The sequence below is a fragment of the Lactuca virosa genome, chromosome 6 (assembly GCF_052849685.1).
Source record: "Lactuca virosa cultivar CGN04683 chromosome 6, Lactuca_virosa_CGN04683_v6, whole genome shotgun sequence".
NCBI classification, from domain to species: Eukaryota; Viridiplantae; Streptophyta; class Magnoliopsida; order Asterales; family Asteraceae; genus Lactuca; species Lactuca virosa.
In genome coordinates this window covers 263,496,394-263,568,482 of record NC_136431.1, presented here as the reverse complement: position 1 = coordinate 263,568,482, position 72,089 = coordinate 263,496,394, and the positions used below count along the sequence as shown (strand labels likewise).

The window sequence follows — 72,089 nt, the reverse complement described above, 5'->3', positions numbered from 1 at the left end:
GTCATGCCAATGTGTGCGAGCAAAGATTAGCCCGGTAAGGTATTTTGAAGACATTGAAGATATTGAAGACTCGCATCTTGGTTTTGGAGAGAGTACCCCTTAGTACTCCCGAGTCTCGTCCGAGCCTTACTTAGTTAGATTCTCACCACCTTTTTAAGATAGGTTATTTTTTTAGGAGTCTAGAGTAGATAGTTAGATAGATTTTTTATCACACCTTGCATTAAGGTGCTTGATGAACTTTGAAGTGGGTCCCCCAATTCCCATCTTTTGGGACCAAGTCTTTTCGGTAACACCCATTTTTGAGTCATTTCCCACCCTTTTTAGTTGATCTTGGCACATTGTCAATGATCATTAGGCGTTCATGTTAGCCTCCATTACATGGTGAAATTCCTTAGACCTTCAAAGAATAAACAAAAAAAAATGAAGAAATTGGAAAAGCGAAGACAAAAAGAAACAATGAAGAAGATTAAAGAAAAGCAACAAAAACAAAGACGAAAAATGAAGAAAAAGAGCAACACAAAAAGAAGAACAAGAATCCAAGTTCAAGGCTTTAGTTAAAAAAAAGAGAGAGAAATAAGAAGGCTGAATATCAAGCAACAAGGAGGCTGAAAACCAAATAACAGAAGTTCAAGATTGAAGATTTAAGTTGTTAGGTTTAAGATTTAGGTTAAGTAGAATTTTTATTATTTTATTTTATTTTTGATTTTTGGTGAGAAAAGGCCTTGACGATGAGACGGTAGACTGTAAAGGACAGTACAAGGGAGAAGCCTCTGAAACCGGATGTTTGCCCGGAGGCCGCGCTGCAAAACCCTATTTCGTACTATACACTTTAGCCTGACAAATGTAGGAATCATAGTGTGTGAAGAGGCGCCTTTCCTTCGTGCATTATGATCTGCATTGGTGATTTAAAGTGCCCCCACTGGGCGCATCTCTGTTTCCTTTGTCTTGCACACCGCGACTACATCCAGCCGTGATCTATTCGCCCATCAAGTGGTTGAGAATGTGGTTTATGGCTCTAAAGCGGGGAACATTTTGAAGATGCGTAGGGTCCATGAAGGACTAATTCTGACCATGTTGACTGATGTTGACCAAGTTCTATGGTACCTTTCTTTTTCCTTTTTAGTTTAGCTCATCCCGATCTCATATTAGTCTTGTTCTAACTTGAGGACAAGTTAGGTTTAAGCTTGGGGTGATTTGATAGCTTATTTTATTTCCTTATTTTTATTAGTTTATTTTAGATTTTTAAATCTTTTTATCATTATTGCATTGTATTTTATTTATTTTCTTTAGTATGGATCGTACCGGGTGCTTTTTATTTTGCATGAGGAATTTTGCAGGGTTTTGGAGCTTTTCGCGATTGTGGATTAGAGTGAAGACGAACTTGTGGGCTCTCGGGGCGCTATTGGGCTTGGCGGATCCATAAAAGAAGACTTGGGCCTTAAAGAATTGAAGACTTGGATATTTTGGACTTGTGAAGATGGGTCATAAACTTCTATTTTTGGGCTTGGAGTATCCACTTTTGTAGCTAAATGATGATTAGTTGGTTTAAATCACATGGATATGGAGGGGACCAAAGGAATCTTTGGTAGTGGAAGGGTGGAGTGGAGGAATGAAGGACCAATAGCATTACAGCAACATTTGCGCGGGTGGAATTTTCGTCGCGCGGGTACCCGCGCAACTGTCCAGTTTGGGCATTTTGGTCATTTGGCACACCATAACCTTGGGGGATCAGATCTAGCAGCCATAACTTCGATTTGACACCATTGGAGACCTGGAAGAGGCGATTTTGAAGCTCAATACTCATTTTCTCTTCATCTTTCCAAGTTATTTGGTAGTTTCTTTATGCAATTAGACTTTTGTGATTGTTGTTCTATTGCCATGAGTGGCTAAACTCTTTATATTGGTTAACTTTGGTTAAACCTTTGAATGTTTGTGGGTTTTTGAAGGATTCATGCTAGATTATCAATTATCTTATGTTTATGGTTCTAGATCATATTTCTTATGCTTGTTTAATGCTTTGATCATGAGCTTGGCACTTGAATGAGCTATTGTTAGTTTATTTCTTTGGTCTTGCATTGAATCATTGAATTAACTTAGAACAAGGGCTTTATGATGGTAAAAATCATCTCTAGTTTATGAATCATAGCTCCTTTATGGATGTGTAAGCATTGACATCCTCTAGGAATTGGGGATTCCTTCTTTATTAAGGCTAATTAACTTCTTGGGTTCAATTGCTTCAATTAAACCCTTGATCTTGATTAAGAAGGTGTGTTGTGGGCTTCCCCAACCTCCATACTATCTAAGAGGAATCTTGGCATATCATGCTTCATGATTGCTATAACCAATTTGGGATGAATGATAAGCTTCATGTTGAATCCTAATGATAAACACACAAATGTTCATTGTGTTGAATTGCCTTGGTTAACCAACTGTTCCCAACATTTGAGCATCTCACTATCTTGCTTAATTGCAAGTTTTTAGTTATTCAAGTCTTTTAGTTTTCAAGCAATCATAACACCCCCCCTTTTAGTTTAATTGTAGTTAGTTAGTTTATTTACAATAGTTCTTTTAGATTGCATTGGTGATTGAATACAACCATTTCCCCGAGGATCGATACCCCTTTTTACCATTATATTACGTTTTATTTGCAAACAAAGGGTGTAATTTGCTTGGTGGACTTGACATCCCACCAGTAAATATTGTTGATATTTTTTTATATGTGATCGAGAATAATTATTCATTAGTTTGTTTGTTAATTAGACCTAATTCTAAAATTATCATAAATCTTGTTGAGATTTTTTGATATGTGATTGAGATTAAAACAACAAAAAATGTTTAGAGATTATTTAGACAAAATACATTGACCAATCGATGTGAAGGAAGTCACATCACCTCAAAGTGTTTATGAAATCTTTTATACTAAGTAGCAATGACCAAAACACTAAGTGGGCACCCACATTATGCCCTTCTAAAGCCATAAAAAAGTTTATGGATTGATTAGACGACTATAGTTTCATTTTTTTAAAGTGTCTCATGATCTACAAAGTATGATCCACATAAAAAGATTTTGTATGCTAGAAGAATGTAAATAATGCATTTTTCTTTGTATTGGTGGTGATTTTGGTCATCTAAAAAGAATTAAAGACGCTATAGTGTCCTATCTTTTCAAAATTTATTAAGATACTTACAAAAATTATGAGAAATAATTGAAATGGTGTTCAACAGTATACAACAAAATATATCAAGATCTAAAATCAAGAAACAACTGCATTACCTTTTTTTTGTTTGGATCTAAATGTACAAACATAATTTTTATTGAAATGTAAAGAAAATAGAATGAAAAAAGAAATGCAAATTGTAACGTCTGGTTCCTGGTAAGTATTTAATTTATTAATTATTCAATTTATAAGAGCAACTCGACGAGTTGGAAGCCCCAAACTCGTCGAGTAGAGATCATAAGGGTCGCATATTTTAAGAAACCTACTCGACGAGTTGGGAGGCCTCAACTCGACGAGTAGGCTGACATGGGATGAAACCCTAATTTATGGGGTTTGCACCCTATTTAAGCACCTTAAACATTTCATGTTGGCCTCATTTACAGCCTCCACGTCCCAAACCCTAAATCTCAAAACCCTAATGCTATTGTGAGCTATTCTAAGTGTTTTAGTATGTGCATTGAAGCCATTGGAAGAAGGAAAAGCTTGAGGACACAAGAAGGAGTTGTAGATCCAGAAGTTGGGCTTCATTTCTGATTCGTCTGAGGTATAAAGCTTCAACCTTGTCCATGATATGCTTAGATCTAGTCTTAGTATGTTTGATTCATGTTTTGGTCCAAGTATGTTGATGGTTGGGATTTGGACGTCCCATTTTGGCAAACCCTTCAGATCTAGGGTCTTGAGGAGACTTCATGGCATAAAGGTGCAAACTTTATGGCCATGGAAGTCCCATGTAACCTTTAGACCATCATTTTGATCTTTTGAAGCTTTTATGGCCATGTATGTAGGTAAAGTTTAAGGCTTTACGTGATCATTTAGTCCCTAGAGTCCAGATCTATGACCTCATGGTCCATCTCGAAGTTTTGTTGGCTTTTGTTTTCGGATCTAAATCATTTTGGGTTAGGGTTTGAGTTTTTGCCTTGGGGAGAGGTTCTTAACGGGTAAAGTTGGAAACTTTACCCTTCTTGACGTATTTCCAGCTTAGATCCAGAAGATAGGGCCCTGGTTTGAAGAATGGTGACCTAATGCATTAAGAAGGGCCGACTGACTGAAGAACTTGCGAGTTCATAGAGGAACTCGATGAGTTGGGTTGAAATGTCCCGATTTTGTTAAAGGGAAGAACTTGGCGAGTTGGAGGAAAACTCGATGAGTTGGATCGTGATTTCACAATTCTATGATTCGTGGGAACTCGACGAGTTGAAGGACAAACTCAACGAGTTGGGTCAACTTGGAGCATTGACTTTGACTTCGACTTGACCTTGACCTTGACTTTGACCATGGTTGACCCTTAAGGGGTTATGAGTATAAATGGTATCTAAGGGGGTTGCTTTGATTCAGGGAGTGTATAGAGCTAATTCCGGGACAGAGACGTTTCAGCTATCATTCGACATTGGAGGTGAGTTTTCTTCCTGTATGAACGGGTTGAATGCACCAATGTCGGCCCGTATATGTATGTTAGTATGTTCTGGACTAAGGTCCGATGTTGGGCAGTGCCTGATGTAAGTTTATATGTTTTCCGGATTTCGATCTGATGTTGGGCAATGCCCGAGGAATGTTTTTATGCTTGATGTCTTTGTGATTCTTGCATGTGTTAGTATTGTACGTTTCCGAATTACGGTCCGATGTCGGGCAATGCCCGAGGAATGTTTGTATGCTTCCGGATTTCGGTCCGATGTCGGGCGGGGCCCGAGGAATGTTTATATGTTTACGTTATGTGATTATTTATGTGTATTTGTCGATATGTTTATATGTATACTGAGCTTTGCCTGATGTCGGACTCTGTCCGATGCCGGGCGGGGCCCACAAAATGTTTATATGTGATTATGTGATTATGCTTATGGTATGTGGTATTTTAGGGAGACTCACTAAGCTTTGTGCTTACAATTTTTAGTTTTGGTTTCAGGTACTTCCAGTAGCAAAGGGGAAGGGCTCAGGATGACTGCATTGCACACACCATGATGTTTAGCTTGGGATGTTTACTATGATATATTTTGACAAATGTTTTGATATGGATACTTTGATTGCGATGTTTTGGATACTTTGACCTATGTCTTGATAACGATGGTTTTATTTAATAATTAAAAATGAATTTTTTGATCATGAATTTTGGGATGTTATAAGTTGGTATTAGAGCCTTGGTTTGAGGGATTCGGGCACACTCTCGGGTGTGTCTGAACTCAAACTGAGGACCAGGTATGAATTTTTTTAAAAGAAAAACATTTTTTTATAAAAAAGATTTTGAAAAAAGAAAAGGGTGTGGTGCATGCAATCAGCCGAGCTCAAGTAAGTTCTCTCAAATTACCCATACACGTTTATGTTATGATATGAATTGTGAATATTTGAACTGCATGCTAGATTAGGGCTAAGGATCTAGGAAGGATGCCTTGTATGCCTACTGTATGAGCTTATTGAACTGCATGCTAGTACTGATTAGTCAGTGATATGATGGCCTGATTAGGATATGCTTGGTTTTGTTTACTCAATGCTCGAATGCTGCTTGCTTTGTGCTTTTAGGAGTTCTAGTTATCTTTAACTAACTAGTAAACGAATATGCTAAGTTACATATTATGAAGACTAAATAATTTCAGAAGGTTAGGTTTAGCCTTATTTCACAACTCTCGTTTGAGTCTAACTATTGTAGGGAGAGACCTCTCATTTGAAGAATTATATGGTCTTAGTAATATGTAATGGTATTCGCGAGCTAGTTAGGGAAAGGTAGCAGGGACTTCTTATGCAGCTGATGGCGGAGAGTGGGTCGGAGATTACCTTAGGGGAAGCCTAGGATGAGATTAGCGCAGAAAGCAGTAGTATTGAAAGGGACTTGGTGGAGTCAAGGTAGTTCTTGAGGAAAGTACGGATAGATATGGAAGGTAGTATGGGCCCGTACTACTGAAAGCAGAGAATTCATACTCGAATCAAGGAAGGCTGACCAGGGAACTTGTAGTGTGTGAGATCCATCGAGTTATGATGAGTATTCTGATGATTTTATGGTGTATTTTTAGTATGGTGACGCTACACACTAGACCAGTTTGCAGTTCTGGCGCCGGCGAGGGATCGGGCTCGGGCACTGGAGCCGGGCAACTCGATGATCGAATTAGGGAGTTCATCTCATATGAGATCACATGTAGTATCATTGATCAGACTCCTGTGATCTTTGGTACGGTCAATGAGGGCATTTTAGAGATTCTTGATGAGAGGCTGGGTGCATTCCGTACCGAGATGGTGGCCATGATGGGGGAACGCACGATGACATTCAGGGAGTTCCGAGCTTGTGGAGCTACAGACAACCATGGGGCTAGGGAACCCAATTCTAGTAGCATGTGGTTGGAAGATGTCGCCAACGCCTTTTGCACCAGCCGTTGTCCCGAGGGGGACAAGGTCCAACTTACTTCCTGCCTCCTGAAGGACAGGGCGCAAGATTGGTGGGAGGAGATTGGACATGCTATTGATGATGTTGCCCTTGATTCTATGACCTGGAGTGACTTTACGAATAGGTTCAGGGTCGAGTTCGCACCTGTGATTGAGGTGCAACAGCTTGCGTGGGAGTTTCAGGATCTCCAGCAGACGACTGAGACGATGACTGAGATCACCGTAATGTTCATGGAGAGGGCCCTTCTTCTTCCGTAGTATGTGACGGACGAGGAAATGAAAAAAGCCAGGTACCATAAGATGCTGCGGAGTGATATCTGACAGTTTGTTAGCCGCTCCAGCTGCAAGACACTGGAGGATATGATAGTGAGGGCTGGGGAGAGGGAGTTGGATTTGGATATGGAGAAGAAAAGGAAACCAGATGGGGTTCAGAAAGGAAGTTCGGGCAAAAACCCAAGGTATCGGATCACAGATCGAGGAGCCAGAGGGGCCGCAGCCTCTGTGTCAAGTGCGGCAAGATGCACGAGGGGGCGTGCAGGGCGGGTAGTTCGGGCTGCTTTAAGTGCGGCCGAACTGGTCATGTCGGCAGGGACTGTACTGCTACCACCACCACCACCACAATTTTTGATTTGATTTGCTTCCAGTGCAATCAGAAGGGCCACAAAGAGGTCCGAGTGTCCGAGTTTAGCAGCAGCGGGACAGGTGGCGGCACCCGCTCCTGCTACATTGAGGATTAATGATGGCCGTCAGGGCCGTACAGAGTCTCCTGTAGCGAAGAGCAGAGCCTTCCAGCTGACAGCAGAGGAGGCACGTGCAGCTCCCGATGTTGTGGTGGGTATGTATCTTCTCCTTATATCTTTATTTATATTGATTTGTCGCTTATGTTTATGTGTTTCGTTATAGGATCGTCCTTAGTGAACGACATATCTGCTCTGGTATTATTCGATTCGAGGGGATACCCGATCTTTTGTATCGCTTGCGCTTAGCAAGCGATTTTTTGGAGCTCCGGGGGAGCTGGGCTGTCCTCTTGATGTAGAGATCACGGATGATAGGACAGTACGGGCTGCGAGGGTTCACCGAGGATGTACATTGGAGTTGTTCGATGAGCAGTTTTCTGTGGATTTAGTCCCTATTCCCCTGCGAGGGAATAAGGTTATCATGGGTATGGACTGGTTGAGCCCCAATGGGGCAGTGATCGACTGTGAGCAGCAGCTTGTATGAGTTCGGAACCCAAGTGGGGGAGGTTTGGTGATTCAGGGCGAGAGGTCGCAGTGTGGACCGACTTTGTGTTCAGCAGCGAGGGAGAGACGCTACCTACAGCAGGGTTGCGCAGGGTATGTCGCCTATGTCATGGATACCCGCGATAAAGGTAAGGCGACCGTGGATGATGTATCGATCGTACGAGAGTACCCAGACGTGTTCCTAGAGTATTTGCCTGGGGTGCCTCCGGAGAGGCAGGTAGAGTTCAGGATTGACCTAGTTCCTGGTGCGGCTCCGATAGCCAAGGCACCATATCGGTTGGCTCCTCCTGAGATGCAGGAGTTGTCTACACAACTACAGGGGCTGTTAGACAAGGGATTTATCAGGCCGAGTAGTTCGCCATGGGGAACCCCAATCTTGTTTGTGAAGAAGAAGGACGGGTCACATCGGACTTGTATAGATTACCGGGAGTTGAATAAGGTAACGGTGAAGAACCGTTATCCCCTCCCGATGATTGATGACTTCTTTGACCAACTTTAGGGTGCATCTTGGTTCTCCAAGATTGGTCTGCGATCGGGTTATCACCAAATGCGATTCGGGGACGACGATGTGCAGAAGACATCCTTTTGGACTCGCTATGGTCATTATGAGTTCGTGGTGATGCCGTTTGGGCTCACCAATGATCCTGCCGTGTTCATGGATCTCATGAACCGCGTGTACAGAATGATGTTGGACTGGTTTGTGATAGTCTTCATCGATGATATATTGGTTTACTCCAAGACTCAGGAGCGGCACGAGGAGCACCAGAGGGAGGTGTTGGAGACATAGAGGAGGGATAGACTTTTCGCAAAGTTCTCCAACTGCGAGTTCTGGTTGTGCGAGGTGAAGTTTCTGGGGCACCTTGTCAACCAGAAGGGTATTCTGGTCGATCCGGCCAAGGTAGAGGCCGTGATGCAGTGGGAGGTTCTGAGGTCTCCATCTGAGATTCGGAGTTTTCTTGGTCTGGCGGGTTATTATCAGAGATTCATCCACGATTTCTCCAAGATTGTTGTTCCATTGACCCGATTGACCAAAAAGTCGGTGACATTCCGCTGGGGGCCTGAGCAGCAGGCAGCTTTCGAGACTCTTAGACAGCGGTTGTGCGAGGCACGTATTCTGACTTTGCTAGAGGTCGTCAACGATTTCGTGGTTTACTGTGACACTTCGATCACGGGTATGGGTGCAGTGCTGATGCAGCGGGGTCGCGTGATAGCGTACGCTTCGAGGCAGTTGAAGCCTCATGAGGCGAATTACCTGACGCACGATTTGGAGCTAGGGGTTGTGGTTTTCGCCCTCCAGATTTTGCGACACTACCTCTATGGGTTTCGTTGTACCATTTACACGGACAACAAGAGCTTGAGGTACCTGATGGATCAGCCAAATCTGAACATGAGGCATCGTCGTTGGTTGGATGTGGTGAAGGATTACGATTGTGAGATCCTTTACCACCTGGGGAAGGCCAATGTGGTGGCCAAAACTACCTCTGTGAGTGGGCCAGATAGGCTGAAGGCCCGATGAGGCGGTCCAGTTAGGCTGAAGGATCTGTATGCACACTGTTTGTTCATGATATTGATCTAGTTTGTATGGTGTGGTATTTTAGGGGAAACTTACTATGCTTTGGCTTACAATTATGGATTTTGTTTCAGGTACTTCGGATGATCGCGGGAAGGCGAAGGCTTGATCATGCACCTCCTCATGTTTTATGTCATGATTTCTAGGATTACTATGATGATAAACTATTTTGAAAACAGTTTGTAACAAATGGTGGTTTTTGAATGTTTGAAAAGTTTAAAATTTTTGAGAATTTTTATCGTTGTTACAATTGTGGTCAGTTGCAGGTTCACGTGGGAGTTGCTATAAGTGCAAGTAATTCGTGGAAGCGTGTGACAACCCGAAAATTTTATCCTTATAAAAGTCAACTTTGGTCAACAAAAATGAAACTTATTCAATTAAAGGTTAAACTCACTTCTTTAATTATCTTAATATAGTTAGAGTAATGATCTATAAGTGTTTGAAGCCTTGTATCTAGTGTGTTATTGGTTTGGAGAGAAAAGCCTAAGGAATAAAGAACCTTCGCATGACCGCAAACAACTTCGGACCGTGAACCCTCGGTTCACGGCCGTGAACGAGGCTTCAGCCGTGAACGAGGCTTCGGCCGTGAACCTCGGACCGTGAACACCTCTTAGGCCATGAACTAGTCCCTATTTATAAGAGATGGTTGATTTTATTTCATTTCTTTCTTCCTTGGCCGTGATCCTCTCAAATCTCTCTCAAGTATCATCCACAAGAACTTCATCTTTCACTCTTTTTCATCCCTTTTCATTACCATCTTCTTGGAATACATCAAATAGCCTTCAAACACTCACCAAACAAACAAGATCTTCAAGTGTTCTTCACCATTTCTGGGCTGTGAACCCTCCCAAGGCCGTGAACCCTTCAAGTGGGTCGTGAACCATTCATCTTGGGCTATGAACACTCATGTGTTCTTGGGCCGTGAACACCCCATAGGGCCGCGAACACCTCACGCACAGTCATGAACACCCTTTCAGCCTCCTAACTTTCTTCTAACACTCCTTTGGTGAGTTATTCTTGCATCCTAGGTTGTTTCCCAATCAACTTTGTAGTTAGATTTACTAATTACATGCCTATATGTATCATTATATGTCATTTAGGACTCGTTTGTGCCTCGGGACTTCATTCGTGGAACTTATCATCCTTATTCGAATCTTCAATTGAATCACCCACATAAGGTAAGTTCATACCCCTATAATCTATCTTTTAAATGGTTTTAAATGCTTTTAGGGGGGATACAAGTTGAACACAATTTAATTGTGTTAATATTTACCTGTGATAACCATCACATTAAAGGATTTCTTATGCTTTTGTAAGTAATCAAATCAATTCAAAAACTCTTTTAAAAAGATGTTAGAATGTTGTTTATAAAACTCCATTTTTAAAGTACATGTTTAATTCAGTAGCTAATTGAGTCTTTTCTACAAATCAGGAATAGTTCAAGCAAACATACTAGTATACTATAATAGGTATAGTTTAGGGATGCAGTACATACTATATTCTAGAACAGAGGAACAATACATGATTCACGTACTTATACTTTACACTCCCAGTAACCTAGGAAGGGAACGTATCAATAACTCATTGTTTAAAACAAAATATGATAATACACATGGTATAAGGATATATATGGGGTACATCTACAAAGTACCAGGTTATATATGGGGTACATCTACAAAGTATCGGGGTATATATGGGGTACATCTACAAAGTACCGGACTATAATAAATAAAACATAACAATATATAAAACTCACAACAGTATCGACTGAGGCGTTTAGAGTACATGATTTCATTACTTCTAGTAGTCTTCCTAAACAATAGAACTGCGCCACTTAACTTTCCTAGTAACATTGAACATCCAATTAAAAGGGGCCTATAATGCTAACTTTATGATTCCTCGGTAGATACATTAGGGTTATATATTAATCAGATCCGACAGGCAGTAAGATGTGTGCTTTCCGCTTCATTTCCTGTTCCTTGTTTGGTTATGGGCTTAGAGCAGATTCACACAGTCTACTATCTATTCGATATTAGTTAATATATAACACGTACACACCAAGTAATCATAGGCAGTAACAGGTATGGGTCAGGTCATAGCATACAAATTCAGTATACCACTTACTAGTACAAAAATATACTTTTTAGAAAGATCATCAATTAAGTGAAACTAGAAACTTATCTATAAAAGGTTTGATTCGCATTATTAAACCAGTATAACTCAAAGGACCTTTAGTGGTTCATTCTATAATACCTTAGTTTATACATCAGGGTTATATATAATCAATGTCCGATAGGCAGTGGAATGTGTGTTTCCCGCCTTACTTCCTGTTCCTTGTTTGGTTGTGGGCTTAGGGAAGATTCACACATTTAACTGTCCGTTCGATATTAGATTATATATAACTAGTATAAACTAAGTGATTATAGAATGATCTATTGCGGTTACCATTTACTAAAGGAAATATATGATTTTCTTAAGGAATGTTTTCTTCAAATATAAAAGAACTATTACAGTTAACTCCGTAAGTACCAAATGAATACGCCAGGGTTGTATACAATGAAGAGCTAACAAACAATGGGATGTGTGACTTCCGCTTCATTTCCTGTTCCTTGTTTGATTGTGGGCTTAGGGCAGATTCACATAATCGATTGCCTGTTTACTCTAATTTGTATATAACTTGTATCCATTTAGTACTCATAGAAGGAATTGTAAAGTCATTTTTACTTATCATTCATCACATCAGAAAATATAGGATTTTCTGGAGGAACAGGCGAACTTTTCTAAAAATAACTTATAGTATACTTTTCATAACTAAAATACTTATGAACTCACCAGCTTAAATGTTGATCTACTCTTTCAAAATAACTTGTGTTGTCAGGAAACTAGCAGACAGGTACGTGCATTGGGATTCAGAAGATGAAGTGTAGTAGCTTCATGTCTTGTTTAGTTATTTACTTTTGGAGTCAATCTTTTGTGAATCACATACTTTGTAAATACTTTATTATTAATGCAATGGTTGTTTGTTACTTTGATTACTATGATGCATGTGTTGTGATACTACATATGATGTCCTCCGCCCCCGAACGTTTCCGCTGTTCCGGTTTGGGGGTGTGACAAAGCAGTTGGGTACCCATTTCGATATTTAAGATGTTGTTCTTTGTCATTTGATAAGTTGCCAAGGACTTTTAGTAGAGACAATGGGAAGTACTTGGGATTATGGAGCTCATTGAGATTTCAGGATGTATTGATCTGGTTTTTGGAATGTGTGTGATCGCTAAGATTGGCTAGTCATGGAATGCCAGCTCTTGTAAGATCTGTTTGTCGACAATTTGAATAATAAGGTTGTGAGATGGATTGGAAATCCATCAATTTTTGTGGATTGGAAGAGCGCAATTGAATCCAAGTGGGGGGGGGGGGATCATTTGGACTAAGGGTTGCATAAGTACGAATATTCAGGTTACATTGCTGATCATTAGTGACGCATGGTGGGTATGTGATCAGGAACATGTTAAGGTTTGTGTTAGAGCCTCTTTCCTATTCTTATATGATTAAGGCTTTGGGGTTCGAAGCATAACCCAAACACCTGGTTGGGGTATAGTCGGATGCGGGTTCGACCCAGGATGATAATGATTGGTATGGTAGATGAGCGGTAAGACCATGGGTTGGGACCATGACAGGATAGAAGTGTTGTAAAACTGTGGGGGTGGCTATAACATTCACTAGGATGGCAGTATAGAGGTGTCATAAGACTGCGGGGGTGGCCATAGCATTCACTAGGTTGGCAGGTGGTGTTGTAGTGTTGTAAGACTGCGGGATGGCCCATAGCATTCACCTGGGCCATGAGCAGCTGTAAGAGTGTGGTGAAACCGTGATTTGGCTTGTAGTTTCCTCTAGGTGGGATTAGACCAATACAGGACATGTTATGAGACTGTGGAAAGGCCACAACATTCATGGGATTACGGAAGGTTGTGGGTCGTTTGAGGTCGGATGTGATATAAAGCTACAACTGGGCTTGTAGCGTTTATTTATAGCAAAGTAGATTTTGTTGCATCGGTGTGATGGTTGGTTATGATATCCTTGGTTGGATCAAGGGGGCTGTTGGAGCCATTATGGAAAGCAAGCTAGGAAAACACTTGCCAGATAGACCTTCGTTCAGGAGTCGCATGGTATAATTGTGTGAGGCTATCAACCTCAAAAACTGGTTGGCAATACGGTATATCGGTTAATTGGTAGGTAAGTATGAGACCAGGTAGGTCTCGACTGCATCATAAATGTAATTATGGGACAACAAGATGAGCCTAAGGTGGTACTAATTTTGGAGGCTCGTGTTAGGAGTTGCCTTGTTATCAAGTGAAAGGTTTTCGACGATGATGAATGATCAGGGATTCTGTTTCCTAGTGGAAACATCAAGATAGTCCAGGGTTGGGAGGGTTTATGCTCAGTTTAGATTACAAAGCAGAGTCGAATTGGCAGTATTTCTGAATGGTCTATCTGTCGGGGAGTCAGACAACGTTTTGGGATTTTGGATTTCGAGCAAAGTAGTGATGGTTTTTCTTCAGTGGTATATGCTAGTAGGATAAGGATTCAATCGTTGTCAGGGTATGAGGGCCTGCTAAGGCTAGTTTCGATTGTAGTTTTGGGAAGCTGTTGTATGTATGGGTCATCTTCTCGATCCGTATCGGGGTTGTTGGAGTATCGTCCAGGTTTTTGGGCGTTTGGAAGATGGTAATGAGTGATTTCGAGGACAAAATCTAATTTAAGTGGGGAAGAGTTGTAACACCCGTATCCAGATTGGTTAAGCTTAATTGTAGCAAGGACCTAAGATGAAGTTTTGAAGGAAACTCTGTGTCACGATGTGACTAAGGAAGGTCACGACATGGCAACGTTTAAATAGTTCGCATGATATTTTGGACCACCACGATGTGTCCAAGGAAAGCCACAACATGGGAACTGATCAGGCCCAAGCCCATGACTCTTTTAGGGTTCCTTTCGTATTTAAGCCTCTCTAAATCGATTCTAGGGTTCATTCTCGGCCTCTATCCCACTCAACCTCAGAAAAACCCTAATCTTTTCCCTCTTGGTGGTTTTGGCTCATTTTGGGTGCTTTTGGGTGCTTTTGCAAGGAAGTGAGGAAGAATTGGTGCAAGGATCAAGCAAGCAACACCTTGTCATCTTGATTATCACCTTCTGGACCATTGGTACGCATTCGAGTCTCTATCGTTTGAGTTATTCTCTTAGATCTAGGTTATTTTGGTCCCTTTTTGGTTCATATAGTTGATTTGAGTGAATGGATGAAATAAAGTTGGAAACTTTATTGCTCTCTAGTACCCCTTGAGCATCATATCTTATGGATATGAAGTTTGGTTGTGACTTGTGAACCTTGCAAAAGTTTTAGGTCATTTTCTTGCCATTTGACCTAAGTTGAGTTAAGGACATGCATGGGACATGCATGTCCATCAAGCAATCATTTTTATGGACCCTTAGTACCCCATTTAGCTTCTGGAAGAGTTGGGGTTAAGGACTTTTTTTAGATTAAGGGCTTAACGGTTAAGACATTAGGGATTTTGGATTTATTTGGACCTAGGGTTTGAGATCTTGATCTCTTTGGGTGTCTTAATGGATAAAGTTGGAAACTTTATTCATTTAGACCATAGTTTGGACCAGATCTAAGCTTTGGAGCTCTTGGAATCGAGGAAAGCAGCTTAATCCATTAAGCTGCTAGAAACCCAGTGCCTACGACGTGGCCATAGGTCTCCACGACGTTGTGAATGATAATTTCCCGTATATTGGCTGGGTGAAGGCTACGACGTGGCCAAGGAAGGCCACAACATGGCGGTCAGCTAAAGTCAACTCTGGACGTTAACTTTGACCGTTGACTTTTAGTATGGGTTGAATTTTTGGTCAATCTCTATTTTTGGAAGGTTTAGTGTTTGCCTTGTATGGATTGGCAGGAGGTATTTTGCACCCATCTTTTTGCAGGAGAGCAGTTAGTTGTGGCCGACACGGTTCTGAGTTGAGTGCTATTCCGTTTTGTCATTCAGGTGAGCCTCCTCACATTAGTTGCGGGTCGAAAGAACCAATGTCAACCTATTAGATTATGTAATAGTATATGCTTGTAGTATTTGTGACTCCTACTGTATGTGTTGTATGCCTATGTATGTGGGGTGAAATAGACTCGATACAGCCTTACGCTGACACATGAGTTGAAATATACTTGGCAGTGAAATAGATCCGGGGGTGAAATAGACCCGATACATCCTTGAGCTGACACATGAGTTGAAATAGACTCGGGGGTTAAATAGAACCGGAGGTGAAATAGACCCGGTACAACCTTGTGCTGACATATGAGTTGAAATAGACTCGAGGGTGAAATAGACCCGACACAGCTTTGCATTGGCATATATATATATATATATATATATATATATATATATATATATATATATATATATATATATAGTATGTGGTATTTTGGGGTACTCACTAAGCTTTGTGCTTATGGTTTTGTGGTTTAAACATTTTTAGGTACTCCTAGTTTTAAAAAGAAGAGCCCGACTTGATCTCACTGCATCCCTTGAAGATTTATTCTGCAATAATTATTCATGATTTTACTTTGATGTTTTGAATATACTTTTACTTTAATCATCTTTTGAGATAATGTATAAATGGTTTTGAGTTATTTAAAGCGAAAGTTTTACTCGGTATTTTTGGGATGTTACACTTGAGAAGCACAACAACACTCTCACACCACGCATTGATCAATCTCATGCACCAACTAACACCATAGACATACCAATCCTCAATCAACAACCCAAATCCTTCAAGTTTGACCCAATGTCAGACTGGTCAAATGTCAACGAAAGTCAACAATTAACCATGTCAACATCCATCATGACGTGGAGACATCTTGGCTACGATATGGGCATGTCGGACAAAACAGTCGGTATGCAGGACATCACCACATTGTGGCCCTTCCTTGGTCACGTCGTTGTTATTGCGAGAAAAGCCATTTTTTCATTAAGAACTTAATTCATTAAGTCTTTTGCTCAAACTTTCAGAAGGCTTCTTTTCCCTCAAATTAACCATAAAAATCCTTACTTGATGGACATGCATGTCAAATGTATGTCTCTCCCAAAACTAGGTCAAAATGTAAAGAAATGGAGTCAAAACTCCATGCATGGTATCAATCAACATGAAAGTCTAGATCTAAAACATGAGGTGACCAAGGGACCTCTAGGAGTGATAAAGTTGCCAAATTTATCAAAAATCATCCATTCATTTTAACATATTAAAAAGAAAATAAGCTCAAAACCCAGATCTACAAAGGATGAACCATAAAGGTGAGAACTTGGGGACTTACACAAGTCCAGAAGATGCACCAAGAGATGAAGATAAGATGCTAGTTGATCCTTTGCTCAAGAAAGCCTTCCTTTAATCTTCAAATAGGCAGAACACCAACAAAGAGCTCAAAAGACAAGAGAAGAGGCTAGGGTTTCGAGATAGGAGGGTGGAGGATGAGGGAAATGACCTAACCCTTGAGTTAAGGCCTTTAAATATGAAGGAAACCCTAAAACTCGTGAGCTTGGGCTGTAGTACTCGCCACGTCGTGGCATCCTTCTTGCCACGTCATCGTGTCCATCAGGACACATAATCATTTATGTGTCATGCCACGTCGTGGTCATCATCCCATCACGTCGTCGCATATGGTTTTCCCCTGAAACCATATCTTTGATGTCTTTCTGTCTTTCACAGATCCGCTCTAGAATACAAGTGTTATAACTCTTCCCCACTTAAATTAGATTTCATTCTTGAAATTTGGCCTTACAACTTACTCTCACAACACCCTCCGAACTCCTTGTGGGTTTTCCAAGCCCAATTACCTCAACACAAGTCGAAGCCACTCTGAATGTTAGAATCTGCAAATACCAACAAAAGGATTTCGAAAACCACGTTCATAAGCCATACCCCAGAAGAATCTTTCAAAGGTCAAAAACCCATTCTTCGAAGAGCTGGACAACACCCGAAGCAGATGACCACCTTCCGAAACCGATGCTGAAACAACCTATAGCGAGAAATACGCGACCCGAAGAAGAACGAACACCAACACAAAACCACTCAACATCAATGAGAAGAACTAACTCCATTGCCAATATCTTGAAAATTTCAAAGTCATGCTTGACTTCCAGGTAGACAGAGCCACCCCATACATCACCCATGTTGACCAAAAGCTTACAGATAAAATCCGACCAAGACCTTCCCGACCTTGCCCCGATAACCTCACACACCGAAGCAAAATCGAGACCCCAAACAAAAACCCAACAGACAAGGAATAAACTAGCATATACATATACACGACTCTAAAATTCATAACCCCTAAACATAGGAATGACAAAACAAATAAACCAAGACATGTAAGCTTCACCCCCAACGAGGATATTTCAACTCAAGTGAATGATACAGGCCAAATCGTAGTCTTACAACACTCCTGCAACGACCTATTTTAGCCAACGGGGCTATTTCAACCCAAGTGAATGCTACGGGCCAAATCGTAGTCTTACATCACTCTTGAAACAGCCTCTTTCAACCAACAGGTCTATTTCACCCTAAGTGAATGCTATATGCTAAATTATAGTCTTACATCACTCCTGCAACTACCTCTTTCAGCCAACGGGTTTATTTCAACCCAAGTGAATGCTACATGTCAAATCGTAGTCTTACATCACTTTTGTAACGCCCTCTTTCAACCAACTGGTCTATTTCAACCCAATTGAATGCTACGGGCTAAATCGTAGTCTTATATCACTATTACAATTGCCACGGGCTCCCCATGGTCTTACACACAAAGCTGCAAAGATAACCAGCAAAACTAACACGAGATGGACCCCTAGTCTACTAAAACCCATCAGGTGTTTGGGTCGTGCTTCGAACCCCAAAGCATTCATCATACAAGAACAGGCAGAAAGGTCATCACACAACCCTCGACCTGAGCCTAATTACTAACTCTATTACGCGCCGCTACTGGTGCTTTAAGTCTTCGGACGAGATAACCTTGAATCTTCAGCATTTGCTTCCTTGATCACAACTAATTGTCGAACATCAATAATCATTACATAAGCTTCATTCCCGACAATGACCCAAACCTGCTAATCCTCGAACACGAATCTTCAAGATGACCAAAATCTGGAATTCTTTCTATCGGAATAAGCGATTCTCCCCTGATTTGAATTGGCTAAACTCCAACGACTCCATAACCATCCAAAGTTTCGAGCCAGACCAGAACTTCGCCACTTGGTTCTCACAACCACTTCTGACATCAAAAGGTATAAGAGAATCTGAATCCTTCAAACCAAGACCAAAGAGTTTGAACATACTAATATAATCCCATAATAACAACAACCCAATCATAAATAAACATTTGAAACAAAACCAAAGTTGATTACATCAATACCCTTCAACAGGTCATTCAAGGTTACAACTGAAAAAATGAAAGCATAAATAGAAAGGAACTAATGACACCAGCGAATGCTGCACCCGACCATATTGAAGAAAACTGATAACTTAAACCCCGACCCTTGGGACTCCATTTGTCCCATGTTGTCCATTCGGTAGCTGCCAAGCTAAATGTGTTGAATTCAAAACCACCCCCATCTACTCTTAGAGGACAATCAGCCTTAACATGGCCGAGCTGACTACAAATGAAACACATCCTGGACTCCCTATGATTATAGTCACGACTCTAGTGACCCTCCTAACAACATCTGAAGCATCTAGAAACTATCATGCAACAAATATCTTAATGAGTTCGACCACACCTACTTTAAGATCCACGAGTCTCTCGATCTCCTGGACGAAAGTCAGTCATAATAGCCTTCTTGGCTTTTGCTACAGATACATGAACCTGATCATGTTCCCTTTTCCATTGTTGGGTTTCCAACTCCAACCCCTTTCCATGGTTGCCTCTATTAAACCAGAAGGATTCTTATGACTCGATATGCCCACGTGCTCCCGGATCTCAATCCTTAATATATCATGGTAGCGAGCCATCCTCATTTCCTATGTATTCGCATATTGCGGGCAAAGCAATGCTCTTTCTCTGAACTTAGCGGTGATCCCAACCACCGACTTTGTAGCCTGCTCAAGTGCTAAAAATTCTCAGACCAAATCCTTAACCTCAATTTCCAAACAAACTCTCTCTTGAATATGGTGACAAAATCCTCCCATGACCTAGGCTAGACCATATCGGGTTCGAGGTTCTATATAACCTTGCACCACACTTAGAGATGCAAACGGGGGCGGATATTGGCGGAGACTGCAATCCCCTTCCCCGAACCCGAAATCCGATAGCCACAACCATCCCCGTCCCCGACCCGCATAATCCCCGATGGATTCGGGTAAACAATTCCCCGCCGGGTATGGATAACCCATCAGATACTGTAAGGGTCGAATTGTTGTAATTAGTCGAAATGTATTTTGAACTCTTCGAATATTTTGTAATGTATTTTACTAGGGCACTTTTATTCGAAGCTTAAGTGTCTATGCCTTAGTACATTTTTTGTAAGCTTTTTGTTCCCTATAAATAGGGATATATACTAGAGTTAGATAAGAGTTTTTACAGACATGTCTATTGTACTCTATAAACATTCGAAAGCGTAATAGAGCTGAAACAAGATCATATTTACATCCGGTGTTCAATCTCTCATTCTTACCTGAATTCATACTCTGATTAATTCAATACTCGATTCTTTGATTCATCAGATACCCATTCTTATGGATCAAGACTAATTTAATTGGCTCAAGCTTAGCCTTTTTGTCAAGAAAACTTTAAAAAAGGTCCATTCTTATGGATCAAGACTAATTTAATTGGCTCAAGCTTAGCCTTTTTGTCAAGAAAACTTTAAAAAAGGCCAATGTTCAGTTTGTAATTAGCTCACAAGAATTGAAAAAGCTTAGATACTCAATTCTAAAATTTCATTTAGTTTATTCTAAATAAACTAGAAAGCACTCTTCTCAAGCACCATCAAAAATATAGAATCAACTTAAGCGGCTCTTTCCCTTATATATTTGTTTCCCTTCGTTTCTTTTATCTACTCGGCCAATGTAGGATTAGTATTCATATCTTTTAGCCTATAGTATTTATTAGAACACAAAACATTTATGTCTTCTTTATATACAAAAAAAAAATTCAGCATACATAAATCAAAGTATCAAACCATTTAGAATTCGTTCATAGCCAAGAATCGAAATATTTAGTGCCGACTATTGAGAGAGTAAATTAGTATTATTATTTGGAGTTCATGAATTAAACTATAAAGAAGTATTAAATTAATTATACATACATATATCTTTTCTTGCTAGTGTCACTAAAGGTTTTGGATTTTGTTATTTAGTATTACCAGACCCTTTTGCTCCAAGATATCTATTAAGATCTCTATTAATAATGTATAATCTTTAAATATCTCTCAATACTTTAATCAATAATATACAAATACTTAGTAGCTCGATAATCAAATTTAAATTTGTTTAACGTTAGTTTGAAACAAAAAAAAAAAGAATTAAAAATGACAAAGAAAGAGGAGGGAGTAAAGACATCCCACATTGCCTAGACAATAAAACAATCAGATGAGCTACCCTTATAAAAAGGATTCTCAAGGCATTACATTCTCAAGGCATATATATATATATATATATATATATATATATATATATATATATATATATATTCGGGTATTAAACGGGCGGATAGTCACATACCCGTCCCCGCCCTGTACCCGCTTCGGGTTTGAAAATTAAGCCTCGTCCCCGCTCCGTTACCCGTCAAGCCGGGGAATACCCGCCCCGTTCGGGTCGGATCCCCGCGGGTACCCGAATCCGCGGGTCAAATTTGCATCCCTAACAACACTTCCCTAACTCTATCGCGCAAAAGACACTCTGCAATTCTGACCTTGGCTTCCGCAGAACAAAAGCTGGCATGAAAAGTACTCTCCACATATTTAATCTAACGCATATTGATGATAGGCTCCCTCTTCCCAAAGAAACGAGGAGCTCCACAAGCATCAAACTCCCTGAAGGTAACCTCACGGATCCTGAGTCGACCGACCTCCCAATCAGCCCGAAGAACCCTAATTCGTTCGTACAACACTTAAATCAACTCGTTCCTGACATAACTAATCAAACCAAGCAGATCCTTTCTCACGAACCTCAAAATCTCTACAGCTATGATGTCACGAACATCCCTCTCACTCTGATCTAAATCTCCAACAAGAAAGGTCACCATCCTGAATCTGAAAAACGACAAGAGCAAATCAAACTAATGTATAAGGCTAACCCACTTTATGCATGCGCACCTACAAGTTTCCTAGTATTCCTGAAACACCCCCGACCCAAGTATAGATCATGTGATTTTAGTAGTACGGAACCAATACTACCTTCCACACCTATCCATACTTGTACTGAGTTGTAAAGCTAGAAATAGCAATTCTAAGCAACGGATTGCAGTGAGTTGTAAAGCTTATCATATAACGACATTGACCTTATGGGGAACAAGACTATACTAATTAAAATCTCCCCTATTATAGTTATGGTATTATACTCATGCAATTAAATTAGGATTAACTTCAATATGGAATTCAATCCAATTGAATTTGTGAGTCTCGGTTCATTATCAATTTATCACATATGATCGAACATGATACTGTTTTTCCTTACAAAACACATAAGCGATTTAAAACAATAAATGATAGCATCTAGAAAGGTCTCTTGATTTTATTTAAAACAACCTTGGACTTGAAGTGGAGTATTCATCCGTTTTTGTAATTATGTGAATCCAATTTGGTAATTATACATATTGTCTTAGTTGACTGAAGGAGATGATGCACAATGGTGAAATAGATCTCATAGCCGATGGGAACCATGGGAACTAGTTAACTGGTTGACATCGTAACAAATTTGTAAATATAATGACATTTTTGAGGAAAAAAAAACACAATGTCAAAATCGATTTTTTGGTTAACTTAGTGACTTTATTGCAATATAGGCAAATTGGTTACCAGAAGAACCTGTCATTTGATGTCATATTGTAACAAAATTGTAAATGTAATGACATAATTTCAAATAAAAGAAACACTCGGTGAATCGAAATTTTTGGTATACTTAATGACTTTATTGCAATTTGCTCTATTTCAAATGCAGGCCGTGGTGGCGACAATTTTTTGGTGCATTTGGAATTATAGAATTTTCACTATTTTTAGGAGGTAATACCTAGGAAATCCATTATTTTTGACGACATTGTTGATAGATCTTATTTTTGGATTTCCAATAGGGTTAGGAAAACTACACTTAGGCCCCGTTTGATACGCATCTTTCCAGGTCCAAACAGATCTTTCTAGCTGAATGGACCGGAAAGACTGTTTGATTTGCACAAAAAAAGGGTCTTTCCTGGTAAGATATGTATTTCCCAGAAAGCCCCAAAATCATATCTTTCTGGCTGAATGGGCTGGAAAGACAATTATGCACCAAACCCCGCCTCTTTCTTTCTTTCTTGGATTATTAATTTTTTTAAATAACTTTTTTAAATTTATTTTTTATTGAATTATTACTTTTTTTCATCATTCAGCACAATCAATCAGATGTACAATCAAACAGCATGGTTTTTTCCCAGTCAGAAAACTTTCCCAGACAGCACTTTACCAGACAGCACTTTCCCAGACAGAAACTATCAAACGGGACCTTAATTGAGTTAAATTGTTGCATAACCCAATTTTAGCGTCAATTTTTTTTGTAATGTGTATCTTTCTGCTTCTTGTTAATTTTTAAATAAAATTATGTTCCTTCCAAAAAAATGCCCTATTTGAAATGACTCAACTAAACTTAAATCCCGGTTCTATCTTTCTAAATTGACTTAGACTCGATTACTTTGGGTGAGCGATATTAAAGAATGTGCTTTAAAATATAAAAATGTATTTACATGCTTGTTATAACTTATAATTGTTAAAATCTTAAAAAAAATGACTTAGTTACTTTTAATAAAATATCAGTCGATATTCCGAGTTCCCCACACAATTTATTGTTGCACAATGTATGAGTTATATATATGGGTATACGTCCAGTTAAATATAATGGTTACATAAGTAATGTATACCTTCTCGCAAGCTTAGAAACTACTTCTTCTAACTATAGTTAATCCCTTTTTAAGAACACAGGTAATAGTTCTTCATGGCATAGACACATATGGATAGAGAAAATAGTATATATATACATTAAAAAAAAGTATGGGGCAATCAAGCAACACAATTATCGAACACCAAAAATAAAGTGAAACAAGCCTAAAAACACACACACACACACATACAGTTATCACGAAAACAGATAAATTGCAGCCTTCAGAGTTGAACTGATGTTAAAAGTAAAGTAGCCTAAAAATACACAGTTATCATAAAAATACTAGTGTTATAATATGTACCGAATATCGAACACCAAAAATAAAGGGAAACAAGACATTTCCATTTCCAGCCAGACAAACATTAGTAAATAGTAATATGTGATTGTAATAACAACACTATAACTCCACATTCAAGAGTGTATACAACTTGAGATTATTCCCTAATTCATCTTTTAACACTAAACTTAACACATTAAGTAACAACAATTTCACTACAAACACAACACAACATATATATGTAATATCTATATCAAACAAGACATTGATTTCACAAACTACATTTGACCTTCCAAGTATTCACAACTTCCAGCTCTTTCTAGATGCCAAGAATTCTCCTCTTTTCAAACCACGCCAATATCTTTTTACCATAAAGATTGCTTCTCATGGACGACATGTTGTCGGATATCACCTCTAGTAGACATTCGTACATGAACCCCTAAAAAGGATAAAATGGTCATTTACTCGCTCGCATTCACAAGAGTGTAAAAGGTTGAGAAATAAAGAAACAATTAACTAACCGTGGAAACGGTCAACGCTGACTGGATGACAAAGTTTGCATACGGATCCACAAGAAGCATTGAAGGATTTGGGCTTGTGATCAACTCCATAACAATTTGGCTTGAGATATCTTTTCCTGATGCGATTAAACATTTTTCAACCACATTACTCGCGTATTTGTTGCACGATAGATTTGCAAAATTCCCTTGAAGCTCCCTCACGAGGTGTGTAGTGAAGTCAAGTACATTCAGCCCCACCATGTGTTGCAGCACATAGTTTCTAGAAAAAAAAAAAAGTTTAGTCTTACGTTATGTTTGGTAGATTAACCGAAAAACTATATTTTTTTCTGAGTAGCTGATAAAATAATAATATTTAGTAAAATTTAGGAACATGAAAAGACTCGACGAGATTGATGGAACTAGACAAGAGATCTTGTCCCATAATGACTAAAAGATTTAGATAGACTGGACAAAAGATCCGGTCTCATCTTGTTCTGTATTGTTATACAAAACAATACATAACTTATACACGTCTTGTATAATAATACAGAAATGATTTAGCTAGATATACAAACCCGTAAGGATCTTCTGCTAGATGGAGCGCATCTGCTAAAATCTGAGAAACCAAACGGTTTCTAACTTCACCATGAGCATGCTCCACGCAAGCCTGCAGCACACAACAACCACTTCTATCTGTAGCAACTTGGAAACATTTATCTGCTATTTCATTCAAGATAGGCTGCCAAATGCAAGATTGATATTAGTCGAATTCGAAGAAAATTACTTTACATGTTAAAAAATTAAACACAATAATACCTCATTAACCTCACTAGGGAAATGAATCAAGCAATACTGAATAACATGATGACCATTTGGATCATTAGCCAATCTAGCGGCACCAGGGCGGAGAGCCGCCATTGCTAAGGCTATCTGATATGGGTCTGTCAAGTTCTCTAATAATTTCTGCATTGCTCTAGTCCTGCAAAATAGCAACAACATACTCATATGGTTCTCAAGATCACAATTAGATTAAGAAAAATAGGGAATAATTAAACGTACCCATGTGGATTCATACAAACAAGAACCATTTGAACTGGGACATCGGTCAGGGAAAGAAGTATCCGTAATTTGTGATCATCGTTGCAAACTGAAATGAGCTTCTGAACTAAGTAATTCCCGAACTGGTCTTTCATGAGATCGGTAATGGAGTCCAATACCTCATACAGAACCATTTCGATCTCTTCATTTGTTGGGTTTTCGAACTTTGATTGAAGTAATCGACAACCATTTTGATCCTGGGCTAGCGATAGGATCCTGCCCCTCAATTCTTTTAGCGACAAAAAGCTCAAAAGCTGGTGATTTCGAAATCTAGTTGAGATCAGATTATGATTATCGCTAACAGGTCTTGAAAAACTGGAGTTGTTAACGTTTATGGTGTTTGGAAGAAACGTTTCATCGAGAATTTGAGCAGATGAGTTTGATGAACAGAGGAAATATGGATTGAGTTGTTCCGTGTGGAGCAAGTCGGACGATTGGTCAAAGTCAAACCCAGAAGAACGAACCTCTCTGTTGCGCCACAGGGGTTGTTGCTGATGTTGACGAGGGTCCACCGTAAAGGGGTGAGCATGGCCCACACTGGAATAAATCCTTCGGTTACTGTTACCGGTGTTTCCACCTCTTAAACCACTATCGCTCCGAAAGGGATGAACGGAACCCTCGCCGATGCCGATCGGAGATCCAAAACCGCGAAATTCGCCGTGGAGATTCTCGGGGAGGAGCTTCGGGCTGTGGAGGTGAGTGGTGGGGGAGATATTGAGAGAAGAGAACGCACTACATACATCTTCATCCACATCGATTGAAGGAGGAAGAGAACTTGCTATCTGATCCCGATCGTACCCCGGCAAAACACCGGAATCGGTGAGAACCCCCGGCGAAAATGACTGAAAAGTACCTTCGTCTCCGGTTGCATAATGTTGCGGTGGGGTTTGTATTATGTTGTTATTTCTCTGAGGCTTCATTGCATCAAAAATCAACCAACCAAAAAGTTATTACAGACAAACTTTATGCGTTTGCTCCAGTTGAGGGAGGGTTTTTAATGGGGTTTTATAGGTGGGATCTTAGTTTGAAGAAATATATGTATTGATTGCTAATAAATATCATAAAAGAAAAAGGAGCGTTTCGGAAATTTGGAATATGTTGAAGAATTGGAATTGAACTATGATTTTTGCTTGATTAAATTGGTGTATGATGATGATGATTATGTGAGAGAAAGGGAGATTTTAGAGCGAGCGAGAGAGAGAGAGAGAGAGAGAGAGAGAGAGAGAGAGGTGGGGGTTGTATGCATGCAGTAAAGGGAAATATTTGCTCATGCGTGAAGGTGAAGGATAACCAATGGCCGGCGTCTGTCACCTTAAATCGGCAACTTCCGTCACCGTTTAGTGTGTGTTTGCAGGTCGTGCCATTCTTAAAGGTGGGTCCACATATTTGCAGAGGAAATATTTTCCACTTTCTGTCTATTTGCTCTTTCCTCGTTCCTTCAACATAAATTTATGTTGAGAACTTGAGATATTCATAAATATATTAGTATTTGTTTTCATTTTGATTATTTTTATGATATGATGACATGATATCTAACAAATTAATATTTTTTATATAGGGAATTGTGTTTTTAAGTTTTTATCTAAAAAATCATTATTTTACTAATATTATTATTATTATTTTCAGAAAAACCATTTATATTTCTTAAATTTTTTAGAAAACACACTTATATAAAAAAAATCAAAAAACATCATTTTTAAGAAAAATATTTTTTACTTATATACAACATAATTTCTAGACAAAATTGCAAAAATGATTCTTACAGTTGTCAAAATTATATGATTTTTGTCCAAAATTATATTATAGTGTAAAGTGGTCCGATTTTTGATACCTTGAATATTTTTTGTCCAAAAATGTTAACTTTAACAGGTTGACTGTTCACTCTTTCAAAATACCAATTTTATCCTGATCATTTCTGCAGCAAAACTACAATGACCATTTGTGCATTTCTTTATTTAATTTTTATTCATTTATTATACATTAATTCTTTTTAATTTTCTTTTTATTAGATCATTTTTTATTGTATTATTATATATTAACAAATGTTATTTTTAATATATAGTATTTATATAATAAAAAATATTTGTTTATTGTATTATGAGTTTATATTTAGTTAATTGTTTTTTAATTTGTTTTTAAGGGTTTATTTCTCTTTTGTTATATTATTATTTATTAATAAGTATTATTTTAAATATATAATCATTATTTATTAAAAAAAATTACTTTATTGTGTTATAATTTGTTTTTTAGTAGATTAGTTTTTTTATTGGATTATAAGTTATTAGCACTTACTTTTTAATATATAATATTTATATATTAATAAATATTATTTTCTTGTATTACTATTTTTTAATTGTTTATAATTTTGTTTTCATTGTTTTCTTTATTATTTTAAATCGAAAAACACAAAAAAATCTCACTCACCACACATCTCAAAATTTATTTTAAATATTTAGAAGATAACATATTTTGGACGACACCACCACCATCACCTAATTTGGCGGTGGTGGGATAGGTGAGATTTTTGTAAAAATAAATTAGGATGGTGGTAGTGTTATAAAAAAAGAATTAATCCAATAAAAAATAAAATTAAAAAAAAAACTAAAAGAAATTAATAGTTTAAAGACTAAACTGTACAAATGGTCTCTGTGGTTTGTTCAAAATTGTCACTTTCGTCCAAAAAAAATTTGGACTAGCACCAGAGGTCCAAAGTTTTCATTTTGTTGCTTGTTTGGTCCAATTTGTTCTGAATTTTTTCAAAATGACGGATTTGCCCCTCTTAATTTGATTTTCTCTTTTTTCTTAATTGTATTTCTGATTTTCAGATTTAAAAAAAAATAAAAAAATAAAATTAAATCTCTCTCCCTCTCTCTCTCCAGATCTATAATTTATTCCAAATCGAAAAGGTATTTCTCAGATATGAAAGTCGGTGTGCCCCAGAACAATATTACGATCAGTCTACCCAACCCATAGATTTCGACTGTGTATGTGTCTTTGACTGGAAACCTCCGCCTGCAAAACCTCCGCCTCTCTTAACTGCAAATCCCCTCTCACATCTTATTGATTCTGACTGTGTATGAGATTTCCATCGAGATCTTTGATTCTTACTCTCTCTAATTGGCAATTCGGTTTACCTGTAAAGTCTCTATTATCGCTATCAGCCCATCTCTCCCAATCTTCGTTCTTCTTCCCTCAAATGTAATCGATTTTAGGGTTACGTTTGTTTGAATTTGAAGAGTCGAAAACGTAGTCAATGGACAGAGCAAGTGTTCGACACCGTTCCAAATCTTCAAGAAGCTGGGATTGCAGAGTAGAAAGCTTCTTTCTTTGTTCGAAGTGAGTCACGAATATAAGTTTGAAGTACAAATTAGAGATATCGATACTCAAATCTTCAAGAAGCTTCATCAGGTTACCATTATGCCCCTCACCGTGAATATGTTGAACTATTGTTTGATTTATTTGAACCCTAACTCTACACCGTTATTTGATTTATGAACCCTATCTTTGTATGTGTATCTAGATTTGTGTACACTATTGTGGCTCGGTGGTAATTTATAGATACCTCCATTATGATTGAAGATGCTCTAGAAAACCTAGAACCATTACTAACCGTCAATGACTCCAAACACAACACTGTTTTGCTATTAAGAGCTTATTTGGGTGATCTTTACTCTTTATGGAAGCAAAGGATTGAAAAGAGAAAACTGTTTTAGTATATTACAGGATGTGACCATCGGAGGATTTGGTTCTAAGTGTCGAAGAAGGTGTTCTGATTCCAAGTCCTGAAACCGAGTTGATAATCGATCTGGTGGAAGATGTGATCAAGCAGAGTCAAGAATTGAACGAAGGTTTATGGGTGGATTTAGGTACCAGTTCTAGTGCAATAGTTATTGGAATCGGGAGGATTTTATGGATTAGGATTGAGAGAGAATGTGGGTTTGTGTGTTTAAGAGAGAGAGAAAGAGAGAGAGAGATTTCATTTTTATTTTTTTTGTTTTGTTATAAAAAATTATAAAAATAAAATAGAAAATGCCAATTTTCTTTTTTATTTTTTCTTTTAATAAAAAAAGTATTTAAATAATAAAAAAATGAAAAAGAAAAAATATAAGGGTAAAATAGTCATTATGAAAAAGTTAATAGAAAACTAGATCAAATTCGCAACAAAATGAAAAGTTTGGACCTCTGGTGCTAGTCCAAACCTTTTTGGACCAAAGTGGCAAATTTCAGCTAACCACAGGGACCATTTGTGCAGTTTTGTCTAGTTTAAATAAAACAAATCATTTTCGTCATCTATGTCTTCAAAATCTCCCTCTTCTTCATCTTCCTCCCTGGATCCCTCATTCTCGTCATTAGATATTTATCGTACGACTTTGTAGTTGAGGTTAGGCGCAGTCGTTCCACACGCGTTATAGTAAAGGGGTGACTCAAACCATTCAACCTGAAAGATTTCATCTGCTTCTGTTGAATCATAAAAGTGACCCTCTTGAACTTCAGCTACCGCAGCCCTCGAGAATCCGCAGTCAGATCTCCTTCAGCAACCGCACCCGAAGTCATCATCAACCGCAGTCACTCTTACTAACTAGATTACTTTATTTTTATTGTAATACTCTTTATTGTCCAGTATGCCTTGCATGGCTACTCTTAGAGATTTGATCCATGTAACTCCTGAGTCTATATAAAGGACTCAATCTTTCTGATTCAAAAATCAATCTTTCACATCTTCTACAATCTATCGCAACTTCTATGCTATCTAATATATCTCTCATCTCTATCTGATTACGCACCTTAAAATCTCTCCTTACTCTCAAAGTTCACTAGAACATTACTGAATATTATTACTCTTCGGAGCAAGTCATTCGTGACTTAATCACTAAGTTCGATCTCACTTACTAACTTGGTCTGAATGCATTCCATGTTATGAATCAACTTATGTGTATACTTGATATATCACCTGCTGTCATTTATATTCCTTACATTTCCGCAACTAACACTCTAACTATCTAACTCGTTAACTCTTTATTATTGTTGAGCTTTTAGATCCTTTGAGATAAACTATTCCGCAACTGTACTTGTTCTAACGTTTGTTCAAGTGTCTCAAGTTTTTTCTCTCAACAATTGGTATCAGAGCCATAGTGGTTGCTTTTTGAAAACAAAATTCTGATTTTCAAAGGGCCTTCTATACCACTGAAGCACATTTCTTTAAAAAAAACTTAAAAAACAAGGAAAAATGGCACAAGCATTATCTCTGAATGTCTCCAACGGTGTTGGTGGTTCGAATCGAGCCCCAATACTGGTTGCAAATGAATATCATCATTGGTCTCAAATAATGGAAAGGTACTTAAGAAGACTTGGTAGAGATGTATGGCGATCCGTAGAAGAAGGACCACATGTCCCTGTTCTTACACCAATTCAAACTGATGACGCCACAGCCAAACTAGGAGGAGGACAACCAGTCATGAACCGTCCCACCAAGGATGATCTCGATAAAATGGAAAATGATGTTGTTGCTTTTTATGAAATCTCTTGTGGAGTTGCTCCTGACAACTTCGACATTATCATAAACTGCAAATCAGCAAAAGAGATCTGGGAAGTTCTCAAAAATTTGTACGAAGGTTCAGAATAAGCTCAAGACAAGAAGCTTACAACTGCACTCAATGAGTTCAACAACTTCAAAGCTCATACTGGCGAAAGTTTAGAAGACTCCTTTAAAAGGTTCAATCTGATAGTCACCAAGTTATCAAATGCTGGCACCATCCGCAACAACCATGAAACAAACCTTCAGTTTCTCAACGGTTTGGGAAGACATTGGACTACTGCTAAGATGATAGTCCAAGGGGATAAAAAGATTCATTCTTTGTCCCTCTACAAGCTCTACGGGGAACTGCAAGCACAAGAATCAACCGTACTCAAAGACTGTGCTGACTTCGGAGGACCACTTGCTCTTATAGCACAAGCTCCACATAATCAATCATACTCTCCATCGTATGACACTACACCGCAGTCATACGAAGCTGAATCATAGTATGATGATGAAGAAGAATTTCAGAAAGCTATTGCTCTTGTTAGTCAACAGTTCAACAGGTTACCACCTTCATTTCGTAAAAATCAACAGTTCAACAAACCTCCATTCAACCGTAACTTCAACCCGCAGCACAACCATTCACGTTATCCCAAAATTTCTCATCCATCACCGCAATCTCAAAATACTCAACCAAAGGAGGCACCGCAGTCCATTCAAACCTCTGACGCCGGTACTCCCTCAGAAGACAAAACTGATGTTGTGATTTGTCACAAGTGCAACAAAGAGAATCATTTTGCAAGAGATTGCAAGGCAAATGTAGTGAAAGACAGAGCATTCTACCTTAGAATGGCTCAAGAATTGGAAGAAAAAGAAAAGGCTAAGGCATACGTAGCCCATGTCAAAAGAGACCATCAAGTTTGGTCATCCGGAGATGAAGAAGAAGTCATCAGCAATGTCAAAGGAAAAGGCAAAATCTGCATGCTGGCCACTACGGATGATGATGAGTCTACAAAGCTGGAAAAGAACTACTGCTACATGGCAAAGGATGGCACTCTAAGCATCGTCGAACAGGTAAAACTCATGATTCAAACTCTAAACTATAGCATGCATGACTGTCAACCATTCATAGACAATCTTAATGACACATGTGCTGCCGTCCTTACAGACTATAACAAAGCCTTAGATGAGAAGAACATAGCGTCCCAAGAGATGTTTCATATAAGAGGACGACTGGACAACAAATGACTCAAAATGGCTATGTTAGAAAAGGACTTAGAGTTAGAAAAAGATGCAAGAATGTTGAGTGAAACACAACTAGAGATAGCTTTGAACCAAAGAGATTTAGCTCAGAGTGAGATTGTACGCTTAAATCTTTTAATAGAAAAATTGTTCAATGAAAGTGAAGCTATTGAAAATTTGGTGAATAATGGAACTGTGGACAATACATACAATTGGGGTTGGTCCAATGGATATCCTACCGCAAAGGATTCCTCACCCCGGTTCAACAAAGATCGACTGTATGTCCCTCCGGATCGAGAATTTCATTTTCCAGTCAATGACAATACATTTCCTAAAGATATCAGAACACACTTCGGTAGACTTCATAATCTAAGTAATAATTGTGTCATAGAGGAAATTGTGCCTGAAGTTTCGGGTCACACATGTGATCAAATCCCTATCTGTGGCACAATATACCCAAATTCTCATACCTCATCAGTTGTTGATGAAGAAATTGTCATAGAGGGTCCCGAAGTCTCACAGGACTTCCCATCTCTACCCTTAGACCGCAGTGTCTCTCACTGTAGTCATGAGCCACAGAAGTCCCACAAAAGTCCCACTGTAGTCCCAACTCAGACTTACTCTGCGGTAGTCAAATCATCCTTACTGCAGTCATCAATTAAAGGCTCTGTGACTCTTCAGCCAATTCATCATGAATTACCCATAGAGAACTTTGAAGTGGGTCGATGCTCTCAAACCCCTGAATCCTCAAGTTCTGATGACTCAAGCCCTCGTTTTCAAAAAATTTCAAAGGCTTCCAGGAAACCGCATCTGAACACTAATTACTGCGGTTCTCCAAAAACTTTAGCAAAAAAGGCTTTCAAAGAGGACATTCGATCCCGAGGCACAAATCGACAAAACTTTTCTAAAAACAAAAGACATATCAGATTTCCAAAATCTAAGAGTCCAGAAAAGTTTGTTTTCTCTCACTATTTTTCAAAAAACTCTCCCATCAAGAAAACATGCAAAAAGGAATGTACAATTTCAACAGTCATTCCTAATCATCCGACACAACCCAAAAAGGTGTAAGGTCTTTTCGAAGCAATGGTTTTCAAATCTATTCCTCAGATGATCCGAAATGGAAGGGTATTTTACCCACTCCAACACTTTTAAAATCACATCAAAATTTTAACAAGTGGAAGGGCATTTTACCAAATCCAGCAACAAGGTCCAAAGAGTCTACACGTGCTAAATCCTTTTCGAAACAAACTTTTTCAAATTTCGACAGCACAAATGTCAGAGATTACCAACCTCGAACCGGTCACACGTCTACTTCATCCTTTAGACCGCTGACCAAACCAAGTGTCAGAACAAAAGACAAAATTTCAGCATGTCAATGTCAGTGTAGTTGTCAAAATGGTTCATCTCATGTCAAATCTAATTCTTTTCAGAAACCTCGTAACTTTTCCAAAAAACGCAACACTCCAAAAATTCACAAACACCCAGGACTAGGATTAAAAGTTGACACGAAATCAGTCCCTGCAACCTCGGTTCATGCATCACTTAGAAACTCAGCTTTTGGCCCAGGCTCCAAACTAGTTTGGATGCCTAAACTAACCGTGTAATTCTCAGGCTTTGTGCAAGGAGGAACAAGAAGAAGAATGGTTAATTGATAGTGCCTGCTCCTTACACATGACCGGAAGGTTAGAATACCTTCGGGTTTTCATGCAAGTTTGCAACGGTGGAAATGTCACATTCGGCAACAATGCGAATGGGATAATCCGAGGTTATGGTGTTCTTACTACGAGAAACTTCTCTATTCAAAAGGTTGCTTATGTAGAAGGCCTCAAACACAATCTCATCAGTGTTGGTCAACTATGTAAGGAAGGCCATCGAGTTGAATTTGATGACCAATTTTGATATGTAATGACAAGTGATAGGAGCACATGTCTGTTCAAGTCCCGATCCGAAGGTACTATGTATCCTCTGGATGTATCTCTGATCATAGGCAAACCGCAGTTATGATTCCTATACAAAGCAGTATCCGAAGTCAGCTGGCTATGGCACCGCAAGCTAGCTTATCTCAACTTTAGATACATCAACAATTTGGTCACCGGAGAACTAGTAAGAGGTCTTCCAATCCTCAAGTTCAGCAATGATACTCTCTGTCCTGCATGTGAATGTGGAAAGCAATCCAAAGCAAGTCACCCCATGGTGATTGACTCCTCAATTTCTGAACCATTGGAACTTTTACACATTGATCTCTGCGGTCCATCTACCGTAGCCAGTCTCCATCACAAGAAATATATACTGGTTATAGTTGATGACTTCACACGGTTCACCTGGGTCTACTTCTTAAGACTCAAATCAGAAACTCCGCAGATCATGATCAATTTCATCAAGCAAATTGAACTTCAGATCAAGTTACCAGTACGACGTATCCGAAGTGATAATGGAATCGAGTTTACTAATCATCTTCTAAATAGTTTCTTGGTTTCAAAGGGCATCACTCACAACTTCTCAACTCCTTACACACCGCAACAAAATGGGGTAGTAGAGCGAAGGAACCGCACTCTAGTAGAAGCTGCCAGATCTATGCTCAACTTCACACACCTTCCTCTCTACTTCTGGGCCGAAGCAGTGGCCACAGCTTGTTTTGTACAGAACCGAAGCATTGTGTGCAAACGTCTCAGCAAAACACCGTATGAGGGCCTCAACAACCGCAAGCCAAATGTCTGATTCTTTCATATATTCGGGTGTAGATGTTTCGTAATCAACAACAGAGATCACCTCAACAAATTCGCACCAAAGTCTGATGAAGGCATCTTCCTTGGCTACTCCACTAACAAAGTTGCTTATAGGGTTCTCATTAGACGTACAAGGCTGATAATTGAAAGCTTCGATGTGAAATTCGATGACTATCACATCCGTAACACTGCTCCATCAACCGAAACCACAGCAATCCTAGAAAGTGATATTCCTACCTCTTCGGGTCCACTCAACCTAGTTGAAGTAAACTATGACGATATCTTTGACCCTATAGAAACAACCAAGTTATCTGAAGTTCTTGTGTCCCAGGAAGCTCAACAGCAGCATGCTGACATATCTGGTCCTACACCGTCCGATTAGGTATCACTAAATACTTCCACCTTGCCGGTTGAGGGGGAAAACTCAACTTCGGACCATACAACAACCATCGAGGTTCCAGTACTAGAAGATGCAGCTCCAATCCCTATCCGCAGAGACTTTCAACCATCAAACATTTCTTCGGACTCGGATGATGAAATAATAGAGAACATTGACACAAGAACAGACTCGAGGATTATCACACTCCCATCCGCAATCCAGGGGGAACCTTCTCAGGTTCAAAGGGAACTCCCGTCAGCAATCCAGGAGGAACCTTCTTCATCTGCCCAAGCAAACTCTGAACCTACCTTTCCAGTTCAAGACAACTCAGCAGGATGTTCTCAAGTCCAGGGGGAACTGCCGTCTCCAACCGCAGAGTCTTCCGATATTGAAGATGTTCCCTCTACCGCAGTTGCTGATTATCTGCAACCCCGTCTACACGTATGGACGAAGGACCACCCACCAGGTCAAATCATCGGCAACCCATCCGCAGGTATCCAGACTCGATCTTCCAAGGATTTATCTGATCATTGTCACTACGCAACATTTATGTCCTCGGTTGAGCCCCAAACGATCAAAGAAGCATTACTAGAACCAGATTGGATATCTGCAATGCAAGAAGAGCTAGAAGAATTCAAAAGAAACAAAGTATGGTAGCTCGTTCCGAAGCCTAAAGGTCACACCATCGTTGGTACTAGATGGGTGTACAAGAATAAGTTGGATGAATCCGGTGCGGTCGTCAGAAACAAGGCAATACTAGTTGCCAAGGGATATAGTCAACTTGAAGGTATTGACTATGATGAAACGTATGCTCCGGTAGCACGAATGGAAGCCATCCGAATCTTCTTAGCATACGCAGCTCACAAGAACATCAAGGTTCATCAAATGGATGTGAAAAGTGCTTTTCTCAACGGTGAATTAAAAGAGGAGGTTTATCTTCAGCAACCTCCGGGCTTTGAAAGTCTTGAATTCCCAGACCACTGGTACAAGCTTGAAAAAGCAGTCTACAGTCTAAAGCAAGCCCCAAGAGCGTGGTACGAGACTCTCTCTGAATTTCTTGTCTCGTCCGGATACAAAAGAGGAGTGATTGATCCCATTTTATTTAGAAAAGCAAATGGTGATCACCTTATGCTTGTACAAATATATGTGGATGATATCATCTTCGGATCAACTGATCAAAAAATGGTGGATGAATTCGCTAAGCTCATGACCAACAAATTCCAAATGAGCATGAATAGAGAGATTAACTTCTTTCTAGGACTTCAAGTGAAACAAGTCCCTCAAGGGATATTCATTCATCAGGAGAAATACACCACTGAACTATTAAAGAAATATTCAATGGACAATTGTTCTTCGGCTAAGGTCCCTATGGCCTTCGGATATAAGATATCTGCTGATCCCTCTGGCGAATCAGTGGATCACAAGACGTATAGAGGTATCATTGGCTCATTGATGTACCTCACCGCAAGCCGACCAGACATTGTTTTTGCAACAGGTGTACGCGCAAGGTACCAGGCTGACCGAAAAATGTCATACATGACCGCAGGCAAGTAGATTTTAAGATACTTAAAGGGTAGCAAGACTCTTGGCTTATGGTACCCCGCAGGGAATGATTTCAGCCTGCAGGCATTCACTGATGCGGATCATGCCGGATGCAGACTAGATCGAAAAAGCACCTTCGGTGGATGTCAATTTCTAGGTGGAAGACTCGTCAGCTGGTCATCAAGAAAACAAAGTTGTGTATCATTGTCTACCGCGGAAGCTGAATATGTGGCTGCAGCCAGCTGTTGCTCACAAGTCTTATGGATGAAAACACAACTCATGGACTACAGATACAGAATGCTGCGGATACCAATCTACTGTGACTCTGAAAGTGCTATAGCGATTTCTCACAATCCAATTCAGCACTCCAAGACAAAGCATATTGAACTACTGTATCACTTCATCAAAGACCACATTCTGAAAGGTAACATTGAACTTATTTTTGTCCATACTCATGAAGAGATTGGTGATGTATTCACAAAGGCACTTGACTCTACAAAACTCAACAGTTTCTTACAAATGTTAGGAATGATGAATCCGGACCCACAATTCTTATTGAGTTGATAGGTACCGCAGACCATCCTTGGTCTCTGATTGCGGTCCTAACTGAAGTTACTTATGATAGATGGTTTTGGTATATCCTGTGTACCGCAGTCTATGTACCGCAACCATATATTATATTTATCTCTCAATGGTCCTTATTGTTTGTTCTTACTAATTTTTGTTCAAGTATTCTCCTCAGTTCTTCTACTGCAGTCATCCAATCATCCGCAATGACAAATGATCCATCCGCAATGAAATCTCAATCCGCAACCACATTGATTGTTTTCTAAACTGTTTCATTAATTCTTGATTCATGGTGTGATATTTAATGATATTTCATTAAATAAGAAAATCATTAAAAAAACATTCTTTGTGTAACTGTCCCATTTCCCTTTTTGAATAAACCTTGTGTCAGACCTATTTTAGGTATGATGACAAAAAGAACGTTTTTCCATAAACAAATCTTTTTAAGCTGTCCCTTCCAATACCCCCAACACGTCCCTTCCGTTACACCTTCCCCTTTACACAACAGATTAAACCCACCCTCACCACACGTTCTTCAGACGTGACATTTTTTGACTGACACTTCATTAAATGCCAACCTTTTTTGGTAAATCTCAAAAAATAGATTAAAACCTCTTATTAATCTGTGGCTGAGATTTCATCTCCCAATCAAAGAAAAACACCCAAACGTTTTTACCTTATCTTATTTCACCTAGGGTAAAAATCAATTACCCTTCCAAGACCCCCCACTATAAAACCCCATCTTCTTCCCCAAGAAAGGTTTACGCTTTCTGAATATCGAACCTCTCCATCTTTCTTGCACTCTGTTTCTGCAACCTTCCTCAAACTCTCAAAAATGGTGAAATCCGGCGTTTCGAAGAAACTCTCCAAAGCCTCTGCCTCTGCAAACCCAACTGGCTCTGATTCTGCAACAAGAAACCAAATGCCTACGATTGCTTCAAGCAATTTTAGGTCTGTGTTTGAAGAGCATTCCTCCTACAATGCTCCGATCAAGCTAATGATCAAGTTTCTGAACAATCACCCCCTGTTTGGCCCCTTCGATTCATTCACATATGTGGTTCCCCTCTCAACTCTATTCAAATGCGCCTTTTCTGCATATAGACCCCTCGAAAATCTTCAAGAGGTGCATCTCAATTTAGTGAATGATTCTTTGGTCATTCTGATCAAAGAAAAATTCCTCAATGCCATCAATCTGCTTGTTCATCCTTCCACTAGGGTTTTTACTCCAAGCATGGCGGACATTCTCTATGCTCTATACCAAATGGGTTACCAGAAGAAAATCAAAGGAATAGGCGAGTTCAAGAAAAATCAGCTGCCTGCGGTGTGGCAATTCGTTTGTCACTTTGTCATCCGCAGTCTATCAGGCCGAACCGGAGGCACTGATAATATGGGTCTCAAACTTTTGGAGCTACTATGGAGTATCTTTACTGGCCATGACGTTAACTATGGTCAGATACTATGGGATGACTTTATGCAGTACATTCCCAAAGAGAGTCCAAGAGAAAACCCTACCGAACTCACTTTTGCTAGGTTCTGGTCTTTTTGCATCTCAGATCTTCACGCGGATGCAGGACTTAGCATGGGCAACGACACCAATCTCTTCATCACTAAAGATCTGAAAAGGTACAATCCCTCTACTGATCAATCTATTTTTGGACCCATCCGACGACTACCAGTCCATATTTTATCTACCCTTGGTCGTGAAACCCCTGAAGTCACAGACCATATCGAGGCTACGGAAGGTATTAGCCCATATCTTTCTACCCCGCCTCTACAAGCCACAACCGTACTCACCACTCCTGGTAGTACCGCAGTCCCATCCTCCACCACTCTTTCCAATCTGTCACAAAGACGAAAGAAGTTAGCCTCAACCCATCAAGGTCCCCACAACGTCTCCAAGAAACAAAGAACTCCAAAGAAGAAAGATACTCCCAGACAAGCTGAACCCTCAAAGAAAAGAAAGATCATACAAACTGTGCCCTCAGATGACGAATCATCCGAACGTCAACCTCACTCTCCCTCTGTGAGTGATTCTGATGAGGATGCACAACCCATCTCCATCCTTAAGAAAAGAAAAACCAATCCCACAGACCAAATGTGTGACCGGACTGAGACTGAAGCCTCTCAAAAGGCTCCGGTTGTCCTTGGGGTGGCTGCAGACCCATTCAATACCACAATCGAATTCCACTCAGACTCAGAAAGTGAGTTTGTTTCATCTCAACGTGGAGACTCACCCCTAGCTCACTCCCAAGGGGATGGAACTGGTTCTCGCCCTAAGGTCTCCAGGGCTTCCCGTCTACACTTCTTTTCCCCTGAGGAGTTGAACTCCATACTTTTTTTCTGTCACCCAAACACTACAAACACCTTCCCAACCGCAAGGCGATTCTTCTGCCTTTGCCAGAACTGAGTCGAGGCCAGACTTGACCACTGGTCAAGGAGACCGAGGAAGCTCAGGAAATCCTACTCTGCTTACATTTGTAACAGGTGGTTTAGGCACGGTGAGCACTAGTGTGCAAGGATCCGTGGACCCGAGGGACACCTCGGTGCGTTTCCAAGGATTTGACGGTGAGGAGTCGAATGACTCATGGTTACATTACACTCCGGTATCTGACTCCGATGTCAAGAAATATGCTGCTTTCCGTTGGGCATTTCAAAGAAGGAAGGATTAGAAAATCAAACAACTTCAACAGAAACAACAGGAGATCCAATCCGCAGCCAAATATTGGGCGGATTCAATCAACAATGCTAATACCGTAGCCACCATTCTCAAAGTACAAGAGTGGATGACCGAAATGGCTGAGACGATCCGCAAGGCTCGGTCCACTCATGGCGGTGAAGGTACATCTAAGCTCCCTCCAACTCCAACTCCAACTGTCATAGATTCTCAAGAAGAGGGAACCGCAATCGAAGTTAGCTCTGCTCCTACCTTCGGTTTCGACGATGTCGATCTCAATGAGGTAAACCAACCTAACCCTTCTGATGATGACTTAATGATGTTTGATGAAGAAGAAGAATCTAGTGGCTCTCACCACTCAACCTCCAAGCCCAAATAGAAGAAGAAGAAAAAGAAGATGGTTGTGTCCAGAAAAGAGTTTCTGAGTCTACAAGCCAAGGTAGACCAGATCCTCGCTGTGGTCAAACCCACTCAACCGCAACCTGAAGACACTCCAGGACCGCAGTCCTTAATTGAATGAATTGAAAGATTGGAAACCCGTGAAAGACTGGCTGCTGAGCGCATTTCCCTGAAAGTTGAAATGGGAATCCGATCCCTGGATACAAGTCGCCAAGCTGATCACAAGCAATTCATGGCTGCTGTGGAGCGCCTCATCTCTGAGGTATCCGCAATCAAGGCAGACTTACAAGCAACCATTGCAGACCAATCTACTCACTCCCAAAATCTTACAGCAGAGACTCACACTGCTTATGAGTCCACCATCTTAGTCCTTCAATCCACAATCAACAGACTTCAATGATCCTTATCGTCAAATTTTCATGGCCCGGAGATTCTTCAACTGACAAAGGAGATTCATCGACTACTCTTCAACACTGCCATCCCAAACAATCAGCAACTGGCTGACGTTCTTAAAGCTCAATTCCAGGAGGTATGTGCCAAAGTTGATGGTCTCAAACAATGGCTTGAGGATGCTCCGGTGTTGCATTCCTCAAGAGGGGGAAGTGATGAAGACCATCACTCAAATAGCGTCTCTCATCATCAAACCCCCCCCCCATCATAACTGAAAAAATTCCCTCACCGCAACCATCACCGCATCAAACACCACCTCATCAATCACCACCTCACCAGTCTCCACCGCAACACAAAATCGTTCAAGAAAGTTCTTCCGAGCGACCGGAGACTCCTCCCCACTTCAAGAATCTTGCATCCAATATGTCATCCGAACACTCCGACGACTCTCCCATTACGAAACAGAAGAAAACAGATTGGAAAGCAGCCAAGTTTGCTGAACTCATCTGGAGAGAGAACGGATTCGACATTACTATGGATGAATCCTTAATCAATTCCTGGATCAATCCCCACCGAAGACTACTGGATGATGACTACAAACCCTACCTTACCTACGCTGAACCCCCTTCTGATGGCTACTGGGATGTTCCAATCTCCCCAAATGCTAAATACTTCACTGTATTTGAGCAGTTTGACCGTAGCCTACCCGATCACAAGAGACTGCCTATGGAATTCAAAAGACTTAACCGTTTCTATGCCAAACATGCTTCTTCCATAGAGAAAATCTGGTCTAATGATAGACCATCCGCAGTCAAGAACTTTAAGCCCCGGAAATTCATGAAAGTTGACTTCATTCAATACACGCTTACAAGAAGGAATCAGGACTATGTCTGCACCCAAGCTGACTTCCCATGTATGAATCCAGAAGAAATCTTCCTGATAGCAAAGGTGTTCAAAAACAAAAGCGAGAAGTATCCGAAGATGCAGATATCACTTGAAAGGGCGAGCACTTTTATGAGGGAAACCGTCTGTGACTTTGCAAAAATCGATGCAGACATCTACCCCACAATTGCTAAAAAGTTCGATCTACCACCACTCGATCCTGCACCGATGCCTACCGAAGGTTATTAAGAAAGATCCCTAGGTGCAACAAACTTCCCTGAGCTCGGAGTCATTTTCAAAAGGAAGGTCGATAAAATCAAATACTTCATTCCTATGACTGCCATGAATCGCCTCACAAGGAAGCAGCTTGAAATCTGTCGAACCGCAGTTGAAAGATCAAAGCACACGACTGCCGAAGTCAAGTTCGAAATTTTAAGAAGTATCACATGGTTGGAGAATATTAGAAAGTTTTGGTGGATTCTGATCAAGTTTCTAAAACTTGATAACCGAAGAGAAGTTAAAGAGGTCACTCAGGGGGAATTGTTGAATCATAAAAGTGACCCTCTTGAACTTCAGCTACCGCAGCCCTCGAGAATCCGCAGTCAGATCTCCTTCAGCAACCGCACCCGAAGTCATCATCAACCGCAGTCACTCTTACTTACTAGATTACTTTACTTTTATTGTAATACTCTCTATTGTCCAGTATGCCTTGCATGGTTACTCTTAGAGATTTGATCCATGTAACTCCTGAGTCTATATAAAGGACTCAATCTTTCTGATTCAAAAATCAATCTTTCACATCTTCTACAATCTATCGCAACTTCTATGCTATCTAATATATCTCTCATCTCTATCTGATTACGCACCTTAAAATCTATCCTTACTCTCAAAGTTCACTAGAACATTACTGAATATTATTACTCTTCGGAGCAAGTCATTCGTGACTTAATCACTAAGTTCGATCTCACTTACTAACTTGGTCTGAATGCATTCCATGTTATGAATCAACTTATGTGTATACTTGATATATCACCTGCTGTCATTTATATTCCTTACATTTCCGCAACTAACACTCTAACTATCTAACTCGTTAACTCTTTATTATTGTTGAGCTTTTAGATCCTTTGAGATAAACTATTCCGCAACTGTACTTGTTCTAACGTTTGTTCAAGTGTCTCAAGTTTTTTCTCTCAACAGCTTCCATTTCAGCTTTGGTGACTTTAAACACCCCTCTTGGTTTTGTCTTGATAATTGTCTACTTAACTTTCATCTCATTTGTCACTAAAGGGTATGATGTATAAACACTTGTTTTGTGATGACAAATAAAGAAGATCATCCATTTGAAGTCGGGAGTTGGGTTTAACATCAATCAAGTTGTTTTGTTGACTATTACATCGTCTTTTTATCAAACCATATACAATTAAATAACACAACAATCAAGGGTATGATGTCATAATACCCAACTCTAAGATATCTTGTAGTATGACTAGTAGTTTGACACTTTTTCGACATTATATGTCTCCCCCATCACACATACTCCTAAGTTATTGATTGCATGACCCTCACCATATTGTTTGGATTAATTTCATTTTTTTATTTTTTGGACAACACCACCATCATCCTAATTTATTTTGAAAATTTCTCACCCATCCCACCACTACGAGACTAGGTGATGGTGGTGATGTTGTCAAAAATATGTTATCTTCAAAATATTTATAATAAATTAGGAGGTGTTGTTGATTTTCTTTGGGTTTTTTTATTTATAATAATGAAGAAAACAATTAAAAGTAGTAATCCTATAAAATAATATTTAATAGTATATAAATATTATATATTAAAAATAATTTTTATTAGTAAGTTATAATCCAAATAAAAAAATAATTAATCTAATAAAAAAGAAATTAATAATCCAATAAGTAATATTTTTTAATGTATTAATATTATATATTTAGATGATATTAATTAATATATAATAATCCAATAAAAATAAACAATCTATTTAAGAAAATTAAAAAATAATTAAACTAAATGTAATTAATAAAGTAACATTTATTAATATATCAATATTATATATTAAAAATGATATTTATTAATATATTAGTATAAAAAAGTAATCTAATTAAATGAAATTAAAAAAAAGATTTAATGTATAATAATTGAATAAAATTAAAAAGAAGAGATGCAAAAACGGTCCTTATATTTCGGTTGTAGAAATGGTACCTGAGGGTAAAATTGTCATTTTAAGAAAATTAACAGTCAAGTTGTTAAAGTTAATATTTTTGGACCAAAAATGCACAAGGTATCCAAAATTGGACTGCTTTTGCAACACAAAACATTTTTGGACCAAAATCACATTATTTTGACAACCACATGGACTATTTTTGCAATTTTGTCTAATTTCTAAGCATTAAACAAAGTTTAACTAAAATGAAAATTTTAGTTTCACTTAAATTTTTTAGTATTTATTTTTTTCACTTCAATTTTTTAGTTCCAAAATACAATGTAGTTTATTTTGGTTCGTTTCGCTTTATCCAGGTTTATATATATATATATATATATATATATATATATATATATATATATATATATATATATATATATATATATATATGTGTGTGTGTGTGTGTGTGAATAGGCATGTAGTAGATAAAAGTAATTCTCACGTGAACATCAACACAACGACCACCCACGTTATTAAGATATGTACCAACATCATCATCACCAACATACTTGTAATTCTCAGGATCCGCATAGCGAATATGTGAATAAGTAACATTAACATTTTCAGCAACACTGTGAATTTGAGGTAGACTAGGAGTATTAAAAGTACCTATCGGATCGTTGCTCCCTTTAAAGCTGCAAAAATTACCATCCGCATTATTTCCACTGTTACCAGCCTCATTAACCTGATCTCCTTCATCAACCATCACAAACACTTTCACCGCCCTTCCTCCACTACATTTTATTACATTTATCAACATTCTAATATCCATGTCTTCAACCATGGCTATATAATGATTCAATTTAAGATGATGGAAACGAAGACTAATTCTATATTTGTCTAACAAACCAATTTTGCTTCTCACCAAAGATATAAAATCACTATAACTAATATACTCAGAAAATATCAAATCGAATTCAGAAATACCTCCCTGTGGACACAATTATTCCAAATTTGTTTCAATAACTTGCCATCTCCCACCAGTTACAAGACAAACCAAATATTCAATCATTTTTTTTAGAGAGATTTTTAAGAAATTTCCTAAAGAAATAACAAGTAAACTGATAATTTTCTACAAAAGTTTATATATATAATAAGGTAATTTCGTAGTCAAACCCATTGATTTCATAGTCAAAATTAAAAAAAAAAAATACATAAAACCGCAGATCAAATAGAGAGGAAATCGCAGATGAACACTGTCCATCTGCGATTTTAGGCTGATTAAGGGTATATATATACAAAAAAATAAAATAAAATAACCCCATCTGCAAATGTACAAGTGGCTAAAGCACGTTTGTGCTTTAGCCACTTGTACATTCGCAGATGGAATGTGCAAATCGCAGATGGACCTTTCCTATCCGCGATTTCGGTGGCCAAATTTGCAACTTCAATATTTTTTGGCTATTTTCCACAAAGTAACAAAAACAAACTATAAGAATCTTCCGAGTTAAGAAAAAAAGTTAGGGACTATTCGTGTAATTTACTCGAAAATAAATGATGAAAATATGATATATAACAAAATAGATTTTTATTTAAATTAATAATTTTAGGGCTTTAATTAGGGTTTATTTGCCCCAGCGGGAAATCAAAATCTATTAAAATGAAACTCAAATTTCATAGCATCGGCGCCAAAATATGACTTCGCAGTTTTGCATTCCAAACAGCGACACAACAAAAGACGCCTCATTTGTGCTGCTTCTCTCCTGTGAAGCCACCGGCCGGAGCGCCGCACCCCACTGTTACCGGAGACCTTCGACTTTCGACCCCATTGCTACAGGTTCGTTGACCGCCGTCTTCAGGCCCTGCAACGGTAATTACTGATATGTGTTTCTTATTCTATTCTAGTTTTTTAGTACAACAGAAACTGAAATCGATATTATTCCATTGTATTTTCATCTCCACATAAAAATGCTTCGTATTTCGTTCTTCTTCCTCCTTTAATGGGATGGGATCGGATTTCGATGCAAGTATTTGTTCGTTTTTTTGAAAACCTTCCCTGGAACACTTCAATACTGATTCCAGATGCGGTTGGAATCACACTTGTAATTTGTGAAACTAACTGGGTTGGAATCGATTGCCATGGTTTAGTTAAAAAGTTCACAATATATATCATCAATATTGGATGTACCATGTTTCAGGAATTTATCCACAGTAGGCAATTAATATGAGAGGTATCCAAGCACATCAGAAGTTGCCATTTTGTTATTAGCCTCGTAAATCCGATTTCTAACCAACAGAGCCCATCCTACAGCATTGCTCTGTCACAAATTCGTGTTCTTCTTGTGATTTGATGAAGATTGTTGGTTATTTGTATAAGAGGCGAAATATTATCTCCATTCTGATGCAACTCAACGGATTCATTGCAGTTTCTTTGAAATGAATTTAGACTTGTTGATTTAGGGCTTTTTTGGAGGAGAATTGGGACTTTTCAGTTTGGGTCACCATGGTTGATTTTTGAATTGGTTCTTTAGTTTCTGTGAATGTGAATCTGATTTTGGTTTCTGTGAATGTGAATTTGCTTCTGTTTCTGTGAATCTGAGTTTGGTTCAATTATGTGATAACCTGCCCATACTATGTTCAGTTATGATACCTTCAATGTTGTTGATGCTTATATCATATTTTGAATGTAATTTAATTGTTATTCACAGCAACAACAAGCAATGCAATCGAAAATAAATTCATTCTTCATACCTTCTTCTTCTTCTTCCACATCACGAAGCCAAGCCCTAGATCCACCTCTTCCCCTTTTGGATAACTTGTCCGATGATGAAGACTTCACCAGAGAACCTGAAATTCCCATCATATACACGCGAAGAGCTCCAAACACAGATAGGTATATTCATTGTTCAGTCTTATCTCTATCCACTTTCACATTTGCATCAGTTGTTATAATAATCCACGTGGTGCTTTCTGATATTGCAACTGATGTAGATTATGCTACTAACTGGACATCAACATTGCCACAGTTTTAAATTCTTAGTATAAGAATTTCACCAACTGTTTCAGTTTTGTTATTAGTGTCATTGAGAAGATTATCATAGTGTGAGAAGTTAGCAAATCGAAGCTGATATCTGATTTCGTGTATGTAAGAAATTAATTGAATATCAAATGTTTTGCTTTTTGCATTCATGGAGACAAAAAACTATTTGGGCCTGTTGAATTTTTAGCATGGAATTAGTTTATTTCACTTTAGAAGTCAAAAAGAATCTTTACCTCTAGAACAAAGAAATAGCAGTTTGTTTGCATTTTTACCATACAAGAAATTACCTGACTAAAGTTGACTTTTGGTTTTGGATATGCAGAGCTAATGATGATCTTTTCAAAGAAAATGATCCAAACAAACTTAATTTTAGACAACAGTTAGTTGCAACAAATTCCAAAAAGGTTTTAAACAAGAAAAGGAAGTACGCACAGTTTCATTTGGATTTAGGTCAATCCGATTTTCTATTACACACTTGTAAAACTTGTGGATTTAAGTTTGCTCCTGGAGATGAAGAAGATACAAGGGTTCACAAAGAATTTCACAAAAGCTACACTCATGGTATTCATTTCAAGGTTAGATTCTTTATCCTTATATCTTTGATGTTTACCATTTCATTAATGTTAATGTTAGTTTCCAAAATTTTCTTTTACTCATTCATTCTTCATTGATTTTTTTACACTGAAGGGTTGGCGTAATGAAAGAGTTATAGATACACACTCATTAGAACATGGACGTGTTATTTTGGTCCTTAATGATGATCCTCCTGCTCATATTAAAAAGGTACAGTCAAACATCTTTTAAATAATCAATTTCTTGCTTAATAAAATCTTGTAATTACAGGTTGAGGAGGTTATAAAGATGATGGAGATGGAGCTTGGTGATGGATGGATCTTCCATAAAAACTGTAAGGTGACTATTTTTCACAAATCCCTTCAGTATTTTCTTGATTTAATTACTTTTTTTGTTTTCCGATTTTGTAACTAATCTTTCAATTTTTCATGTATAGGTTTATCTTTATATCTCCTCTCAACGGGTTGCTGGATGTCTAGTTGCAGAGCCAATAAACAAAGCTTATCCTTTAGTTTCAAACTCAGACCAAAACCATGATGTCACCACCACTCTAAAGGAGGTCAAAAAGTCAACTCCAACCACTCTACAATTCGGTAGCATTAGTTTCCAAAGAGAAATCATAAAAAAAAATAAAAATCAAAGAAATTCAAACGACACACTCCTTGGAGCAATCATTTGTGAAAAAGACTCAATCCCTGCTGTTTGTGGCATCCGTGCAATTTGGGTCACACCCTCCAACAGAAGAAAACACATTGCCACTCATTTACTTGAAGCCACAAGGTACCCTTACCCCTACACACACACTTTTATGCCTTCAAAGTTCTAAACTTTTTTTTTTTTTTTTTCACATGAATGTAGGAAAAGTTTTAGTTTGGATGTGATTCTTGAACATTCTGATTTAGCATTTTCTCAGCCAACAAATGTGGGGAAGTTGTTAGCATCAAGTTACACCAACACCAAATCTTTGTTGGTTTACACAACAATTTCATAGTAAGCCAATAAATCTTGAATTCTTTTCATTATTTCAAGAAACACTTTTTTTGAGTTAAATTTTATTCATGATATGATATTTATTCAAGAAAACATTGTGAATTATTAAACATATGCATCGGGGTTTTTGAGGAGGTAGGCTTCCACAATCTTGTATAGCCCTAACACCTTTTCTTTTCCTGCATTTAATTCTTCTTCCTTGAGCTAGAAATCACCATGGGTGTAAATAGTTGTGGTCATTTTTTTGCAATGGTGCCATTATCAGGAGAACCCTCAAACTTAATATCATACGACACCTTGACAAGATACTTGTATGATATACCCATACCTTCAATCAAACTACACTTGTATGTGAATGTCTTTTCATTGACTTCATCTATTTGATGCTTCACATAACCTACATATATTTTTGAAATTAAACACAAATATTTGCCCCTATTAATAGATATTTGGATTGGATATAAGTTTACCTCTTGCAAAGTTAATCTGCTTAATGCTTCCGGCCCCACCATTACCTTTGATAAACTCAAACACTTTTAATAGCATCTGGCAAGAGTTTTGGCATCAAATTGTGGGAGTCGATAATTGAGGCCTTGAAAATTCTTGATGGAGAGATGGTGGAAATGTGTTCATCGGTATATGTCAAGACACCCATGGTTTTTAAGGATAAAAAATGGTTAAAATGGGTTGATTTGAGTGTTGAGTATGGAGATTGAAGGATGATGTGGGTTGTATTTATAGGTTTAAATGGGTAGAGGATTAGGAAGTTGTACCTGATGTAATTGTAGTTGTACAATTGCATTGGCAATGGCAAGATCAACATTATGTTACTTGTCCTCATTTGAAATGGGCTTTAGCCGCTATAAACCATAGGAATCAAACAAAATTAAGTATGAGTTTCACAATTTTAGTGTTAACGTATTTTCTAGACCATTGTAAGTCTTAAAATCCAATATTTATGTGTTATGCTGCTAGATCTTGACTTGTATGCATGTTTCTCCGTGTTTGGGAGAGTTTGAGTGGATGAATTCTATAAAGTTGGTACATTTATGGATCCTTGAGGTCCTTGGAGGTTTAGTGTTCCAAATCTGAATAATGGTTGAGTTTTGGTTACATACATGACATTTTGACCTTATTTTCACCATTTTTGACCTAACCAAGTTCAAGACATGCAAGACATGCATTGGACATTCATGTACATAAATCAAAGGTTTTTATGAAGCTTATGGGCGTTAAGAAGCTTTCTAGAAGAGATGATAGTGTGGCTTAATGGATTAAGGGATTAATCCATTAAGCTGTCCAGAACATGTCATCATGCTTACTACGTCGTGGAGGAGGGGGTTCTTTGTGATTGATTTGTTTGGGTTGTTACCGTGGTGGTTGGTCTGGCCGTGACTATTTTGTCATGGAGCTGCCATGACCTGGTGGCCATTTTTGACTTTGACTGTTGACTTTTTGACTAAGTTGACTTTTGGCCAACTTGAGGGTTTTTGGGTTGTAGATTGAGGATTGGTCTATGTTTGTTGTATAGGTGACTCATAGTACCAGTTCTTGGATTCGTGTGAGTTATATCGTTTATCTGTTAGACTGCGAGGTGAGTTTTCTCACTATACTTTGTAGTGCAGTATGTATCCTTAGGTGTAGGATGTTGATATGTTGTAGTGAAATGTTAGATTAGTAGATCTGTATGATTAACTGTGTTTGATGGATATTGTTTATTTGTTAGTATATGTCGACATATTGTGGTTATGTTAAGGCAGTCCTGCTTTGTGTTGTAAGCCAAGATACACGGGCAGTCTAGGTGTACTGTATGTCTTGCGAGGCGGTCCAGTCAGATTGTAGGCCCAATGAGAGCGGTCCGAGTGTACTTTAGGCATTAGGAGATGATCCTGACAACTGTAGGCTCATGTGTGCACATATTGTATGTTATTGTTTTGTGGGAAACTCACTAAGCTTTGACTTATAATTGTTGATTTAAATGTTTTAGGTACTTCAGATGACCGGGGAAGACAATGACGTGATTGTACACATCATACAATAGTTTCATATTTTGAGAGATACTATGATCTTATTACTCTGATTTTCATATGGTTGTAAAACATTGTGTTGGTGACTTATGATTTCTATTATAAAGCCTTTAAAATTGAAAAAAAAAAAATACTATTGTTTTTGGGACGTTACATCCAATATACATCATGAATATCTTTGCAAAACTATTATATCATATACTTTCATATAAAACTTATTAGCGGATGACAAAGTTTGCAAAAAAAAAAAAACCATAGACAAATATGACAAAACATAAACAATACCAAAACGAAAAAAATAGAAAACCAATTATTTTGGTTTGGGTTCCTATCTTATATATAAATTAGTGGAGAACTCATGCTTTGCATGGGGTGTTTTTTTTTGTGTTTTTTATACCAAAATGTAAAAGTTTTGATTCTAAAGATCAAAAGTGCCAAAATAGCTAAAAAGTTATTACTATTGATAAACTCAATGAGTCAAGGGACTAAAGTAGAAAAGCATTGATATTAAGGACTAAAACTGACAACAAACCAAAACCAATGTGGCCAAAATCCAAAGTGGAAAAAGTTTGATATTAGGGACTAAAAGTGACAACAAACCAAAACAATTATGGCCAAAATCCAAAGTGGAAAACATTACTGTTAAAATGTTGTTTCATTTTTAATATATATATATATATATATATATATATATATATATATATATATATGAAGAGAATGAACCAAATTATTTATTTGAAAAAACAATTGTTTTGTTTTAGTTTACTTTATTATATATAAAAATCGAAAAAAACAAACCAAAATATCAAAATTAAAATTTTATATTTTAAAGAACAAAAAACAATTTTCTTAAAAAATAATGTTTTTTTTGAAATTTATTTGATGTGAGTGGTTATTCTGAAAAAAAAAATTAAAAAAAAACATGAGTGATTTTTCTGAATAATAATAATAATAAAGCATTGTTTTTTTTGCATAAAAGCTTGGAAACTTATTGGTTTGTGTGATATTTTTCCTTTTCAAAAAGTAGTAGAAATCATCACTCGCATTGCGCCAAAGAACTTCTTTGTAAGTTGTATATAAAACGTGCTTTTTAAATTTTAACAGTCCACATTTAAAAAGATGATTACTTCATATCAAATGGACCAAAAAAATATCAAAACAAAGTTTTGCTCTTAATACCATAATAAATAGGAAATATCATAAAAATCTATAACGTGTATATAATCTATGAATAGAAAGTAAGAACGTAAATAAAGATCGTAAAAGTTTATAACTTTTATATAAAAGTTACTATTAATAAAAATAAAAACAAAAAAATAATAATTATTTAAGAGACTAAAAACATAACTACAAAATATAATAAGGGATTAAAATCGCAACTTCTAAAATATTAATAATCTAACTTTAAAGTTAAGAAACATGAAAATTGTTATATCAAAATTTATTGAGGTTAAAAAAAATATAAATATAAGAATATGTTATTATTAAATGTTAAATCTATATATCCAGAGAGACTTTTTATTTTGAATTATATATTAGATGCTTGAATATGTAACTTGATTTGTTGTTAGTCCTTTTGACTTTGGAAAAATATATATATATATATATATATATATATATATATATATATATATATATATATATAATAAACATCAATTTTTAAAACTTTACATTTTACTTTGCTAACCTAATTTCGAATTATATCTCGCCGATGAGGAAGCAATCTCCCAACATCAACAACATCAATAACAATAGAAAAACGACAACAAACGACAATTAAGAGAACATCAGCAACAACAACATAAAAACAAGAGCGACAAGAGGTCATCAAGAGGACATCGAGTCACAAAGGGACATAAAACATAAGACTATAAAGTGACACGACATGTCCTCCAGCATACGTTGATGTGGCTCGATACACACTGCTCCACATGTCACGTTCCAGGTTCCCACTCGACAAAAGTTTGTCATATTCTCTCTCATCTTTATCCTTTTTTGGCCGTTTCTTAACCTTAAAATTCAAAATTTTAACATTTTTTTTTCAAAATAAATACCAACAACTAATACCAATTATTACCATTTTCAAAACCTTCAACAATCATCTTACCTCACTCAATTCTATCTCTGTAAAATGTCTTCTACAAACTCTCAATTTGATTCCATTAAGATAGAGAAGTCCTTGGTTATAACTTGGACCTCGTAAAAGATACGATTTTGGCCCGTGCATGGGTCAATGTATTGGGTGGTCATTTGGTCTGGAAAGCTTTTGAAGGAAAGTTAACACATGTTAGCTCAACGAAATACATCAAAGTGAGAAAGATCAAATCTATATCAAATGGATGAAAACAAACAAAGTTGTAATGGAGTTTGGCGTTTTGTCATGGTGTGCAGTTAATTTACTAGTTTTTATATTTATAATTATGTTTCTTATGTTTTGTTGTTATCTTTATTATTATATTTCTTAAGTTTTAATTTAAATTTTGTGTACTTTTTTTAAATTTAATTAATTTTATAGTTTTTTTTAATTTAAATTTAGTCGTTTCATATAATATATAAATAACAAACTTGGCATAGCAAACCATTCTCTTTATATGGAAAAAATAGGAGAGGTGTGGAAAATCCGAGGTGACGATAACGTGGAAGGAAAAACAGTATGACAAATATGTTACCTTTCCTTGCAGCCTAAGTAAATCATAGTAAAATCACATGAATCCAAAAATATGCAAAAGAGGCATCTGACCAACTCCAAGCAGTTAATGATCTTATCTGACGTCGGGTTACCATCGCGTAACCCCCATGTAAGTGTGACATACTGCTTAACTTGTGTCGTGTCATCTAACTTGCATGCATCACGTTCCTACCATACTAGATTCAACTTCTTACTTTCGGACGTGTTGTGTAATACCACTTTACGCGTCTGTTCTTATTACACATTACCCATTTCTGAAATAGCAATGTACATCACTGTTCTATGTTCTTGTTACACATTACCCATTTCTAAAATAGCAATGTACATCACCGTTCTATGTCAAAAGGCATCTACACATCGCGTATCTGCAGTGCAACTTGGTACTTAGCAAGCTTTTATTTTTACTCTTGTAATTCACATTATACAGCCAAAAAACTATAATCCAATTCTAATAATCAAATAACTATTTCTAGTATCATTCTAACATGTAACAATGTACTAACCAACTTCATACTTGAAATTTCTTGACTTTTACCCTTTTATCAAATTGCCCCTTTACATCATAATTCACACACAACACCTTATCATTCAAAATATTAGGGATGTTACAAAAAGTCCAAAACGACCTTATATCCAACCTAATATTTGTCAATAATAACAAGAAATACAATCAATATAACTAGCAAAAGTGACACATTTTAGAAATGGGTAATGTGTAATAAGAACATAGAACAGTGAAATATGGGCTTGCATAAAGTAGGAATGGGTATTTATTATTTAGTTTGTACAAAGTATATGTAATTGTTTTTAACTGTATATGTGGATGACATTCTTATTACTAGCCATTTTCAATATTAAATAAATAAAGGGAAAACAAAATTTTCTTCAATCGAAACCAGGCCTCCAAGGGGTTTCTCAAAGGTTTTTGGTTGTTTTTGGTCGAAGAAATCAACAACTCTCTCTCGAATTTGACCTAGTTATTGTTATTTATATTTGCCAAAAATGAGCTTCCACGTCGTGGCCATGTGTTCGCCACACCGTGGAAAAAATTTATTATGCGTATTCTGCAAGTCTAGTCACCGACTCATCGAGAAGGTTCTTCATCTCCACATCGTGGGTCAGGAAATGTCACGTCGTTGTAACACCCTATTTTCACCATAGCCGTAGTTTGTAAATATTAGAAAATATGAAATAAAAATATATTAATATTAAGCCAAAATAATCTCCATAGACACGTAAGAAACGTTAATACGATTTCCATAGATATATAGAACGCTTAAATTCAACTTCATGCTTCTTCGAAGTTTTTCGATTAAACCGACGCAGCTCAGAATATCGTAAAAATTGAATTTTAGATAGGTGGCTTATTAGCTTAAGCAACCTAAACGAAAGTTGTAGTGGTCGTTAAACTGAGAGCGTAAATATAGAGAACGTCTAAATATGACATCATTAGAGGAAGTTATGATTTTTCTAAGATTCGGCATGACAGTGTACAACTCAAAAATCGAATTTAGATCGGTCGATTTTTTGTTGAGACAATCTAAATGAGAATTGAAGATCTTGTTAATAAGAGTTTAACAATATAAAGACAGGCAAAAACAAACTTCGAATGAGGGAGTTATGATTTATACGGGCTTTAACAGTCTAAGCCTGTGTGAAAAATATAAAGTCAAAACTAGCCGACGGTTTAAACGAAAGTTATAGACATCGTCAAGTGATTTCTGGGATACAAAGAACCTCAAAAATGGAGTTCGTATGAAGAATATACGCAATTTTGAAATTTGAAAAATGGCACGCGTGCGCGTCAGGAGCGCTGCGCGCCCGACAAAACCATGCAGCCCCACCCACTTTGTGAAACGTGCCAGGACAACATTTCGCCATGTCACTATGTTTTTTACCAGGAGCGTGGCGCGCCACCATGATGCACGACGCTCATCCCAAGAGTTCATCTTATAAATAACAGCTCATTCCTCCATTCCTCCTCACACCATCCAATCGATTTCTCTTTGAAACTTTTGTTATTTAGCCCCTTTTTTCCTTCATTTTTGGCATGCGGCGAAGTCCTGCGACACTCCTGAGTAATCGTCTGAGTAGTAGCCTTCAAGTAGGAGATCCCAAGTCAGTATTCTGCCCACTTAGATCTCGGTTCTCATCAATAGCACTCTGTAAGTGAGCCACACTTATTTTGCCATCGAGTAATTTATAATTATAGTTATAAGTCATTACTAGGAACCTATAATTAAGATTTATCAGTAATTACAAGTCATTATACTGGTTGATCTACTTATGGGAGAGGTTTCTAGAATGGACACGTTGGTTTGGTTGATGGATTTCAGAAAAGCTATATGTCGAAATGGTCCTGCCTCTCAACTGTCCAACCTGGTCGATCCTTATTTAGTAGAACTATCGGTATTAATTGAGATTAGTGTTATCTCTATCCTACATGACCAATTCCCGTAGAACTAATAAACTATAGTAATATAGGTTAATCCTCATTAAAGTATTGGTCGTCAGCTAAACTGTCCGGTTGACTGTTAATCCTTTGAGAATCTATCAATGTGAGTTCTTCTCACTATATTGTATACTCTAGTATGTATCCTATGTATGTTAGGATATAGCTACCATGTAGTGTACACTTATGAAATTAGGCTAGGATAGTTAGTTTCCTATTATGTGGATTGTTGTTATATGTGTATTTTATTATAACTGGAGTTGAGGGCGGACCAGCCTTGAGCTGAAGGCTAATAGACTCAGGCAGACTATCTTTATGCTAAAGGCCAAAGTGAAGTCCAACTATATGTTGTAGGCAAGGATAGGGCATACCAACTATATGTTGAAGGCTATTATGTGTATGCATTGTATATGTGCTATGGTATGGAATATTTTGAGGGAATTCACTAAACCTTGGCTTACAATTGTTGAATAATTGTTTACAGGTTGTTCATCTGACCATGGAAAGGCCCACACATGACTGTATTGGCATCAGAGTGTCAATAAAGTTTTATAGACTTCCACTAAGATAATAGTTTATAAAATAATAAATTGAAATGCTTTGTAAGACTTATATTTTTAATAAATAAAAATGAAAACTTTGCCTTCAAAATTTGGGACGTTACAAGTTGGTATCATAGCCCTGGTTTGAGCGAATTGGATGAACATTCGTGTGATCCATACTCAAAATAAGGATCTAAATATCTTAAACAAAACTTTTCATAAAATAAATGATATAAAGAAGAAATGGATGCGATGTGTACAATCAGACGGAGCTTAGAAAGGACGGTGATTTCCAAAATATCGATATTATTTGTATCTGTTGGTATATGATATGTTAGAAATGCATGTTTGTGTAAGGCCAAGGACCTTTCATGAATTATTAGTTAGAATTGCCTGTTAATTAGGATGCCTTGCAGTCTTAGGGATTGCCTTTATGTGCTACTTGAAGCTTGTACTGAAATCCTATAGTTACTAAGTATATGATTTAGGGTTGTACCTACTTAGGATTCCATAGCCTTAGAGTTCTTAGTTCAGACTTACTTCCTGCTCCTTGTTTGGTTGTGGGCTTAGGGTAGAATTAATTATTCGACCGACTATCCAATCGTGGATTACGTACGACTTGCTTACACGAGGCGATTATTGATATTTAGAATGATTTCCTATAGTACAAGGGTTCAGGTAGGAGAAACCCTAGAAGTAAATCTAGGAAAAGTTAGTAATCAGGTCTTAGTAACAGTAGGTGTGTAAAAAGACCTACTGATAAAAGAGGGTAGTGACTTAGAAACATTAGGACAAATCTTGGATCTAGTATGGATAGATGTGGAAGGTAGTATGGGCCCGTACTATCGGAAGCACAGGATCCATACAGGAATAAGAAAGAGTCGCAATGTTAGTAAGGAACTGGAAAGGGTTAGCGTTACCTCTAGATAACCCAAATAGATTTTGTATTAATCAGCATGGTGATGATCACAAGATTAAGCGGTTCTGGTTCTGGATTGGAAGGGTCAGGACCAAGCGAGGAGGACATACATGATTGGATAGAGACAACGGTAGCCACAGATGTAAGAGAGATGATCCCAGAAATGTTTGGAACTATCAAAACCGAACTAATCACTCTGTTTGACGAGCGGTATGTTGTTGTTTCCCGTACGGCTACTTTCACTGCCATTAATGTTGTTGTTGCTGCAACCTCATTTAGAGATAAGGACATGCCTTATTGAGAGTTCAATAACACCAAGCCCCCAGATTTTGACAGTGTAAGAGTCTCAATGACTACGATGAGATAGATCTCTGATGTAGAGGGATGCTTCTACACTTGTGCCTGCCCAAAAAACCTGAAGTTTAGGTATGCACAGAATATCCTACGTCATGGGGCGAAGGATTGGTGGAACTTTATCACTAAGGATTACTCACCGGCGGATAAGATCGCAGTGATTAGGAACAGTTTGTAGAGAAGTTTAGGGAGGAGTATGTACCCCTAGTGGAAAGGGAGCGACTAGTTCAAGAGTTTTTATCGCTCAAGCCGACAACTGAAACCGTGTTGGAAATCACCAAAATGTTCACAGAGAGTGCCTTGTTTTTCCCCAAGTATGCATCCTCGAAACAAGTAAAGATGCCTAGGTATCCGAGTATACTCAAGACTGACATTAGGGAGTTTGTTGCAAATAATGGTTACAAGACCTTGGCGGAGATGCAAGATTATGCTAAGAGGAGAGAAATGGAGTTGGAGATCCAAACAAAAGAGAAGAGGCAGACTTCGGCTCCATCACAGCTAGTAGCCAAGAAGTTCAAATCTTATGGTCCAAGGTTTGGAGGTCAGAAGGGACGCACTTGCAATAAGTGCGGGAAGTTTCACGATGGTCCTTGTAGAACAGGACCGGTGCCACAAGTGTGGAAAGGAAGGGCATTATGCCAAAGACTGCAAACAGAACATGCATTTATGTTTCAATTGCAACCAGCTCGGACACTTCAAGGGTGAATGTCCCCTCCTAAAGCATACAGGAGCAATGCAGGCTCTAGCGCATGGGGGGCTAAGTGGAGAGCCTTTCAGATCATGGCAGAGGAAGCCAAGGAAGCACCTGAGGTCGTAGCCAGTACGTTCCTAGTGGAATCCATTCCTGCATTAGTGTTATTTGATTATAGAGCAAGTCATTATTTCCTATCACTTAGGTTTAGCAAAAACTTTAATCATGCCATAGGAAATTTAGATAATCCATTAAGAGTAAATATAGCTGACAATCGAACGATTAATGCATCAAGAATTTACCCTAGTTGTACCTTAGAAATCAGTAACGTTAGTTTCCCAATAAACCTTATTCCAATTCCTATGAGGTATATCAGCGTAATAGTAGGCATGGATTGGCTAAACCAGTTTGAATCCCTGATTGACTGTAGGCAGAAGATAGTATGAGTTCGTAATCCAAGTGGGGGAGAACTTACTATCCGAGGAGAGGGTTCCGGGAGAAATTTGACATTTTGTTCTACCGTGAGGGACAGAAAATACCTACAACACGGTTGTGAGGGATTCTTGGCCTATGTAATCGAAACTTGAGAGGAGAAAAAGGAAACCTTGGCATAAGTGCCAATATTTTGTGAGTTCCCTGACGTGTTTCCCGAGGACATGTCTAGTGTGCCTCTGTTATGTCAAGTAGAATTTATGATCGACTTAATTCCTGGTGCGGAACCTATAGCCAAGGCACCTTATCGTCTTATACCCCTAAAAATGCAAGAATTGTCTAATCAGCTACAAGAGCTGATGGACAAGGGTTCATTCGGCCAAGTAGTTCTCCATGGGGAGCGCCGATTTTGTTTGTTAAGAAAAAGGATGGATCGTACAGGATGTGCATAGACTATAGAGAGCTTAAGAAACTCACGGTGAAGAACTGTTATCCATTACCTAAGATAAACGACCTTTTCAATCAACTTCAAGGAGCGTCATGGTTTTCCAAAATTGATCTACGATCAGGATACCACCAAATGCGTGTAAGAGAAGAAGATATACTGAAGACTGCTTTTAGAACTCGATACGGTCATTATGAGTTCATAGTGATGACTTTAGGGCTCACGAATGCAGCCGCCGCATTCATGGACCTAATGAACCGAGTATGTAGACCTATGCTTGATCAATCGGTAATCGTGTTTATCGATGATATCTTGGTCTTTTCAAAAACCTAAGAACAACATAAAGAGAACCTAAGAGAGGTAGTCGAGGTTCTAAGGAAGGAGAAGTTGTATAAAAAGTTCTCTAAGTGTCAGTTTTGGTTATAAGAGATCCAGTTCATTGGGCATCTTGTCAACCAGGATGACATTCTAGTAGACCCAGCCAAGATAGAGGCAGTAATGCAATGGCCAGTCCCGATTACTCCCTCAGAAATTTGAAGCTTTCTGGGATTAGCCGGATATTATAGAAGCTTCATTCAAGACTTTTCCAAGATTGCAGTACCCATGACCCGTCTGACAAAGAAAGGAGTCACTTTTCGTTGGGGTCCTGAGTAACAATTAACATTTAAGACGCTAAGGTAAAAGTTATGGGAAGCTCCAGTGTTATCCCTCCCATAAGGTGTTGATGGCATGGTAATTTACTGCGATACATCAACCATGGGTTTTTGAGCAGTCCACATGCAGTGAGATCGAGTAATCGCATATGCCTCCAGATAGTTGAAGCCTAATGAAGCTAACTACCCGACACATGATTTAGAGTTAGGAGCAGTAATCTTTGCCCTTAAGATTTGGAGACATTACTGTATAGAGTTTAGTGTACCATTTACAGTGACCATAAGAGCTTGAGATATTTAATGGATCAGCCCAACCTAAACATGAGGCAACGTCGATGGTTGGATGTAGTGAAGGACTACGACTGCATAATCCTTTGCCACCCAGGTAAGGCCAACATAGTAGCTGATGCATTAAGTCGGAAAAAAACAGTACGCCAATGAAGGGTGTAAATTTAAGGATGACAGTGATCACTCCAGCACTTGAGATGATCACGCAAGCTCAGAGTGAAGCAGTCAAGGAAGAAAATTGGAAAAGAAAGAGAATCGTAGGGCATGTCTCAGCTTTCGACATAGATAGTCGTGGGTTGTTGACTCTACATGGCAGGGTTTGGGTTCCATACTCTGGAGGAATTTGACAAATGCTAATGGATGAGGTGCAAAAGTCCAAGTTTTCAATTCATCCAGGAGCTACAAAGATGTACAGGGATCTCAGACACAGTTATTGGTGGTCTTGTATGAAGAGTGATGTAGCCTGGTATGTCAAAAGGTATTTGACCTTTCGGAAGGTCAAGACCAAACACCAAATGCCCCATGGGAAAATGAAGCCCCTAAAAATCCCGATGTGGAAGTGGGAACAAATAACGATGGACTTCATCACCAAGTTACCAAAGACTCCTCGTGGAGTAGACACTATCTGGGTGATAGTGGATAGATTAACCAAGAGTGCCCACTTCGTGCCCATCCAAGAAAGCTCCCCACCAGAGAAGCTTATAGATGTGTATGTTAAGGAAGTAGTCTCTAGGATTGGAGTACCAGTCTCAATAGTCTTTGATAGAGATGTCTGTTTCACTTCTCGGTTTGGAAAAAGTTCCATGATGAGCTGGGCACCCGATTGCATATCAGCACAACTTATCACCCTCAAATCGATGGGCAAAGTGAGAGGACTATTAAAACTCTTGAGGAAATGTTGAGGGCATGTGTACTTGATTTAGGTGGGACCTAGGATACATATCTAAAATTAGCAGAATTATCGTACAAAAACAACCACCATTCCAATATTGGTAGACCTCCCTTTGAGATGCTTTATGGAAGGAAGTTTTGAACGCCCATATGCTGGGGAGAAGTTGGTCAAAGATTCATGGGAAGCACTGATGTCGTGATCAAGACCACTGAACGTATCCAACAAGTATGAGAAAGGTTGAAGACTGCACAGAGTAGGCAGAAGAGTTATGCAGATCGAAGAGGATCAAATCTTGAATTCCTAGTATGAGATCTAGTGCTACTTAATGTTTCACCATGGAAGGGTGTCATCAGGTTCTAGAAGAGAGGAAAGTTAGGCCCTAGATATATCGGACCCTTTCGAGTCATTACTCGAGTGGCAAGGTTGTCTATTGTTTGGATATGCCATAAGAGCTCAGTCAGATCCACAACACCTTCCACGTATCCCAGTTAAGGAAGTGCATTATAGATGAATCCGTAATTGTACCTTTGGAAGACATTCATGCAGAAGAGCGTCTGAACTATATTGAAAAGCTGGTAGAAATTTTGGATAGAAAGACCAAGACGCTGCGAAACAAGGTTATCAGTTTAGTAAAGGTTCAATGGCAACACTGAAAACGATTGGAATGGACTTGGGAGCAAGAAGAAGAGATGAGGAGCAACTACATAGAGTTATTTAGTTAGATTTCGATGGCAAAATCCTTGTAAGTGGGGGAGAGTTGTAACACCTCATTTTCACCATAGCCATAGTTTGTAAATATTATAAAATACGAAATAAAAATATATTAATATTAAGCCAAAATAATCACCATATACACAAAGGAAACATCAATACAACTTTCATAGATATATAGATCGCTTAAATCCGACTTCATGCTTCTTTGAAATTTTTCGATTAAAACGATGCGACTCAGCGTATCGTAAAAACTGCGTTTTAGATAGGTGGCTTATTAGCTTAACCAACCTAAATGAAAGTCGTAGTGGTCGTTAAACCGAGATCATGCATATATAGAAGGTCTAAATCTGACTTCATTAGAGGAAGTTATGATTTTCTAAGATTCGACATACTAGTGTACAACTCAAAAATTGAATTTTAGATCAGTCTATTTTTAGTTGAGACAATCTAAACGAGAATTGAAGATCTCATTAATAAGATTTTAACAATATAAAAACAGTAAAAAACGAACTCCGGATGAGAGAGTTATGCTTTTTATACGGGTTTTACCAGTCTAAGCATGCGTGAAAAAAATAAATTCAAAACTAGCCAATGGATTCTAAAAGAAAGTTGTAGATCTCGTTGAGAGCATTTTGGGGATATAACGAACATCAAAAATGGAGTTCGTATGAAGAAGATACAAAAATTTGAAAATATGAAAAATGGCACGCATGCGCGTCAGGAGCGTTGTGCGCCCGATAAGACCATGCAGCCCCATTCACTTTGCGAAATATGTCAAGCCAACATTTTTCCATGTCACTATGTCCCGACCAGGAGCACAGTGCCCCACCATGATGCACAGCGCACATCCCATGAATTCAACCTATAAATAGCAACTCATTCCTTCATTCCTCCTCATACCATCCAATCGATTTCTCTCTGAAACGTTTGTTATTTAGCCCATTTTCCTTCGTTTCTGGCATGCGACGAAGTCCTGCGACACTCCTGAGTACTCATCTGAGTAGTATCCTTCAAGTAGGAGATCCCGAGTTAGTATTCCTGTCCGCTTAGGTGTTGGTTCTCATCAATAGCACTCTGTAAGTGAGCTACACTTACTCTGTCTCCGAGTAATTTATAACTATGGTTATAAGTTGTTACTAAGAACCTATAATTAAGATTTAACAGTAATTCCAAGTCAATATACTGGTTCATCTACTTATGGGAGAGGTGTCTAGAATGGACACGTTGGCTTGGTTGTTGGATTTCAAAAAAGCTATATGCCAAAATGCTCATGCCTCCCAACTATCCAGCCTGGCCGATCCTTATTTAGTTAAACTATCGGTATTCATTGGGATTAGTGTTAGGTCTAGCCTACATTACCGATTCCCATAGAAATAATAAACTATAGTAATATAGGTTAATCCTCGTTAAAGTATTAGTCGTCAGCTAAACTGTCTGGTTGACTGTTAATCCTCTGAGAATATGTCAAGGTGAGTTCTTCTCACTATATCGTATACTCCAATATGTATCATCTGTATGTTAGGATAAAGATACCCTATAGTGTGAACTTTGGCAATTAGGCTACGATAGTTAGTTTCATGTTATGTAGACTATTGTTATATGTGTATGTTATTATAATTGAAATTGAGGGCGGACCAACCTTGAGCTGAAGGCTAATAGACTCGGGCGGACTAGCTTTATGTTAAAGGCAAAAGTGTGGTCCAGTTATATGCTGTAGGCAAGGATAGGGCAGACCAGCTATATTTTGAAGGCTATTATGTGTATGCATTCTATATATGTTGTTGTATGGAATATTTTGATGGAATTCACTAAGCCTCGACTTACAGTTGGTGAATAACTTCTTTACAGGTTGTTCATCTGACCGTGGAAAGGCTCACGCACGACTGTATCGACATCGAAGCATCAATAAAGTTTTATAGACTTCCGCTAAGATACCAAATGGTAGTCCACATAGCCGCGTCCACCAAACTTTTTTTTTTTTTTTTTGCAGAGATAGTCATTAGGTCGATCAACCCAAACATTCCAAAAATGGAGCCTACTTGAGAAAGAGAGATATCAAACCATTTGAAAATTGGATTCCATGTACGCGTAACTACATCACATTTAAGAAACAAATTTTCTAAATTTTTAGCCTCCAATTCACAATTAGGGCACATAATAGAAGAAACCTCTAACCCCAATTTTGACAGATTGAGGAAAGGGTGAATTTTATCTCTCAAAACCCACCAAATCAAAATACTAACCTTGTTAGGAACAAAAGCATTCCATCTAGTCACCATACGCGAATTTGGAAGAATAATATCATTAATCCAAGTTTAAGTAACACTCATCGTAAAGGTACCATCTTCACCAATCATCCACACCCATCTATCACTTTTATCGTTGAGTGTCGCCTATGATAAACAATCAAGTAACCTCGTGTACTAGATCAATTCGATACCACCTCTTAACGGATGTATCCAATTCTAGTAGATAACTCCATCTTTCATACGTTTTTTAGTTGTATAATTTGTATCAAGATCCAGTTGAAAAACTCTACGAAAACATTTTTCTAAAGTAATATCACCCATCCAAGTTTGCTTCTAAAATAAAGTATCCCTTCCATTTCCTACAATCCTGAGTAAAACTGAGTTCACCACCACACCGTTTCCATGAAGTCGAAAACATGAAGCAATAATTCTAGCCCACGGACCTCCACTATGCCAATTACATTTAGATTGATCAAAACCTCCACTTTCACCATATAAATGCTTAATGATTTGAACCAAAAGAGCATTTTGTTTTGTATAAAACCGCCAACACCATTTCTGAAGTAAAGAAAAATATAAAGAAACCAAGCTACCAATATCCAAGCCACCATGTTTCTTATCCGCCAACACTTGATCCCAAGCAATCCAGTCCAATTTTCGATTATTATTAGTACCATCCCCAAAAAATTGACTTCGAAGAGCTTCCAATTCTATAGCTACTTGCACTGGCATTAAAAACAGAGACATAAAAAAATAGCCATAGAGCCCAAGATCGATTTCAAAAGTAAAGACCTCCCCCCAATGGATAGCATAGAGACTTTTGAGGAAAATAGTTTTTTCAAGAATTTATCCTTTATCGCTTTCCAACCAACCACTCTTGCCATATTTTGAACCACAACAAGCCCCAAGTAAGTAGAAGGGAATTTACTAGATTTACAACCAACCAGGTGAGCATAATGCTCAACTTCTTCAATAGGAACAAAGACCCCATAAAGATTCGATATGTATATATTAATCTTTAGCCCTGGAACTAAGTAAAAACAATGTAAATTTGTAATAATATTGTACTTGTGAAAATCTTTAGTAGGGCTTCCATCCTAGGCCACGTTGTGGGGACTAAACAATAAGAAAGTCAACTAACCTCTGGTTGCCACGTCGTGGTGATCTAGTGCCACGCCGTGGTCACCATTCTGAATGGCTTATTCGAGTTAAGATGCTCTTAACTCATTTTCAGGGGCTTAAAATCCCAGGTCTACTACTTCCCAACATCTTAATGCATAAAGTTTCCAACTTTATCCATTAAGACACCCCATTAAGACACCCTATTAAGACAAAATCTCAAAACCTAGGCCCTAAAGGCCATTTAAGATGTACAACTCATCCATTAAGTCCTTAATTATATGAGATGCAAGCCTAAACATTCCAGAAAGCTATTAAGGGTTGTATTGATCTCTAAAAATGTACACTTTATGGACATGCATGCCTCATGCATGTCCTTTTCCAAATCTAGGTCAAAAGAGGAAAAAGGGACCCAAATCTCATGTAATACACCCAAATCACAACATAATCTCAGATCTATGGTATATATGGTTCCTAGGATTCCCAAGAGTCATAAAGTTGAAAACTTTATCTCTTTGTTCCACCCAAAATCCAATGAAGGAGCTTATTTAGAAAATAACCCTAGATCTCTAAGAAAAGATAAAACATTGGATCAAGATCCTTACAAACGGTCCAAGAAGATGCTTTCAGAGGTTGGGGAGTGTTGCTTGTTGGTCTCTTGCAGAAGATCCTCCACTACTTCCTTCAAAATCACCAAATAAAACTAGTAAATGAGCTCCAACAGCTTCAAGAAGGTGAGAGTTAGGGTTTCTAGGGGTTTGAGAGTGATGGAGGTTGAGGGTGAATAACCCTAGCCTCCTCATTCCTTTAAATATGGCGCAAAGCCCAAAAATTAGGGTTTCATTAAAATTAGTTGCCACATCGTGGCAGGTCTTTTAATCCTACGATCAAGAGAACATTTTCCACGTCGTGGTGATGCTCACCATGTCGTGGCCACCTAGAATGAAGACTTATATTAATATGGATTAGATCATACCTGAAGCGGGTGTCACATGACATATCCAATGATCTGAGATTCAGGGTGATCACGATGGAACCTATGATTTTCATCGTTGTTGCTAATTGGTTCATCATTAGAGAGAGGTTCCTCATGATTTGGAATTGTATCAGGGTTTTAATCTTCTACATTATGAGACTGAATTTCAGCATCAGGTGGGTCCTCAGCTTCATAGAGATGATTTCCATCAGGAACAATGTTTGGGACAATTGGCTTAGAAAGTGAGTCAGATTGACTGAGAACGAGTTTGTTAAGAATGTTGGCAGGATGATCGGTTCGATCTTGAATGAAAGAGTCTTCATCAAAAGTAACATGAATCGATTCATCAAAGACTTGTCTTGAAAGATTAAAAACTCTTAAGGATTTAGATTCACTTAAATATCTTAAAAGGAAACCTTTATCAGCTTTTTCTTCGAATTTTGAAAGCTAATACTTCTAATTAAAGATATAGAAAACATAACCAAAAACTTGAAAGTAGGAGATATCAGGCTTTCTCCCTTTTAGCAACTAATAGGCAGTCAACCCATGCCACTTAACAATGATTGACCTGTTTTGTGTATAAAAGGTTGTATTGACTGCTTCAACCCAGAAGGATAGAGGAAGGCCAAAATCTACTACCATAGTATGACAAACCTCAATTAGAGCCCGATTTTGTCTTTCAGCGACACCATTTTGTTGAGGTGTCCATATACCAGAAAAGTTCTGAGAAATTCATGTAGCATCACAAAATTACTCCATAGTTGAATTTCGGAACTCAGTTCCATGATCGCTTCGTAGTTGTCTGACTTTGCGGTTATACAACACTCCGCACTATTTTATGATAGAAAAAATTTCATCAGCGGCATGATTGTTCTTTCTCAGAAAGACAACATAGGTGAATCTTGAATACTCGTCAACAATGATCGGTGTGAACTTCTTCCTAGATCTAGATTTGATAGGGACAAGGCCAAACAAATCCATATGAAGAAAATGAAAGGGTTCAGTGATAGATAAACAAGACTTGGGTTGAATGAAGATTTCTTATGTTTCCCTTTTTCACACACTGAACACAACTTATCTTTTACAAACTTCATCTTAGGCATTCCTCTCACAGGCTAATTTCTAGAAATCTTAGAAACGTTCTTGAGGTTTAAGTGAGAGTGTCTCCTATGCCACAACCAATTAAGATGAGATTGTGAACGAGAGAAGAAGTAGTGCTTAAGAGAATTATCAACGGAAAACATGTCCAGGACATAGATGTAATTTTTACGACATGCAGTGAGTTTTGTGACTTACTTTTGATTAATCACCTTGCCTTCCCTTTTATTGAAATGAAATTCATAGCGAGCATCACACAGCTGGTTGATTGTAATGAGATTATATGACATAAGATAAGTTTTTGAACTCAACTGATTTGCACTTGATTGTGCCATAACTTTTTGTGATTCCCTTGTTGTTGTCTCCATATGTTACTATAGGACCATCTTTGTTTACATAATCATATAGGAGAGACTTCAATCCTATCATATGCCACGGGTATCAACTGTCTGAGTGCTAGATATGCTCTTAACCCTGCACTACTAAAGCACACATTAGCACACACTGACCCATTTTGTAATGGGTCTCTTCGGAAGGAAAATGTTATAACATTCGTTAGGAAGACAATCTAGAGAACTTTCCTTTTTAATCCATTTGTTTTTTTCGAACTATGATGTTGTCATCACGTTTAATATTCTCTTCAAATATACACTCGCTAACCTTGTGTGAAGGGTCTCCACAACGATAACATATGTTGATTCTAGTATTTTTCCTTTTAAAACTTGAGTTTTGATTTCTTTTAAAATTTGGCTTCCAGTGAGTGGAATTCTATTCATTTAATTTGAAAACCCTTTCTTTTGTTCTAGAAACAGATATGTTGCATTGTGAAGAGACATTGTCATTACACGCTGATGAATTAGAAGAATCATCGGTGTCAAAAGTGGTTGAAAGACAGTCAATGTCAATGTCACTTACAATGCATTGAGGAAATTCATTCACTGAGTGAAATTTACCATTTGAATTGGGATATTTTAGCAATATTTTAGTTGAAAGCAACCCATATTCATCAGTAGGAGGCTGTTGTGATGGATCAAGAGCGGACAAGTGAGATATACATTCAGTGTGTCCATTTGAGTCAGTAACACAATGTTTGTCAATTAAACTTTGATTTATAAAGGTGGTATTGAAAAATATAGTTTTAAAGTCCTTTTCAAGATCACAAGTATCGTCAAAACTTTGTTCAGATTCAATATGTTAGAGTATTGCGTCATCAATATTTCCACAAAGGATTCTCTTATACTGATCAGGAATTTGAACATTTATTATTTTGTTTAAATTAAAATGTGAATGTGCCCAATTGTGAACTATACATTGTAACTTTTTGGCAAGTTCATCAGATTTTTCCTTTTCAGTGAATAAAAATTTGTTTGATAAAGATAGATTTGTGTTTTCTTTATTCAAGAGAGAGAGAGAGAGAGAGAGAGATAGTTTTCAGTGGCAATCAATTTTTCCTTTAAAATATTAATCTCTGATTAAAGTATGAATATATTTGAGTTAGATTTTGCAAGATCAAGACACAGATAATCAAACATGTCGACTTTTTCATTAGAGGAGTAATTAACAAATTTCTTAACCTGATATATGGAAGAGGAGTCTCAATCTTGTATCTATGAATATCTTGCATCTTGAGAGAGATCAACGTTGAATGTGTTGGAGCTACTATCAGATTCTTCAGTGTGAAAATCATCGATGCAAGCCATTATACACTTTTCTTTTAGCCCTTCATCTTCAGATGAGTTTTCTCCATCATAATCCACTTTCAGCGTTTTCATCATCCCTTATGCAGACTCGTAGTTTTGAACCAGACGATAAATTTGGTAAGCAAGAGAATTTCCAATGGCATCCCTTGATTTCACATCTAGACTAATAAGTCTTTTATCTTCTTCATCATAGATTGACTTTGGCTTTTACTTCAATCCACCAGCGGGAGCATTATTAACCATGGATTGGTAAACGGGAACGTGTGAACCATGATTGATGATGTCGAGCATGTCATAGTCCATAGTTTCAAGAACATCCAAAGCTTCTGTCTTCCGCATGGCAAAATTATTTCCATCGAACAATGTACTTTTGTTTGTTGCTGAGGATTTAGGATGGTATTAGGATGAAGAAGACATGATATCTTGAATGTATCAGAAAACCTGGTCTGATACCACTTGAAGGTTCATAGATCGGATACAAATAAGAAAGAAAAAAGAAAGTTATCACAAAGGCGTTTTCACTCATAAATGATCCTCATAAAGAAAATCAGCACAAAGCGGCGATTAGGGTTTTTATGAGAACAACCCGAGTACATAAATATATAGTAAAACTAGTAACATTTAATCCCAACATTTAGGGGATTGAATCTAATCTAAGTAAACAGACCCATCCAAATCACTAAGATTAAGGATCAGTTAACCGACAACTACTATTACTATATTTACAAAATACAAAGAAAATACTCTACTAAAAGTGATCACACGATGACACTGGTGAGGTACATGAGCTGATGTTGGCGCTTGCACTGGAGCTGATGTCAGCGTGTATTTGTCTCATCAGATTATAAGGTTCGACCTTACAATATCTTCACTTCAACATCATGGAATCTTCTCAAAAGATTACTTTAATTTCATCACGATTAATCTTAACCTTATTCCACCATTCTCGTAAAACCATTTTTAGACCTTTTTGTTTTTCTTTAAAGATAATAGGTGCATAATCTCCAACATTACTAACATCTTTGGACCAAAAAGAATGAATAACATGATCAAATTCTTCTTCAAGCATATACAAATTAAAGAAATTGAAGGGCCGAGGACCATAATCAAGTTTTTCTCAAGCCAGAAAAATCGGTTTGCGATCAGAAATAGTAAGATCCAAAGCCACAAAATAAATATCAGACATCACTTGCAATACATCATGAGACATTAGGAACCCATCCGACTTACTAGATTTAGCACCATTGTTATTGGCTATGGTATAAGAAAAATCACCCGTGGGAATATCACATAGGTCATAAGTGTTAATAAACCAATTGAAATCATCTGCCTCCCGTTGCGAAAACACACATCCCAATCTTTCACCCGTAGAACGAACTGCATTAAATTCACCAAAAAAGAAATATGCTCCTTTATTACTTTGTATGTAGTTATGCATAAAAATCCATAATTCCTTCTTGCTTCGATCATCCTGAGGTGCATAAACATTAACCATATAACAATTAAGATTAATGCCCACCCAATTCACATGTACGATAAGCACATTTTCATTCACACACACCTTAGATTTTACAAACACTAATGGATCCCATAATGATACAATACCACTATAGCATCCTTGAGACATACTAGAAGCAAAATCAAATATGAAATTCCCCCATAAACTTCTTAAAATAAAAAGATCATCAGACGAAAGCCTTGTCTCTTGAATTCCAAGAAATGAGATTCCTATATTATAATACAAAGTCGAAATCTTCCGCTTCTTCGATTTGTTTCCAATGTTGCATGCATTAATTAATAAGATATTTATTTATCAACAAGTTTATCCCCTATTTCTTTTATAATAGATTCAATATTTTTGTTACATCCTGTCATCTTATACCCAAGTGTCGTTCCAATATCAGTAAACTTTGACATTGCATCAACAAGAGATACTCCCTTAACATCTACTTTTCTAAGTCTAGTTCTAGATTTTCTTCTAATTTTTGAATTAACGCTACCTGATTTCAAACCATGTTGCTCCAGATCATCCCCACCCTATTAAAAGCTGGTGATAATCGACCACTACCTTTAATAAATGACTTGGATCCTAGAAGTCTTGAAATATAAGAATTGGAATTAGAAGTTTCTTCAAACACCACATCATTATTGCTAACTTCGTCTCCCCATTTTGCTTTATTTTTCTTCGAAGGAAAAGATACCCCTCTACTGAATCACCCACCTCCACTAATCATTCAACCAAATATTCTTGTGGCAGTTGTTCCTTATTATTATTTTCAACACCATTCTCCATTCCATTGTTTTGTTTTAAATTCTAGTCCTTCCAATTTTATTGATCTACATTGTTTATTTCACCCTCCTTTACATTATCTTCATCAGCCTGATATAACTCAGAACTAGCAACACTCTCCTCATCATCATTTTTTGTTTCATGAACAATAGAATGCGTACAATTCCCAATTTATCTAATCATAACAAGATACTTGAAACCCTACATCTCTGCATCCTTGAACCTTATTCATGTTTTTTGTTTGGATGCACACCCTACCTAAACCAGCCAGTTCATCCTCATCATCATCTACAAAGAAAGCCTCACCCCAACATGACACAACTTTTTTAAAAGTCGGTGGGGTCCAATCATGTAAAGGCAATCCTGATATTTTAATCCATATTATTCTTGAATCCAACACAAATATCTTGTCCAACGATTTAATATCACCAAAATAAAGCTTCATTTGGTCACTTTTTTTTAACTTATCACATGCATTCCATTTTTTGAATTCAATCCAAACCCAATCGCCACCAAGATATGCAATATTCAAATCATGGAAATCTTCTTTTTGACAAATATTGTACAGATTTTCAATCACATTAATGTCTTTAACCGCATGTCGATTGCTTTGTCATGACGTGCCAACGATGTGGCTAAGAAGTCTATAACACCCGCAGATTCGGCTAGTCAATTTAGAGATAATAAATGTTAAAAATGACTTTTTGATAGAATATTATTTAGGATAAATAATTCTAACAAAATGTAAAGTGTATGTCACAATGATTGCGTACATATAAAGAACGCTAAAATCTGAATTCGTATAAAGAAGTTGCTTCTTCGAAGTTCTGCGATTAAACCGGCACGACTCTGCGTATCGTAATAAGTGAATTTTTGATAAATAACTTTTTAGCATAAGAGGTCTCAATGAAAGTCGTAGTAGTCATTAGACTGAGAGCATGCATATAAAGAATGCCTAAATCTGACTTTATGAGGGGAAGTTATGATTTTTCTAAGATTCAGCGTAGCAGTATACAACTCAGAAATTGAATTTTTGATCAGACGATTTT

General features: G+C 37.8%; 2 protein-coding genes and 1 pseudogene across 3 annotated transcripts; 1 reads left to right on the top strand and 2 right to left on the bottom strand.

Moving 5' to 3' along the window:
* Positions 1-23,905: 23,905 nt before the first annotated feature.
* Positions 23,906-26,842, bottom strand: LOC145120445 (putative pumilio homolog 8, chloroplastic). Its single transcript, XM_079056270.1, has 5 exons — positions 25,389-26,842; positions 25,146-25,308; positions 24,905-25,068; positions 24,351-24,609; positions 23,906-24,268 (listed from the first exon to the last, which is right to left on the bottom strand). Exons 1-5 carry the CDS (start codon positions 26,345-26,347, stop codon positions 24,149-24,151), a joined length of 1,665 nt encoding a protein of 554 aa, XP_078912396.1. The 5' UTR covers positions 26,348-26,842; the 3' UTR covers positions 23,906-24,148.
* An 18,743-nt stretch (positions 26,843-45,585) lies between these two features.
* On the top strand, positions 45,586-50,665 carry LOC145119884 (protein CHROMOSOME TRANSMISSION FIDELITY 7-like). 2 transcript variants are annotated; one of them, XM_079055652.1, is made up of 8 exons: positions 45,586-45,744; positions 46,616-46,800; positions 47,270-47,522; positions 47,635-47,730; positions 47,791-47,859; positions 47,957-48,300; positions 48,379-48,510; positions 50,498-50,665. In XM_079055652.1, coding segments are annotated over exons 2-8 (1,068 nt in total). In that variant the 5' UTR covers positions 45,586-45,744; positions 46,616-46,627; the 3' UTR covers positions 50,499-50,665. The 2 variants fall into 2 exon arrangements, with proteins under 2 accessions (XP_078911778.1, XP_078911777.1); XM_079055651.1 differs by having other exon boundaries at positions 45,586-45,777; positions 50,498-50,664.
* On the bottom strand, positions 48,616-49,165 carry LOC145119885 (major allergen Pru ar 1-like; annotated as a pseudogene).
* Positions 50,666-72,089: the final 21,424 nt, after the last annotated feature.

Excerpts from the sequence above, each read along its gene's own strand:
- LOC145119884 (XM_079055652.1), top strand. The coding sequence starts at position 46,628 with ATGCAATCGAAAATAAATTCATTCTTCATACCTTCTTCTTCTTCTTCC. Across the intron at positions 47,523-47,634 it reads CTCATGGTATTCATTTCAAG|GGTTGGCGTAATGAAAGAGT; the intron begins GTTAGATTCTTT and ends TTTACACTGAAG. Across the intron at positions 47,860-47,956 it reads TCTTCCATAAAAACTGTAAG|GTTTATCTTTATATCTCCTC; the intron begins GTGACTATTTTT and ends TTTCATGTATAG.
- LOC145120445 (XM_079056270.1), bottom strand. The coding sequence starts at position 26,347 with ATGAAGCCTCAGAGAAATAACAACATAATACAAACCCCACCGCAACAT. Across the intron at positions 25,069-25,145 it reads TCCCTAGTGAGGTTAATGAG|CCTATCTTGAATGAAATAGC; the intron begins GTATTATTGTGT and ends TGCATTTGGCAG. Across the intron at positions 24,610-24,904 it reads CTAGCAGAAGATCCTTACGG|AAACTATGTGCTGCAACACA; the intron begins GTTTGTATATCT and ends TTTTTTTTCTAG.